At 33.4% G+C, this 72089-nt stretch overlaps 3 protein-coding genes across 3 annotated transcripts; 1 reads left to right on the forward strand and 2 right to left on the reverse strand.

The window, feature by feature from the left end:
• Positions 1-3800: 3800 nt before the first annotated feature.
• Positions 3801-7901, reverse strand: LOC128225218 (ras-related protein Rap-2b-like). Its single transcript, XM_052935308.1, has 2 exons — positions 7766-7901; positions 3801-5394 (listed from the first exon to the last, which is right to left on the reverse strand). Exon 2 carries the CDS (start codon positions 5390-5392, stop codon positions 4730-4732), a length of 663 nt encoding a protein of 220 aa, XP_052791268.1. The 5' UTR covers positions 5393-5394; positions 7766-7901; the 3' UTR covers positions 3801-4729.
• Positions 7902-23097: 15196 nt separating this feature from the next.
• LOC128214887 (uncharacterized) lies at positions 23098-37834 on the reverse strand. The gene is made up of 7 exons (XM_052921593.1): positions 37630-37834; positions 37316-37410; positions 36886-37002; positions 36569-36700; positions 35699-35985; positions 35627-35643; positions 23098-23435 (listed from the first exon to the last, which is right to left on the reverse strand). The coding sequence occupies exons 1-7, from the start codon at positions 37832-37834 to the stop codon at positions 23098-23100; spliced, it is 1191 nt and encodes a 396-aa protein (XP_052777553.1).
• Positions 37835-43599: 5765 nt separating this feature from the next.
• On the forward strand, positions 43600-49090 carry LOC128243116 (ras-related protein Rap-2b-like). Its single transcript, XM_052960661.1, has 2 exons — positions 43600-43732; positions 47963-49090. Exon 2 carries the CDS (start codon positions 47971-47973, stop codon positions 48622-48624), a length of 654 nt encoding a protein of 217 aa, XP_052816621.1. The 5' UTR covers positions 43600-43732; positions 47963-47970; the 3' UTR covers positions 48625-49090.
• The last annotated feature ends 22999 nt before the right edge of the window (positions 49091-72089 follow it).

Genomic DNA, 72089 nt, shown 5'->3' on the forward strand with positions numbered 1-72089 from the left:
ATATATTATTATAAACGGGCTTGTACAGAACACATTTCGTAATGTGAGGACGCAATCACATGTTTACATGACGTGTTAAGAAAATAACGATGCGACGAGGCTACACCATGTATGGTTAAACGCGGTTTAAATTAGTGTGAAGTAAAATACCACTTTATTTTTAAACGTTTATAAGATTTCAACGTTAATGTGAATTTGAAAGAAGCCGTTTAACCTTGAATTATTATTGGTGAGAATTCAATTTGGAATAGATGATTAAAGATAATTACGCCGAAATCGGATGTGACTACAAGACCCTGACTAATTTAACTTGCTAAAAATAGTTAAACCTTCCTCAGCCAATATCTTGTTCGTTTTATGAAGTTTACACTATAAATACACTTGTGAGATGAAAGCAATGTTCATATATCTTAGTACATATAGGTGTATCTGGTTCACTGGTATGAAACAAGCTTATTGTATTAACAATTCATCAATTTACATAACCTATTTTTTTGGTAATGACAGGCACTTAACGGTTACAATTTTTCGGGCCTCTCAAAATGATTTTGAATTCGATTGTTATTAATTGTGAACATAATTGTAAAACATAGCCTAGTCATCAACAGGCTGTGGTAGCATGTTAATTTAAAATATTTTCTTTCTCATACCCTTAATTGCAAAACAAATAGTTTAAGGTAAATATTGTATGTACGTACAATTATAGGAATTTTGTGTTGTCGGGGCTTTTCCCGATATTTGTGATAACAAATATAAGATGAGTCACATGATCAATACCTACATGGCAGAATCTGTCTTTCTTTTGAAATTCTTTGATATATTCTTAGACGATTGTTATAAATACATGCTTATTTAGAGGAACTGTAGAATAATCAGTGATCCAGAGGTTATGTTATTTAGAATTCTGCATCATAGTATCTAACCATGTTGTTTATGTTGTAATTTATGTAAGAAAACACAGTTCAATTCATGATATATAATTATAAATCAGCTAATGTATGTAAATATATGAGTATATCATTCCATGATTGCACATACCTCCCCCCCTCCCCCTAAAAACCACAAAACAACAAAAATCAAACAAACAAATAAAACCACAACAATAAAAAACACAATCAAACACATACACAGACAAAACCCCGGTATCTTACTTCCGTAAAATAGCAGTCACTCTCGCGTTCGCACCAAGATGTATAATCAATGTCCTTGGAATACCTTATATTGACCGTCTGAGATATTGTTGAAAATAATGATCATTGATGTTTGGGTCTGTTACCATACACTTAACCATATAACGCCAATTAACGCACATTCCGTTTTGGTATTGGTTCATCGCCTGAAAAGAAATGGAATTTCAGGTCAAACAGTTGACATACTGACTACCTTTGTGGAATTTCCTTGTTTTGTTTCAGATAGCACCTTCATGTTTTACCAATTAGCATTGTATAATCGCGTTTATAATGATGTCAATCGCTAACAATGCAAGCGATGTTCAATGTGCACACAGTTCCATAGTATGTTCAAGTTTATTATGAATATAATATTCTCGAACGTGTTTATTTTCTTGTGTATTCTGGGGTTAATGATGCCATTAATGATCACCTGGCATAGGTGTGGCCGACTGCCAATCAGTAGGAATTGACCCATTCACCGGAGCAGGCGGATCTATTCAATTACTGTCTCAACGATCCCAGCTAAACAACAAATAATACTAAATAGATTTAGTTTACGTCAATATAAGTTAACTCTTATCCTGTATATAGAGCTTTAATTTTATGTTTTATAACATTCCAGCAATAATAATAGTAGTAGCCATTTGTACCGTATAAGTCATGCGTTTGATGTTGTTTTTTAAGGTTATTAGTATTTTGCAAAAGCCTACATATAAACATCCAGATTTTTTCCATTATAATTCAATTTCTTATGTAAATAGCGTAAGGTTATTTTACTGATGAATGAGCTAACTGTGGGGTGAATTTAACGAATATGTCTGTGGACAAGAGAATGTATGTCAAGTCATGCTGCACGAAAGACAAGCATATCGGTGGATGCTATTCTCCTAGATATTTGACATTAAATTGATTCCAAAACCATATGTTATCGACAATTTATTTTGACCAATACCATTGAAGTTTCAAATAATATAACATTGAAAGAACATTCAGTGTTGAAAATATGTTACGCTGTGGCCCAATTGACCAACAGCCCTGAAAGACAGAGTTTGGTAAAATCTATGGTAGCATAGATGCATAGATGTGAGACTTGTGATATCAATTTCCAACGGCTTAAATATAGTGTGACCACAACTATGTCTTATATACCAAGTTTTACATTGTAGCGATTTCTAGACGTTTTTATCTTCTAAAAGGATATCTGGGCAGTTTTCACTCCTACACAATGCCAGACTTATTCATTGTGCCGTATTTGTTGTTGAATGAGTAAATAGAATGTTGAAAATTATTTTCAGATGAATAACCCTTATCTCGTTCAAATATATTTCCCTATGGATACTTTTGAGATAATTGCATGAATGTATGTATGAAACACATAACATGCTTAAAAAATATCTTATTGTAACTTGATATCGAATTGTGTTATAAGCTTGCAATTATATTTTAGAGAAAATAGGGCATATAAAATATTAAAATTTAATGGTGAAAAAAGCAATGTTTTCATTATGTCCGCTGATGACTAGTTGTGTGTAAAAGCTACGGTTAACTTACTAGTTCTGCTATTTTGAGAGAACCAGCCGAAATATGCCTATCGTCACAATTAAAAGACCCTTCCTACTTAAGATCAAAGCTATAAAACTCTGGTATAAGACAAGAAATAATACAGATATGTTCGGACCTCCTGATATTATAGTGATCTCCAAGTCAGCCCATCAACATTTAGTGACTTTTCGTGTGCCAACTGTGGTCAAACTTATGTCAGCATCGGCAGTTTTAGCATTTAACGAAGTAATGCGCGTATGGGAATCACAGACCTAGCACTGTTAGAACGACCCAATATTCATTTACATTTACATCTAAATGTTACCTAGTGACCAATCTGCTCTAAAAACTACGGAGCTGCGTTCTCTATATTAAGTTACTTGCTAAAAATAGCAATGTAATAAGTATTCGTAATGCGTAATGCGGTTAATATTAATCGAATAAGCTGCTTTCTGCGTAATAACGTAATTTACACTAATAGAAAACGCAAGTATTCAAATATCGACGAGTTACAAAACGCAACATAAAAGGTAGAATACGAAAATAGTTTCAAAATGAACACGTATTGAATCACAATTCAAACATGTATATATCTATGTCAACATTTTGGTGGCGGCTGAGGAAATTAATACTATCGGTTAAAGTATAAATCTGTGTCATCGATTTCGCACTGGTTTATTCCCCGGAAACTATCCCGGAAAACTCGTCAAAGTTCGGGAAAAAAAATGGATCGTATTGAAGATGCAATCGACCTAATACAGCCTGTCAACCATTCAATGTGAAAGTACGAAACCGTAGACGAAGTCGCCTTATTATTGAACGTAGAGTAGGGTATTCAAATGACAGGTTTATCCGTTATATGTGTCTATATCAATGCATGGTCTATAAACATTAAGACATAATGCATGGCACAGTCTCAATGTCTGCGACCTTTTCGAACTAATCTGCAAAAGGCACTTCGTGATAAGTAATTATATCTGACGTAACGATATTTGTACATTTAATACCACCTTAACTGACACTAGAGAAAATATGTCTGTATTGTAATCGAAAAAAATACAATTATGCCGTTTAACTAGTTGAACTTATCCCATACAAACAATAAAACTATTGAGCAAATTTCAATGTGAGTAAAAGTGAAGTGCTTTTGCTGTAAAAATTTAATCCAGCGGTTAGTTCTATTTTTATTGTACATGTGAAAATAATCGTTATTTTACAAAATGAAAAAAGGAAACAACTTTAAGCAGTACAATTTAAAATTGCTTTATAAAACTGACCTGATTAATATTAGTTTACATTGTTCATAGGATTGAAATCACTTGTTCAATAAGGCACCAGCAAAAACAATTAATATAGTTACAAAAATAGTAACACTTATATTATACCACTACGCCATTTAGTCCCATATAAGGTAATTAAGACATCAACTGGTAGACAAGTCCGGCAGATGCAAATGCACACTAGGTAACATTTTAGATTTTATCAATAATTGCAATTCTGTATGGTAAAAACTACTATACTTAGTATTCAAACAGGATATTTGACAAAAAGAACTGATGCCTTTCACAAAAAATGTGCAGTTACTTTGGTAAAATTAAACACATTGTATTCATTAGCCTTTAAAATCGAAACAAAAAAATATATAACTGATGGACAGTCAAAAAATATAAGCATAATTTTGGTGCATTTTAACAGGGGAATTCGGGGCCACGTAACTATGAAATATAAGAAAACAATTTATCTAATCTGTGCACAAATCTTCCGTTGTTGTTTTTCATTTGATCAATAAAGTGAAATCAGGTTAACATAATAAGGCATTATAGACCGCTAAGTTTACTATTCGATAACTGATGTATAAACAATAAAAATAGTTTTGAACAATGTGAGTATATATATATTAAATAAAGTTTAAAAACGAACTGTAGCACAGTGATTATACACAGAAGGTATATGTTTTCCAACCTTAAATTAATATATATTTGAAATTCAACTGTTGTGCAAAAAAGTATTTTGTTTTAATTTTTCATCGACTGTGGTCGAGGTTTGATCTCCACAAGTGCTGTCGTTGCAGTTTCCGATTTTGTCATTCTCATCACAGGCATTGAAATCCTCCTGAAAAAGGACAGGCGTTTCTTCTTCAAATTTACCATTCTCTCCCTAATTTTATCTTCAAGGGCTTGAAATACGCATTCAATATTGTCCCCTGTTTTGGCAGATGTAGTAATAAACTTTTCCTCCCAGTCCATACACACAACCGACTCTGTCACCGCGTGAGAGTGATTTTCCTCAATGTCTAAATCAGTTTTATTTGCGACAACAACGATCGAGTACTGTCCCTTTTGTTTTTGCTCTTTTATTTCATCTCGAAGGTGTTTAACAATTTCAAAGCTTTCCGGATTATTAGCAGAGAAAACAAGAAAGAATGCATCCCCTGTTGCTATTGCAAGTTTTCTCATCGCCGGGAACTGAAGAGATCCGGCCGTGTCTAGAATGTCTATTTCAACACTCCCACTGTCAAACCGCATCTGGTGTCTGTGCAGTTCTTCTATAGTTTCTTTATGAACTTCAGTGAATTTATCGTTCATGAATTTGCTTATAATAGAACTTTTCCCGACGCCACCGGTCCCCATGACTACGACCCGAAAGTTCTGCATTTTAGAGTCCCTTCCGATTGGCATAACTGAAAAATGAAGAAACGTAAAATAATTCAAAACAGTAGTTAGCATAATTATTCAGACACATCATCATACAAACCGATTTTATGGAGAAATTTAATTTCATAAGATTTAATGTAAGTTGTTTATTTTGAAAAAATGAAACCATCATCACTTTTATTTTTAACGGATTGATGCTATAACAAATTATATCAGTGGTTAATTTTGAAATATTACAACTATTATAATGTTATCATCCCTTTCTGTTACTGTTTTAATCGCAACATCCCTCTAACTGATTATCTGAAGGTGTTGTGTTGAATACTCGTTTTGCTGATATCCGGATATCAAACCTTGTTTAACCACGCCAGATAACAAGGCGCAAAGCCACACGGATAACATAGAAATGGATGGAACCCTGTACTAAACACAAGTAATTTATCAATCTGAGAACTAAGGAATTATGCAGCAGTGGATAAAAAGGCATTTCATTAAGTTAAAATAAGAAATGCATTAGGATAAGAACATATGTTGTACAATCGACTTTCATAATTTCAATCACTGAAATGTCAATTGTCACGAAAATCATGCTTTTGATAATACTAAAAATAATTATATATGTACTGATTAATTTCCACTAAAATCGATATCCCATGTTATAAGTTGCTTTCAACGAACACACCTGTAAGTATTTTTTAAATATATGCCATCTATAAAATATTTTTATCTAAATCATTGCAAGTTAATAATCAAAAAGTACAAGCTTACTTGCACGTACAGTGAAATTTGTCCTTAACGTCACCTTAATATAACGCCATTCATTCTAGACCGGGAATGTTATCTCGTCCACTAACTTTGTGAAAGAAAACCAACCTGCTTAAACTGACCGACGAAGAAAGTTCGAATCAATTTATGTGGTTTAAGAGAAGTTTCACGGTATAACAAGCGATGAAAAGCAAAGGCTTAAAATGCAAAATACAACAAAAGATAGGAAAAGAGTCCACAAAAAATAACTACCAATTTGTGAAGTTAGCATACACATTTTTGAAGTCTGTTCAACTTTACAGAAAAAATAAGGAATTAAATAGTTTGGAACGGGCAATGTGTTTGAGGGTTGGTCCGTCTCATGAAACCGGAAACAAAATATGCATATGTCAAATTAAGGCCTTTCCAAACCCCCAAAATACTGAGCTTTTGTTTTGCAATGTTTCATGTGTCTTCCTAAATGGCAACCTACATTTGTATCATAAATACTGAATTAAAGCTTCATTATCATTAAACAATGCAAAATAGTAATGGATATCACCGTTATGTCCCTGAATAAATCATGCCACATATGAAACATTAATTGTTATAGAGAACAGAATAAACATTATATTATTTTGTTGTTAGATATCTTTCCTTTAATTATGAAGCATATAAATGCATATATCTATATTGTTACCAATATTGTATAAACTATTATGGAATGATATTTTCTTTTAAATAATGTCTATGGCTCCTTTTTTGAATGCATATTAATATCATTTTAAAATAGTTGAACGAGAGACACAAAACGTAAAAACAACAAAGAGTGTCCACACGTGCATCAAAATAGCTGTATTTATAATTGTAAGGGTAACCGCCTTTGAACGGTCAGTGAAAAACGGGTAAACTAAAGACGCGCACACTTTTTTCAACATTTATAAATGCTTTCAATATTAAAATAAAACATTATCTTAAACCTTTTAGACAAAACAATAACTATAATATAGTCAAGAAATTCGATGCTTTTCGTGTTATTCATATGAAAAGAAACATACGCTACCTCAAAAGTACCACGGACCTTAAAGCATGCCACAAAATGGATGCCGCCATTCTATTTTCATACACAGAAAGACATGAAGTCATAAGTTTACGCTTGAGTTTATTACATAAAACAGTAGATAACAATAGTTTCCAAAATGATTTACGTTGTTATCCAGGTTATGTTGAGTATAATTTCATAGTGAAGTATTGTTTCTTTGACCGGTCTAAAGCAGTTACCCTAACATCTATTAATTGTATACGTAATATGCCTTTGCTATATTAAGATGTTTTTAGTCTAAATGTTAGGCCCCAAGAAGCACTGAAGGAGAGACACAGAGAGTACCAACTAGACAGGAAGACACCACTTGCATCAAAATAGCTTTATCAAACGATACTGGGGTTACCACCTTGGAACTGCCAGCCAAACATAAGTTCAATAGAGTTTTCAAAATATGTCTTAAATCCATCTACAAACTGTACGATTAAACAGATACAATTGATAATGAACAACCACGGCAGTCAAAGCAATATATTTGGATTTAAATATGACATTATATCCAATATATTCATGTTTGTAAATGAAATTTGAATACGACACAATAATCATACCTGTGTGGTTATAGAAATAAGGCCATATATCCGTTGCTTTAGATGTATGTCCATGTATCCGTTCATAAAACTACACATTAAATAGTTTGAGTTGATAAAAAAATATTTCATTTTACATACGACCTACACCGTCATGCGACGTTAAATGAGTTCATAGTTGTTATCATATCTAGACTTAACCCCCAAACTGTTTTAACGCCTTCTTTTTCTTTATTCAGTTAAAACCGTGTTTGCACTAAGCCCACGATATATTATCATTATTTGGATTTAGTCCACTGGGCTACAACGAAAACAATCATTTTAACACTGAACTATCTAAAAATAGGAACGTTATATAATTTAGAAACTGTATTGAAACGAACGCATAAATCATACAATAGGACATTTACACCATGTATGCAACCATTGCTCTGCGACGTATAAGGGCTTTTGTTTCGGTACGGTCAATGAAGTAACTCAAGGGGTAAAACCAGTTTTCGGCGGCTAAACCATGCATTACTAAACAATACTCATTCGAGTAGAACACCACAGTAATAAAAATATAGTGAAGTACAAATTACAAACCGTGTCGTCTATTCAATGTACGCCCTCAAATGCTTATTGCATTTGTACTTATTAAACAATTAGATTTTAAATCAGTGGCAGGTTGTCAAACTGTTCCATAGTTGTTATACTAGATGATATTGGAAATCTGACTGCGGTTGGTTGAAGTACAACGTCCTTATAATGACCGGAGAAATGTTAGTTGTTAATAGCAATAGTTTAAAACAAAAATATATAAAAAATAAGTATTTGTACCAAATCATTTAAAAAAAGGGTATTTGCAGTTATCAATACTTTAGCCTTTTAAGTGCTTGAGTCCATTTACCATTTAATACTTTCTTCCTATTGTTTGCATATCAAAATTTCTCGTACTTGCCTTAAACAATTAAAAGTATTGTTTAAGATGTTTAACAATCAGTTGAATTTATAAACGGAAAAAAAAACATTTACCCATTAGTATCAATATTTTATATCAATTAATTTTCCATTACATGGTGTTAACCTCTTAACACTACGTAAGGCATAAAAACTCCGACACAAACTCGATCTTCTGCACTCTAGTTCAGTTTTCTGATAATGCAAATACTCCCGTTCAAGATAAACTTGAAAAGTCCTATTGAAATGTTTCACAATACTGACAATTCTGTTTGTGGCTTAATGTGCCCTTTAAAAGCTATTCAACGAAACCTTAAGAAACTTATTGTACAAGAGTTCCAGTTCTGTAGACAATGAAAACATTTTAGCATTGATCTTTTTACAAATACTTGATGTTCGATCGTGATATTTTCTGATTCCATGAAAGTGACAAATTAACAAGGAACTGATTTTAATAAGTGCAGGCAAACGTGATAGTTATTTTTCAAGAATTGCACGAGTCTATATCTCATGATTTTTTTTTTAAATAATGAAACTGAAAAAGCTTCATTTTTTCACAGGTTTTAATTTGCAAGTGTTCAATGATTTATGTTCAAAAACAGAACATAACACAAAACCATTTCAACACATAACATTACACCTACATGATTGAATCATCTGAATTCAATTAAGAATCGTTGTAAATTATTTTGCTACCATGCTTGCCCCTTTAGTTTTTATTGTTCTGTATCAGATGCAGGTATCGGCGACAACCATGTTATTTTCTTCCAGTACACATTTTACATAGCGCAGTAGTGTCCCTGGGGTGTCCCACGATAATCTATAGGCAATATGTAATTTATTTCTCTCCAAAGATCCAAAAAGACATTAATAAGAATCAAATTCATGAAAAAAAGGGTTTTATTACCCGTATTTAATGACATCAAATATACAGACAAAAAATTGATAAATTGAATTTGACCATATTCTTTATTTTAATGCTAAAGATAACATATATATAGATTGTAGAAAAATTGTGTTTCTACAAAGCCTTTGAAATGTGTAAGATATGGGGTCAAGAACAGTTTTGTCTTGCCTTAACTAAGGTCCACGAGTTCAATTCAATAATCAACCAACATACAGGCAAAACAACACAACTTTGATATCATTATGAGGACATTCAAATGTACACTTTAAAGGGACTGTGTCACAGATTGGCTCCAAAAAAGTTTTTTTCTGTAACGAATCTCTGGACATGTAAAAAAAAATTGTGACGGAGACCGGGTTCGAACCCGCGTCGCCAAAATTGAAGTCCAGCGTCTTACTCACTGAGCTACAAAGGCTTATTCTATTCGGGTGACATAATTAAGCAATACACCTACCTCGGTAATATCACGCAATAACACCGACTAGCCAATCACGCATAAGGAATGAATTCTACATGGTAGACACTCAGAAATCGTTTTTAATAGAAAAGTACGAACTAACTGCTAAACTTAAATTAATTGTAAACTAGGTGGTACTTCAGTTAGTAAGTTCCAATGCATTGTACACATCGATGCCAAGTTTATGTCAGTTTTCGACAATTTTCTTTTTTTTTCGCTATTTTATCATACGTGAGACAGCCCCTTCAATGTACCATAGTTTGTTTACGTACGATAATTTCTTGTCAAGTCTTATCATCAATATAAACCCTTGTGGCGCTTATATATAATATCAACCCACTTATATTTGCAATGGTGTTCTATGGGCACATATATAACCAATCCACTGTAAGATCGTTCTTCTTAGGAGAGGCGGAGTCAAACGGTCATTAAACACGTCATTTGTACTACTGCGTCGTTCCTACAATCGAACCCTGCTTGATTAAGTTTAATGCTTGAAGAAATGGGACAGGCTGTTTGTATTTTCGAGAAAGTTACGAGAACGGAAGTTCAACGGAATTGACATGCAATATAAATTCAGGACAAAACGCCATTTTCAGACAACCATTTCCTTAAAATGCAAATTGGATTATAAGGAAGTCTGATACGAACGACTTTAGCAAGAGTACACAAAGTCGTCCTATTTACTGATTGTAGAAGCTGCGTTTCCTACAACTACCTGTGTAAGAAAATGGTGCAAACCTGTTGGTTATTATTTAGTGCAAGCGAACATTTGGTTAACGGGGGTGTTTTACCGATGTGTTTTGCTATTTTATACAGTTTAATGTTTTTTATGAATAAGACTACAGTCCTCTTATCAATCGTAATCAAGAGAGACAAAATGAAGGGTACCCGCAATCTCTATTCTCCAAAAGGGTTTTAAACGCAAAGCAACGTAGGGTACTATTCCAATCCCAGAAGAATACAAAGACCAGAAGCTCGCCCGATCGTTGGTTGACAGACAGACAGACAGACAGACAATTTATTTTGACTTGTACAATGTACATCGTCAACAACACATAATGATATAACATATAATGTCAACGTGTATGTAAAGTAACAGATAATGCAAACAAATGAGTATATATATACAAATATATATATGTACAAAAGTATTCAATACTTCTAAGTAATTAAATTAAATAAACTAATATATATATATATCAGAGGATGAACATTAAATAGAATTATGTTCTAACATTAATCAAAGTGGATCTTTCTTTGAGAGCATTTTTAACAAACAGACATAAGTTAATCAGTTCAGCTCTGTTGTTAGATTTCAACAGCTGCATATATTTAAATACAGAAGGTCTTATAAAGTAACAATTGTTGATATATTTATTCCTTAAATTGCTAAAGGATTTACAAACACACATAAAATGATATTCATCTTCGATGTCATTAGATTTACAACACAAACAACATCTTTGGTTGCGTACAACGTTATTTCTATTGTATCTACCAGTTTGAATATGGAGTGGGTGCACGGACAGCCGTAGTCTACAAAAGAAAAAAACGTAAGCTCTTTGGTAAAATATCTAAATAAGGTTCATATTCCAGACAGGTTTTAAAATGTCTATACACATCTAACACCGTGCTATTTTCTATAGTACTATACCAATCTTGTTTAAAAGTATCGATAATTCTACATTTGAATTTTTTTATGAATGATTTAACATCAATATTGTAAATATCACCAAACACATAACTAAAACCATAATCATTTAATATCTTTTAACATTATACACCCAATTACGGCAACCTTTATCACTATCCCTCTTAGCCTGTTTGTATACAGATTTTATGATAATATTATCACTGTTAGCAACCTTAAACCAATAAGACAATATACGCACATATCTATGAATATATAATGAATATCTACCCAACTCTCCGTAAACAGTGGCATTGCAAGTGTTTGTTTTAACGTTCAATAATCTTTTACAAAATTTCAAATAAATTCTTTCTAATTCCTTTGATTTAGTATACCCCCAAACCTCTGCCGAATAATTCAAAATAGAACCAACAAATGCGTCAAATAACTGACACATAATTTTGGGTTTTAAGTCATAATCTTGACATTTACAAAATAATACGTTCATTGCCTTAAGTGCTTTGCCATTTAAATGTTCTTGGTTCAGGTTAAAATTTCCAGTATAATTAAAAACAACACCCAAATAATTAAAATCATCAACAACTTGTATATCATGGCCATTGTAAGTCCATCTTTCATTGGGAAATAATCCGCCTCTTTTACGAAACACCATGATTTTCGTCTTATCAATATTCACCTTTAATCCCCAGGTATTACAGTAATTTGACAAATTGTCCAAATGGGTTTGAATTTCTTCAGGATATTTTCCTACAATGACCATATCATCAGCAAATAATAGCATAATTATGACAATATCATCTATTTGTAATCCTGAATTAATATCATTTTGTAAATACAATTCAATATCTTCCACAAATAAAGAAAATAACAAAGGGGACATAACTTCACCCTGACGCAATCCGACAGCATAGCTAAAGTATTCAGAATATGATGACAACGATTTTACACAAGATTTAACCTTCATATACATATCACGCACTATTCTAAGTATTTTTCCCTGTATTCCACATTTATACATTTTCAGCAATAGGGCATTTCTATAAACAGTATCAAAACATTTCATCATATCAACATATATAACATAAAGCCTTTTGTTTTCAAACAAATAATTTTGAATAAGAGATAACAATATAAATATAGCATCAGTGGTAGAGCGCCCTTTTTTGATTCCGAATTGGGCATCCGAAATAATATCATGTTGTTCACAAAACTTTTCAACACGCTTATTTATAACAGTGGTAAATAATTTCGATAAACAACTAACTAAAGTAATTCCCCTATAATTATTTACATCAGAATATGATCCTTTTTTATGTAAGGGGGTTATAATCCCTTCAGTCCATTGTTCGGGAAAATAACCCGAATTTAATATATTGTTAAACAAATCACATAGATGTGATGCTAAAATGTCTATAGTTTCAATAAAATATTCATTCAACATATTATCAGTACCATAGGCTTTACAACGTTTTAATGACTTAGTAGCATTTATTATTTCTTGTACAGATATTGCCTCGTCAAGTTCTGGAAAACTATTATTTGGTGCATTAAAATCATGATTAATATTAAAATCCTCTGCGTCATGATTAAGGCTGCCAAAGGCAGAGGTACTGAGATTTGCGAAATATTCTCGAAAATTATCGAGTGGAATTTTATTTGAATTGTTTGTAGTTTTAGACTTAAAATATTTTCAGAATTCTCTAGGCTTACTCTTTCTCAAATTTTCAATATCTTCCATTCTCTTTCTATAATCAATATTCTTTCTCTTGCGAACTATATTCTTGTACTGTTTTTTTCGCATTACATAATAACAATCTATTTGCATATGACCTATCAGTATTAAAAATTCTAAGAACATCTAAATACAAATCACGTGCTACAGTACAATCATGATCGATCAATTCTTATTGTTATGGGTATAATTCTCAAAATATACATGATCTGAATAAAAACGTTCTTTTGAAAACAATGGTTCGGCTACACTCTGAATAGTGTTTGTGAAGGAATGTAACATATTGTTAACTGCGTCTCTGTTTGAGCAATCAACATTATGAAAAATATTATTGAAAACAGGTAAATTAAAAATAATCCTGGAGCGAAATTGCTCCCGAAAAGAGACATCCAATTTAAATTTAAGCTCCGAGTACTTTGTAGTATTAGGTTCAATAGTATTGCATAGCAATGAAATATGTAACGGAGCGTGGTCACTCCATTCATTGAAAGATTTAATAGTAAATTCTTTAATCTGTGAGAAATTACGCTCGCTTGACAATAAATAATCAATCATAGAACAACCGTTATGTGACAAAAATGTATACTGATCAGTGTTACCAATATCAATACCAGTGTTGACTCAATCATATTTATCACTGTTTTAGTCCCATGCTTATCGATTAATTTGACCTATTAATACTGTCTAGACTAGAGCTTTAAAGTCAGTAAGAACTATACAATCCTCTGGTGAACAGTCAACAACAAAAATTGAAAGAGTTTGATTTTGATATACATGTATTCCCATTCAAGACAAACTTAATTAGCAATACAATATATATATATATATATATATATATATATATATATATTGTATTGCTATATATATATAGCACAAGAATTACATTTGTGTCTATATTTGCTTTAAGGACATTCGATTAAAGCTTTTACCGGAAAATACGATATATTTAAAGCAGAACTCGACCAGAATTCCTGATATATATGATTGTTAACGCGAAATTCAGTCGGGGCATTGACCACTTTACGAGCATTTGGTCCTCCATCTTGATTCTTTTCTCAGCGATAAGTGGAATCAATTAATCAGACAAGGTCGGTAGGACAACGAATTGACCCGAACCATCTTGGTAGTCATCAATAACGATGTAGGAGTCTTCTACGAAAATCTTGCAAATATAAACAAAATTGTCTGGCACATACGTTAACGGTTAAAAGTTTGAGTGACGTTTTATCAAATTACATGTTTTACATCACAGCTATAAAAAATATTTAATTCAACATAGTGGCATATGTGGATTTTTACATTTGCAAATAATTCATATTATGATTCTTTATCAATACATTACGTTTTTTTGCACGTCGTTGAGATCTCAGCCGCCTAAACTCGGAAAGTCGAGCAAAAACTTTCAATTAGTAGGATATCACGCGCTTGAACACGTATTGTTTCGCAACAGCATCAGTTTGTTTTTATCGACTACTTTAGAAGAAACATACACTAAAGTTTATTTGGTTTAATTGAAAGCAATCATATTTTGTTTAACGATGATTCGTTCAATCCCGGAAGTATTGAAATATTGAACAACAGGAGAAACCTTTATTTTGTTCTCAAGGGTTTTACTATTCTCGTTTTGATAGCTCAATGATAAAACGTAGTGTATAAACATGAGCGGATCTACAGGCGACTGTACGGTTTCTACAAGATCAAGATCCTTTCAAGCTGTTACGAGTTCACGAGACCTTTTAATGCCCTTTAAAATGAATCAAATGCTAAAAATAGTATCGTGCCGTAGGCAATAGATTGCAAACTTTATCAGCATCAATTTATTCAAGCCGATTGAGTACATCTCTCTTCTTTATTTTAAAAAATGTAAATTTATTTAGCTATAGATAACTCATTTAGCAAAATATGCCAAGGGAAACAAACGAACGACGGAAATAGTTAACATAACCTTGCCGTTGCTAACCCCTACCAAAAGGTAAATATTTTAAGAGATAAAAAACAACTATACATGTATGAATGAGATACATAATCAAGTTTTAAAACATCAGTTTGCAGACATATTAAATATAAATTTTACTTGAATCATAAATCAAGATTTTGAAAAAAACTGATTGTACAACAAACTGTCGTGTGACCTTATGAAGCTATGGTTCAGTAACTGCTTTATGTGATAGAAACAAAGAGTTTAATAATATGGTTGAATACAAACTATATTGTTTACTAAAGCGATTTAAACAGCACATGTATGTGAACAATATGTTAAAACATATTTTCTAAGGTCAATTTAGCATTCAATAAGGCATAAGAACCACTTAAAGACGACGACTGGTGAAATACTGACAGAAGGTTTTGGTCACACGAAGGTCAAACACATGTTTATATATATAAATACAAAGTTATATGTCGATAACAAATGCGTTCGTTATTCGTTAAGGTGGGATAAACATTCATCTTCAATAAAACGTGATGCATGCTTTAGCAAATATACCTGTGTTCATGGACATATTTGTCAAAGCCCCATGTTAATAAGTGCATTGAACGAAAACTATCTCATAGATAAATCCTTCGTTATTTACATACCAATCCAGAGGGCCAACACAAAGTCTGTGAACGAGTCCCTTCAAATTTCGAAATATGGTAAAAGAAATCATGACTTTTACAGCACTAGGGGGCCAATCGAGGATTCGGCATAAAAAGTGTTGGTAACATTTGTTGTTATTTTTAATATTTGTTCATATTGAGTTATTTAACTTACTTCAATGAACGAACACCTAAGAATAAATGTCATTTGGACAGACTTGGTTTTAAGTTCAAGCCTCAATCGTCATTATATTTACAAATTCGTTGCTAATACCTTTTCGCAAAAGAAAGTCAGTCTGTTGGTTTGATGAGATTTCATGACAAAACGGTTTGTTCACGTTTCACACAAAATTATGTTTTTGTACTGAACGCCTGACCCTATAAAATGTTGAAAGGGCAGAAGGCGCACTCTCCCTCCTAAAAGCTTTAACATATGCTCAGAACGTTGTATGGGTGATTGGGACTCTGCAAGAAGTGCTGGCTAATACTTTGTGTAATTAACTCTTATCTTGTCAATCATATTGACGTGACAAGCTATCTTGGTAATTAATATGGGTACGCAGGATGCCATCTCATAACCCACTCTCTTGATCCACTAGTGAGTACAACATATACACTGTCACCATTGGTTTGTTGACGTAAATTATCATGACATACTTATTTGAGAAGAACATTTAGTTGAAAATAAATAACGACACAAGATTAATACATATTACCCTCAAATCTAAAATAGCAGGAACGAGCAAAGTTGTAAATTATTTAACAGATCATTTTGGTCTAATCTTTCACTGCTATATTGAAGTACAATGTCCTTAAAACAGGAGCAGACGAACAAGTTTGTAAATGGCTTTGCGTAATTTCGGATAATTTACTAGACAGAATTGGCTTGCAGCCAGGAATTAAGGTCAATATGTCCTGTTAAGGCTTCAATCATTTCCTTTACATGCATATTAAACGAAATAATACACAAATTACCTCAGACAACACGAACTTGCTGACTTTCCTTTATATGGAATCTTGAGTACCATAACTGTTATGAGTCAGCCTTATGCACAAACAGTACAGTCTGTTTTGGCCATAATTTCGGAACAATGAGTATAATGGTGATGTTCTTTTATAATAGTTAATGCTGTTGAACTTTAATACAAAAGTAAGATTCAGTCTAACAGAAATCATATTCAAGGGCAACAATTACGGAACATACGAAATGAATGACCCACCAAATTGTTCATCAGCCGTTACCTATCATTTTTCAACTAATCAATCCTTGGAATCATTTTAATGCAGGATATTTAAAGGGAAATATTAACTCATGAAGGTGGATTTTTCTTAAGCGCGAAAGACAGTCATTACTACAGTGGCAATTACGAGGGCAAGGTCAGTAGCTAAACATGTAAACAGAACTGAACAGAACAAAACATATAAAGCATAATGTTATCAACACAAATACAAATATTTCATGCCGGAATTTGCAGTAACTGCATATTATTAACATGTTATACAATATCGTGTTTACCAAAGATATTGTTGTGTTTCTACAAGTAAACCAATGTCAATACCTAATACATTAAACGAAAACGACTACAATAAAGGCAGATAGAATATGCATTAAAAATCTGTAATTATACTGCTGGGCTTACGGACTTAGAATGGTCATCGGGGATTTAAGTAAAATTATTTTGATACAGTGGTCATAACACTGAAGGCGACATGATATTCAAACGTAAATAGATGGTGTGAAACCCCAAATACCAAAATAATTATGATACTTTGTATTATGTCAAAAGCTAGCTGGAGTTGGTGTCGCAGCCTGCTATTACACTTATGTGAAATCATTTGCTGGTAGTAACCACAACAAATATTTATTATTTATCAAACGATTAAGCTTCTAGTGTCGAATATATATTATCACTTAATAAGTGCATTAGATATATTAATCTTTGGAACATTATCGGTTCGTTCGTTTTTTCCATGTACTTGCACGGTGATTGGTAATCAATACATAAGTCAACTAGCAGGTCGGTGTCGAACAGTCCTGCATAGCTCAGTGGTTTAATACATTACTTACAACCTTAAATATGCAAGTAAGGTTCCGGTCATAGTCAGTATCTTGGAAAACTATTTTTAATCAACATCACATCACCTTGTATAATAATCCTAATGATTACAATTGAAACTGACAAAAAGAAACAGGCCATTTCAGCCATCATATACCTTGTATCGAATTCAGATATCGTATAACAACTCATCATAGAAACATTAGTGTGTATTTTCCGTCATGCCCACTGTGTGGTTTGATTAACTCGAAATACGGTCTATTCTGACCAGACTCATGGTCCGTTATGTCTGGCCTGTTTCGTTGACTTGGACATCTTGATTTTCTAAAGACATAAAGCCGCCATTAAGGGACTGTGTAAGCACATGTTAACATAATTGAATATCACATCTTAGCAATAGGTATAAGTTTAAACATAGCGCATACATACTATTTTTACAACTTCCAACCATTACGTATCTATGTCTGAAACGTTGTGTTCCGTGTGGTTAATTCACCCACTTGATACATATTCAACGTTTCACACTGCCTTTTTCTATTTATGTTTCAAAACCTTATAAGCAACATCAAACTTTGACGAGTCTGTCCATTTTCTTAATTTGATGAATTTAGTTTACCGGAAAAGCTGAAGACAACATGCAACTAAATCATCTTAATGCCTCCTAAGAGGAATTTATGGGAATCAAATTCATGGAGAAATTGTTTGTTCTGCATTTTGTTTTGTTACCCTTATCGGTTGTTGTCAAAATACCGACGGCACTATTCAAGGATGTTAAATAGAAGTTAGTGGTCTGAATTAATATTTATTGCATTGCACAAAAATATAACACGATCTTTAACATGAGTTCAATATTGGCAACATGTTTCTCTGTAAAACAGAATTTTCTTTAGCTACAATGATATTTGCAAGTCACATTGTAAAAAGGAACGAATGTGTAAAATGTTTGCTTGATTTCAGTTGCAATTATTAGTAATAAAGCTAAAGATTTTCAAGTCTAAAAATGTTGTTCTCCTTTTGTCGGTGGTAATCAATGTAAGGAAGTTAAATGTATTACTGCATGTGTGTAAAGATGTGTCGTTGTCACTAATGGTATTGTCGAAATGAAAACATTGTTCTATTGAACATAAAACTAATGATTCAGTTGGTTACAAATATAAACTACTCAACATTTATGATGGTAATATATTGAGTTGCTTAAATGTTTAAAAGAATAATAACATAAATACAATTTACCATTACTCAAGTTTATATGAATAAACGTTTACGTAAATTACATGGAGGGAACATGTTCGTCAAATAATATGCATCCTAAAACACCTTTGTGAAAACATAAATAAAACAACATTTACGACGAAATTCATTTACCGACCTGCCGACAGTAAACTTAAATGCTCATTTTTTTTCAAAGTGTGGCATGCAAATAAAACGTACATCGTCGTGCAATAATAAACCCTTAATATGAATATATAGTAGGATTAGCCCAACTTTAAGTAGAGAATGTTAAGTTACTTCAGAAGAACATAAATGTATATGCTGTTGAGTATTAATTCTCGACCCAAAAAACATTAAAGATATGGGGATTAAGTTTATTTTTAAGCTGCTTTGACAAACATTTAAAATCACAGATCTTTCATACGCTAGACAACTCTTTTTAATTCTATATAACATAGACCAACTTAACATCATATAGCGGCTATGAATAAATACACCAGCTTCTACACACAAGTCCGGATCAAATTATGCATATATAGTAACATAAGACCGTGCACTTTGAGTGGTTTTATCTGTTTGTAACCACGGAATGACAACGATATTACTCTTATACAGACGTTTCATATAGGCATCATTGTCAATATAACAAACAACATAGCTGTAATTTGTCAGCAAAACTCCAAATTGGTCTAAAGGTTCCAAGATCTAAGGCAACAGCATCTATTCAACGATATTTACAAGCTTGTCAAACAAATGACATTGGTGTATCTTTTACAGAAATCTCATAGTCTAGCATAAAATACTTCGCCATTCGTACGTTATGGAATAGATTTGTACAAGGATGGAGGAGGCAGTGAAACAAGAAACAAGCTCAGTACGTAGCAAAAAGTTTTATCATAAACCAGGTTAAATGGCACAGGGTAAACGCCATAGACATAGAATACAAAATCAAAAATCACAAAGTTTTAACAAGAATCATGGAACAACAGCACAAAACAACGAAAACAACAGAGTGCATACATACTATATAAACTAAAGACTATCGTTCTCAGTCTCTGTAAAACTGGAAATTATGACAACATTAAAGAAATGAGTCTAAAGAAGGCCACTACGCAAGACCATTAACTACAACAGGAAATGGCATGCATTGCTTTGTATTAAAACACTGTTTTTGTTCAATATGTATCGGGTAGTTTCGATATCACAATATTTGATTTATTTGTACATTGCTCAAATCTAACACAGACACATTATATTGATTCAAAGAGCTATTTTATGATTGTGTGTGCTGTTTTAATATAATTTGCCTTCCGCTGTCAATGATAGCATATTATAATTACTTTTTTCGAATTAATAAAATTATAGCAATGTGCACCCTGATACAAAGTAATGATACCCTGTGGCATTCATATCCATATGTTTAAAGAGATCAGGTTTAAGAATGTCCGGTTAGCACAGTGGTTAGCGCACTCATCAGTGCGACCCGGGTTCGCTTCCCGGCCTGGGCGTATACGAGTTGGTTAATGGTCACCAAGCCGGACAAGTGGGTTTTCTCTGGGCACTCCGGTTCCCCCACAACACAAGACCACATTGTTGCGCAACATCGAGCCAACGAGAGAGTGTTTGTAGAAGTTAACATGTCTTTCTTGACATTCGTTGAAATGTATTATGTTTAAACTAAAGAGACTAGCTATAAGGAGAAAATATACAAAGAGTTTTCACCTGAACGTTTGACAGCTCATTCTCTTAAATTCATGGTTACGTTCATCATTTTGTGTCTGTGTCTGTTGAATCTGCGAGACCTTTCGATTCTAGCGTCAGATATCAGGATAAGGTCAGCGTGTCAACTATGTTACTAAAGAGCTTATTGTGTGGGCTTTAACAAACATGTCTAGACACATTAATAATCGGATATCACTTCCGAAACAGCGTATTGTCTTACAATTGAAGAATATGCACATCACTGGCGGATAAAATTACACTGTGACATAACATGATAAAGTTAATTTGCTATAAGGCCACCGGCCCATTACAATAAACAATTATACAGTATCAATTTAAATATTGTGCAACAGTACAATGAAACACAATAAAACAACTATACAGTAATATGTTTCTTTTATATGGATAGTGATTTTTAGAATCTTTTTCTACAAGTCAAACTGTTCTTTTATTAAATGCATGGTACAATTACGTAGAGACACCTTTACCTATAGCACAGTTAATGTGATACTTATATAATCTGTGAGACATGTTCGTGCCAAACCTCGCATTAAATACAATTAAAGGACAATATCCATATTGTTACAAGGACTTAAGACAGTCCCATGAATTTAAGCCTCAATGTATTTGCCTGATAACCTATGAGCCACTTAAATTTGTGTTTATTAATCAAAGGTCACATCTGATTCCCAGCACATATATGTTGAAACTTTTTTGAATGTTTATGCCAGTTTATTTTTACTCAAGGTGATCTTTATTGTCAATCTGAAAACATGGATCTAGTTATGTTTGAAATTTCTGTAGTTGACTCCTCTTCTGGTGAAAACATCTGTTCAGCAAAACATTTCACATTTCCTTATCAAATTACAATGCAACATCCATACACTTACAACTCTAGTAATAACAGACCTGTCATATAACAACACCATATTGACAACCAAGAGAGTCCATAAAACATTATTATCTGACTGGCAGTGTTTTTATTTTATGGTAATTCAATGCCTGTCCTGAACGTAAAACTCGGGTACCTGAAACTTCATTGAAACTGCATATATTTATTTCCATATCAGGATCGTATCATATTTAAGTTATCTTTGAAGCCCAGTTGATGGCAAGGAAAAATTGTTATAGTTTCCATTCATGTCGTAACTATAATTTTTCAGACTATAGAAGGTTTTGCTTGCTGTAAAACATATATGATAGTTACTTTGACAATTGTGTGAGATGAAACAGACGTATTTTAAGAGGGAAATTGTTCTTGCACACGTAAGTTAAATATTAGTTTTAACATATTTTATTCAGTTCGTATATACAAAAATAACAGTACAGCAATAGTATGATGAAATGGATCTGAAAACAAGCAATGTAATTGCTTATATTAAATCCTTTCCATGTAGCAGTGTACAGTTACGAATTGCATAGAAAAGTCAGTGTATGATGTGAAGTGAACAGTTTGACGAAATTTATTAGTTTAATAACTGTTCAAACTATTATTTACATTTAATTTAAATGTTTTGGAAAAATAAGATAACTATTAAAAAGACAAACAAACAAAAAGAAAAAAAAACGCAAAAATATTCTGTCACACACACTGTCCCGATGAAAAGCGTTCGATACACCAATGGGGTCGACTGTTAGGCATCAAAACGCTTTGATGCTGTAATGAATCTCTGGACTTTTAAAAACAAGCTTGAATTGGCATCAAGGGTAGGGCGATCATTACCGAAAAGAAGATTTTCTACAGTAGCAGCACAAGGTAAATCATGGATAAAACGGTTACGCATTAATTGATATCTAGGACACTGAGTGAGATAATGTGACACAGTTTCAACGGCACCACAAGCACAAAGGGGAGAAGGAATAATATTTCTTCTGTGAAGGTCATAATTTAATGAGCTACATCCTAATCGCAGACGAGCATGATTAACTTGATGTTGTCTGTTTCCTACATTATACAGGAGCTGTGATTTCTTTGGTTTCGTGTTAAGTTGTGATTTAAACTCGCTGAGAGTAGGTGCATGTCTGATATCTTCAGGAAGTGAGTTCCACTGGCGAATAGTCAGGGGTAGAAATGAAGTAGCATAGGCTTGAGTTTTTCAAGGGATGACTGGAACTTCTGAGCGATTTCGTAGGGCATATGGCTGAGCTCTCGGCTGAGGAATTAGATTTGTAAGATACTCTGGAGAAAGACCATTTTTCATTTTAAAGAACAGAATGAGGCGATGTTTGCGTCTCCTTTCCGCAAGTGTATCCCAGTTAACGTCAGCTATAAGCCGCTCAATACTACACAGTTTGGTAGCACCGGTTACAATTCTAGCCGCCTCGTGTTGGACAGCTTCGATATCATTTTTTAATTCATTACTACAATTGTCCCAGACAACATCGGCATACTCGAGTAAAGGTCTAATAAAAGTGACATACATTTTGTCCAAGGCTGCACGGAAAATTACAAACTTTAACTTCCTAAGAATACTAATTCTCTGCCATGCCTTGTTGACGTTTGAAGATATGTGGGATTGCAATTTGCCATCTGAAGAGAAGGTTACCCCAATATGTTTATGAGTGCTGATTTGAGATATGGGTACATTGTCGAGATAAAGTGGGGGTTGATTTTGTTGTTGACGTTTACGAGAAAAGAGAACAGATTCTGTCTTGGATGGATTAAAAGTTACTAGCCATTTCTTCGACCAAGATGATATTTGAGATAGATCATGGTTAAGGTCGGCTGCAGAAGATACGGGATCTTCGACAATAATGTAAAGACTGGTGTCATCTGCGAATAAGCGTATGTTTGCCTTAATGTCATTGACAATGTCATTAATGAAAATAAGGAAGAGCAATGGTCCAAGGATAGATCCTTGAGGAACACCAGCGTTGATAGTGAGGATTCCTGAAGCAGAGTTGGATAGGACTACCCGTTGTTTGCGGTCAGAAAGATAAGAGGAAAACCAATGAAGAAGTGAACCACTTATACCGATCGATGACAGCTTATGAATAAGGCCATGATGCCAGACTCGGTCGAACGCCTTTCACGTCATCTAAGGCTTTGCTGACGTCGTTGTAAAAGAAAGCTAACTGGTTGACGCTAGAATCGCCTTTGATGAAACCAGATTGGAAGGATGTAAGTATTTTATTCGAGATGACGTAGTTGTAGAGGTATTTGTGGATACAGCGCTCCATGAGTTTGCCAATACAACTTAGAAGTGATATTGGTCTATAATTGCAGGGACTAGATGGATCAGATTTTTTGAAAATGGGGCTGACGTTCGCCAACTTCCATGTAGAAGGGAAGGTAGAGTTTGCCAACAATCTGTTAAAATATTTCGAGAGAGGCACAGCAAGTTCGTCTTTACCCTCTTTAATAAGTTTAGGACTAATCGAGTCAGGACCACTGGCTTTACTAGGATCAATACAGGAAATTGCATCCCAAATGTCCTGGCTTGTCAACAATATTTGTGAGAGGAAAGTGGATGGAACGTTCTCAACTGTAAAAGGGCGATGTTGCTGGGGTTCTATGGTTGATTGTTTGCTAAAGTATGAGTTTAGAAGGTCTGCCTTTTCTTCATCGGACTCTGCCTTAATTGTTCCATCAATAAGTGTTGGAATTGGTGAAGATGTTTGTTTTTGAGTTAGTTGTTTAGCTAGTTTGACCCATACTTTAGTTATTATGTTATCAGAGTTAATTTTGTTTATTATTTTATGTTCGTATTTCTTTTTAATTTTTCGAATTATATTTGTTGTTTCGTTGCGATAGTTTCTGAATTGTTCCCAAGCCAGTGCGTTATTTGAAAGTTTAGCTTTTCGGTGTAATTTGTTACGTTTTCTGATTCATTGTTTTACCTCTTTGTTTATCCAAGGAACGTCGCCTGGACGAATAGTTACGTTTTTATTTGGAATACTCTCAGAGGCTGATTTTAAGATTGAGCTAGCGATTGTGTCTGCCGTAGCATCTAGATTTTGATTGTTTTCGATGAACGACCAGTCGGTGGATCTGAGTTTATCGTTATATTTTACATAATCGCCTTTGTCATATAACCATATTTGGCGCTGAAAGTAAGTCTGCTTAGGTTTTGTGAATTTTAAGACAGCAACAGTCGGACAGTGAAACCGGACAAGATTTGGAACAAAAGGATCTGCGATGAAACTTGAAATAACTTGATTAGTGTGTTTAATGAACATGAGGTCAATAAGTAAACTAGAGTGCTCGGTGAAGTGAGTTGGTGAGTTAATGAGCTGTTCAGAATTTAGGGAGTCTATCAATCTACATATTTTATTTGACGAATTCAAGCTGATGTTGATGTTAAAATCACCTGCTACAAGTATGTTGTCAACATGCTGGTTGAATGCTTGGTCGAGTGAATGTTCCATGTTAAGCCACTGTGTGTTGTTTGAGTTAGGCGGTCGATAGATTCCGCCCACAAGTAATTTGCGCTGGCATACATGTATTTCAACCCAAACCGCTTCGACACCATTAACATCAAGATCATTTCGTTGAATTGCATGCAGAGTATCTCGGACATATATTGCGACACCCCCACCAAGACGATCGTTTCTGTCATAACGAAATGTTTTTTTAAAGTTTGGGAGTTCGACATCTTCGTCTGAGATTTTATTTGACAGCCATGTTTCAGTAAGGACAAGAATATCGTACGGTTGTGCTTCTACTGTTAGAATGTCAAGTTTTGGTTTCAGACTTTGTATGTTCAGATTCATGATGCTCAGACCACTATTGGTTAGTGCTGCATATGAATTTAATGAGGAGTTCAAGCTATCAGAGTTTGTCGAAGGGCCAGGATTAAGCTCAATATCGCCCGATCTGCTGATGAGCAGTGTGGCGATGTACAAGAAAACAAGAACAAAGTACATCAATGAAGCCAGGGATGCTACAAGTTGGCGAGTTAAATAAGAAAAACTATTTGAGATTAGCATCTAGAAAGTTGGTCGTTAAATCATAATCTGTCGCCAGCTGAAATTGAAGGGGCGTCCGATTACCCAACAATATCGCACCAACAGTGAATCGATGATCGATGACAGTGTGTGTGTGTGTGTGACAAAACAAAAAATATGAAGAAAAGGAAGATAATTGAAAAAAGACATTGCCATAGCAAAACTGTTGATATATGTGGAGGGGACATTTATAAATACATAATACATTTTAAGTTGCCAGTATGTTAAAGATGGTAAACTCCATGGAGTTGAAAAGTATAAGTTAAGATTGAAATATGTGATATAGTAAGTATACGAGAAATACGAGAGGTGCATTGTTGTCATTATCTGTTGAGTAAACACTAAAAAATCCAGTCTGGTTTTTTAAAAGTATCAATAAAATTTAAACAACAACGAAAAAATAAGAAAACAAAAACAAAAAACAAATACAGATTTTGAGCAATGTGTATGAACGCGTACCTTTACAACGGTTTTATTATTATATATTAAAACACAAACAAACAAAAAACAAAAAAACCTTTGTCTAGAAAGAAAACAAGTATCAAAATGCTTACAAATCGACGTACAAGAGAAATAAAAAGTAATGAACATCATAAGTGTACCTTTAGCTAAATAAACAAACAAACAAACAAATAATCAATAAAGTAGAAATAATAATAATAATAATTAAGGCTATTAAGGAGATTATCTGTTTACAAAGTCATGTGCATTAGATTACTTCTTAAATAATGTTGCAAAGTAATATTTCATTTATTGTAGTAATTTTTAAGGATCGTTTGTTTGTTTTAAGTCGCTGTATAATGTTCGATTATACAATAAAGACACATTGTCGGTATTGCTTACATCCTTATAAATGTTCAATAATGCTTATATCGCTATAAACAAACATGACAGCATCAAACTAGTAATATGTTAATTGTTCGATTAGAGTATTTCAACTTTATTTAATACAACGTTGCTTATATCGTTAAACAGTGGGTAAATTATTTAGTCAATATAAACACAAGTATGCTATCGAAGCTTGTGTGAATAGTCTATCCGTGTAAACACTTGGGAATCGAAACGTTACAATTTTATGTAAACTGCGGAGCAGAAAGTCTACTAATTAAATTTGGCTAATTCGCCCATCGACTCGCATCTATGCACTTTGTCGGAGTTGTCCTTAATCAGAATAACGCCATTGGATGTCCAGGCAGACTGGACCCGTTTGTTCTTCACAAGACGTCTTGCATGGTAATATACTTCACCACGTGTTTTGGTATATTAGTAATAACATGAATATTACATGAACATGAACAGGATATTGGAGTCTTTTAGACCAATTCGGAGTTTTGCTGACAAATTACAGCTATGTTGTTTGTCATACTCACGCTGTTCCCTATATGAGCCTTCTGCATATTATATAAAGAGTAATATTGCTGTCATTCCGTGGTAACAAACAGATGAGACCACTCAAGTGCACGGTCCTAAGTGTCTACATATGCATAATTTTAACCGGACTTGTATGTAGAAAACGTTGTATATGTTAATCTTAGCATATATTCATATGTTTTATTAATGGGAATAACAGCAAAAGATCAGCTGTAAGTGAAAATATTCACATCCATGGACCTTTGAATGGAATAATTATTTGCATCTTAGATTTCTTATGCCCGACCATATGATTTATTTGTATACCACAATTTGAGAAAAGGAGCATTTAAGTTTAGAAAATGTCGGTAGGTCGGTCAATGAATTTCGTCTTAAAATGATTGTATGTTTTAACGAAGCTGTTTTTAGGTTGCATACTGTATGACGAACCTCTCTTGTTCCGTTCATGTATTGTACGTAAACGTTCATTAATATTAACTTGAGTAATGATAAAACATTAATATGTTATTATTCTTTTTAACTTGCTATCTACTTATTATTCTACCACCGTAAACGATGAGCAGTTTATTTTTGTAACCAACTGAATAATTACTTTTATGTTCCATTGAACAATGCTTTTTTTTTTCATTTTGACAATATCATTGGTGACAACGACACATCTGTACACACATGCAGTAATACATTTAGCTTCCATACATTGGTTATAACTGACAAAAGGAGAACAACATTTTTAGACTTGCAAACCATCATTAAAAATAATTGAATAATAATTGAAATTGAAATCAAACCAGCAATTTACACATTAGTTCTTTTTTTTAACAATGTGAATTTTAATCACTGTTACTGAAGCAACTTCTTTTCTTCAGAGAAACTGGCAGCCCATCTTGAGCTCATGTAAAAGATCGTATTTTATTTTTGCGAAATACAATTACTATTAAATCTGATCACGAACTTCTGTTTAAATTTATAAAATAGTGTCGTCAGTCTATTGGACATTGACCAGAACACATAAGGGTAACAAAACAATATGCAAAACAGTTAATTTCTCTGTGAATTTGATTGCAATGAGTTCCTCTTTGGAGGCTTTAATATAATTTAGCTATATGTTGCCTTCAGCTTCTCGGTTAATTAAACTTATCAAATTTAGGAAATTGACGGAATCGTCAAAGATTAATGTTGCTACTAAAGCACTGAATCAACGGCAAAGGGAAACGTTGAATTGTTATAAATTAAATGAATTAACAACTAGGAACACAACAGTTACTTGATCCTTTGTTTTAAACAGTTAACACGCTTACAAATAGTTTTGCAAATCGTATATTGGATGATCCATAACTGTTATTCCGGCTTAATCTTTTTCAGGTGTCTGCACCTGGTAATTGTGTATTGAAGTGAATTAACAAATGTTATAACTTTGTTAATTTTATATGATATTGTGTTCATAAAGTTTTATGAGCTAGTTAAAGTTTACAATGTCATTATTGAATTCAATACCAGAATTAATTTGTCTTTCAGCTTACCTTTAGCAATAATAAAAACTCAGAAACTCACTTTTACTATGGAGATGAAAGCAAATTGACTGTATTTCGTGCATGGCCGCGGCGGTAGACATATTAACTAACAATTTGTCAATAGCCCAAATTACCAATGTAGAGTAGGATACCTACCATTTCCTCTTCCCCTGCTCTTATACAACACCTTTTTAAATTTATTATATGCTGTTTGGCCTTTGTCGCGTCAACTTCAGAACTGTTTGAATCAGAAGAAGCTTAGTACTATACCAGAATAACGATATTTAACCACATTGAGCACTACATTCTTTAATCTAAATGCTTTCGATATCCTTTATGTGAGAAAATTGCGTATTACCACTAAACTGACATGTACACGTCATTTTCCCTTTTTCTTTTCGTTCTTTTTTGTCTACTCAAAAACTTTGTCAATGTATATAACCACTCTTTACTACCTACAATTGTTATAGACCTTCTAACCATTTTTATAAGAAAAACAATCTACAAATCATAACAGCCTTTCCATCAGTATGAGCTGCTTGAAAGTGTGATATAACCGAGACATAGTATCAGTTTAAAAGATGTGTATACCATTGGTCTGTAGATCAGTTGAATATGCTCAAAGTCTGTTTATCTGGAAGCTGAAAACATTTTAGTAAAATAAATATTGTCTTTTATCCTGTCACTTGCATACAAATCGTCCAATAACAAGGTGCCTTGAAAATTTAGTTTAATATGATAGTAGACCACGTGATGTTTATCTACAGTCAGTTAGTTATGTGACCGGGAAAACGGACTTTTATCTAATCTGAAATGTCAGAAGACGGGCACAAATAATGTTTCAATATCTTATCAATAGTCCGCAAACAACCGACCTCAACAATCACTCGCTCATCAAGTCCCATCACTCTGCATAATAATGACACTGGCAAACAAATCGGCCAATAAATCAACATGTTTACTTTCCCCACCTGCAAATGCTGAAATCCGTGCAGCATTCAACGATATTTTATTCCATTTCTGTGGTGAATGACATAATAACACTTACAGCAGAAATTAAAAATCTTTTTGCCGGTGCAGTCATTCAACATGTGGCGGTTGTTTGAAGACACTCGTGATATTGAACCATGACCTATGTACTGTAGTCTGTGATTTGTGGAATAACTGTTACATCACCAGATAATGTTTGGTGACTGATCCATTATAATGCACTTTTATAAGTTTTTTTTTTTTAAATTGATATTGTCGAACTAAAATGCAATTACCTTGACTTTAAGCGTATTGAAAAATGTTTAACAGTTTTGAGAACTACCTTTGGGGGCGATTTAAACATGGATACCGAGTGTGCCGACATCAACAAGGAAAACAGCTGTCCCCCTTATTTTTAAAGATACTAAATAATTTAAAGGTTATTTATAGTGTTTAAATAAGCAAAGTAACAGGATAAATATAATACTAGGTCAGTGCCGTAGATGGAGTTTACCACGCTTGGCTCACCCGATAAATTCCCCAGATAACTTTCCTCTAACCACGGCACTAACCTAGTATTCTCTATAGCCTACAAGGCTTATATGTTTAGGTGTGCAGGTTTAATTGGTGTGGGGTTTCATGCTCGAAATGCAATGGCTTTTGTAGCAAATTTTCAAGACTGAACGTGATGAGAAATCCTTGTAGAGCATGTTGCGCACTTCCTTCCAAAAAAATTTTCCTACACAAAAGCAGCTCTATAAAGTTGTATAAACTTCGTAAATGTATACACAATTCATAAGACAGCAGGATATATTTCTCATAATCCGACTTTTGATTAAATAATAGTAATTTAGCCATGGATAGGTAATGGATGACGTTACAATAATGTTAATATTAATAACATATATGCTTTAGGGCCTATTGCTAAAATGTGATATTCAAAAATGTTATCATGTGCTTACACTCTCCCTGTATGGCGGCGTTATGTCTTGAAAAAAATAATAAACATACCAGTCAGACGGGTAAGAATAGACCGTATATCGAGCTAAAGAAACCACATATTGGGAATGACGGATAATACACACGTATGTTGCAACGATGCATTTTTATACAACATCTGCCTTTGATAACCTTGTCAGTTGTATTAAACTACCAATTCAGCATAATTTAACGGTATATGGCAACTTGATCTGGGGTTATTCTCGGTTCCTATACGATACGTTTGACCAGCATTAATCATCGGGCTTAAATCAATATCATAAATGTGGTTTCATTGCAATATTTTTTTTATATTTATTTAAAGGACTTTGATAACTGAAATTGCCGGTTTCTTCTTGTCATAATTTTTTGTAATCGTTGTGAAAAATACACAAACTGATGTTTAATATAGTAAGTAATGTATAAAAACAACGACTTATACAGGACCGTACGACATTAGCCGGATAACTGTCTTGCATAAATTTCCAATCACCGTGCATATCCATGGAACATTACAAACGTTATCGATAATTTACCAATGACTAAAATATCTAGTGAACTGTCACCTGTGAATGTAGAACTTGGTAGAAATAACAGTTGCCCTTGTCGTGATCGGCAGATAAAGAACACTTCCTTTTTATATTGTGTAAATTAAACGATATTGAGTATAAATTTCAATTTGTTTTAGTATGTTCAATGTGTAACGCGACATAGTAAACTATATGTTTTGTATTGTTTAAATGTTTGACTACTGATATTGCCTCCGTACTTGCCATTGTATTAATGACTTTTGTGCGTCATACGAACCGACTTCCATTAGTTAATATTGCCCTTTAAATATTGCAATTAAATGATTCAAAGGGTTGATTAGTTGGAAACTGATAGATAAAGGCTCATGAACAATTTGGTAAGTCACTTTAATTTGTATGTTCCCCCTGAATATGATTTAAAGTACATTTCTGTTAGACTGAATCATGATATTGTATTAAATTTAAACAGCCTTACTTATAATAAAAACACTAAAAACAACATTATGCTCATTGTACCAAAATGTTCTCCTTTTAAATTATGGCCCAAACAGATTGTACTGTTTGTGCATAAGACTGACTCATAACAGTTATGTACTCAAACTTCTACGAAAAGCAAATAAAATAAGTTTGTGTTGTCTGAAGATATTTGTATAATTATTCGTTAAAACCAATCTGCATGTTAAGGAAATGATTTAAGCCTGCAAATGGCACATTGACCTGAATTTCTGGCTGGAAGCCAATTCTGTCTCGTAAATTGCCTGAAATTACGCAAAGCCATTTACAAACGTGTCCGTATGCTTCGGTTATTTGAAGGACGTCGTACTTGTATTAACAGTGATAGTTTACCAAAAGAATTTTATGATTATGCAAAATGACTCACAACATTGCTCGTTCCTGTTATTTTAGATTTTAAGGAATAATATTTTAACCTGGTGTTATTATTTATATTCAACTAAATGTTTTTTGAATGAGTATTTAAGGATAGCTTACGTCAACAAACCAATGGTGACCATGTATATGTTGTACTCACTTTCGGATAAAGAGGATGGGCGATTGGGATGACAACCGGCGTCCCCCAATACATTTTCAAGATAAATATTCACGTCAAGTTGATGGAAATGATTAGCGTTTATTAAACACAAATGTTCTATTTCAGACAAAGTATCACCCAACATATTCTGCAGAATCTCCCAAAACCCCATACCATTCTGAGCACATGTTATAGTGTTCAGGAGGGAGGGTACGCCTTGTGCCCCGCGTCCAACATATGTCCTTCAGACATAAAGTGCAAAATAAACATTATTTCTTGCAACAAACCGCTTGTAACAATGATACAATCTCATCAAAACAACAAATTTACTTTTTTTGCCGAAATGCCTTAGTAACGCGTTTGAAAATTAAATGACGTAGGGGGCTTGAACTTACAACTCTTTCTGTTCATATGAGTATCTGACAGTTGTTGTTTGTTGTTCGTTTATAAAAGAACCAAACTAACTCAATAACGGGATATGAACAAATATAAAACACAAAACAAATGCTACTCACACCTTCTTACACCGAATCTCAGTGGATCAAGACCCTTTATTGTATTGGAAAATTATAGGGTACACTTTTTCAGCAACATAATCCCTAGGCAACTGTCGAAATAGGTTATTATGATAACTTATTTTATTTGATAATCTTCATCAACACAAACGTGAGTTGGGAAGGCTTTCTAATTTAAATTTGCGGTTTATTCGGAGCAGTACGCGTACGTGTTTTTGGCAAAATATTCAGAACTATTGAATCAACATTAATATATGAACTTTTGAAAACTGCTTTTCAAATGAGAAACCTGGAAGTAGTATCTTATATTCACTTACTTGTTAAACAAATGCAGTGAACTCTATCAAACTAGAAGCAATTATCACAATACCAGGATACTTTTTTGTTTCCGGTGTTGTAGAGTATTTTGTTCTTGAAACTTTTCCTATCATTGTAGCACTTTGGCGTTTAATTTAAACATATTTATTTTACAACGATTGTGAAACAAGTTATTACAACATTATATTAATCACTCTCGTTGGCACGATTTTTACGCGAGAGTGTGGTCTTGTGTTGTGGGGGAAACCGGAGAACCCGGAGAAAACCCACTTGTCCGGCTTGGTGACCACAAACCAAACTCACATGCGCCCAAGCCGGGAATCGAACCCGGGTCGCCTAGGTGAGAAGCGAGTGCGCTTACCACTGCGCTAACCGGACAACCTAACATTTTTACCGGCGTTTGATTGTATAATTCTGTGGAAATACTTTGCTTAGATCTCATAATTACCACGAGATGAAACGTTTATCATGCTTGGTAAAGAAGACACATCCTGACTTTTATGAATATGTCAGTACAATGTTCTTAAGGTTTGAAATCGATTTATTCATCTGTTTATTGCCGTCTTCTGATTTTTAATGGAATTTCATTGTGTTGCAAAATCGACGTACGCGAGTCTGTCAACCTTTCTTTGGGAAAGTGAAAGATGGTATTATACGAAGTCGCTAACATATAGTAGGTGTAACTAAGAAGCTTGTAGTAAACGTCTTGAACATTGCATTATTTTGAAATTTAGAATGAGTAATGACAAAGTCTCTTTTGTGTCTGCGACCTTTTGCAAACAACTTTATCTAGTAGAAATATTCCCAAATCGAACTATGAGACCTGGTCCCTATATCACGAAAATACGTATTAATTTGTCATTTTTAAACCTCAATTTCAACTCTTTGTTTTTCAAATGACGTAATTACACAATTAAAATGAATTATGTTCATTCTCTTTTTAAAGGGACTGTACACCATATGGCACCAAAAAAGATTTTTTTCTGTAACGAATCTCAGGACAATTATTTAATAAAATGTTTTACTCTTTGATATTATAATTGTAAAACAATACCAAAATGTAAAAACAAATCGAGTCGGAGACCGGGTCCGAACCGGTGTCGCCAAAATTGCAGTCCAGTGTTGTATCCACTGTGCTACGGAGGCTTACCGTAAACGGTTGTAATATTTAAGGTACATACCTAACTTGGTAATATCACGTGATAACATCGACAAGCCAATCACGCATAAGGAATGAATTCTACTAGGTAGACATACCTTTAATCTTCTTTTATGGAAAAATACGAAAAAACTGCGGAAAAAATAAATCAATTGTAAATTATTTTGTATTTCAGTTAATAAGTTTCAATGCATTGTAAACATCGATACCAAGTTTAAGTCAGTTTTCGACAATGTTCTTTCGCTATTTCATCATACGGAGTACAGCCCCTTTAAACGCGCATTCTCCTTAGAAGTAGGTTAAATATTCCTGAGAACATTTTCCCTGATTAAAAAGTCTACTTGAGTCATCCCTCAACGTAATAAGTTGAAATCGATTGATTTGTGCATTTAACTGCTTTATTAATTCATCGTAAAATCATTTTAGCTTTTTAGAACTGATAAATGCAAATCAAAATAAGGATTTGAAGCAGCCATATCTATTTTACCATCCTTTAACATTATATACAAGAATAATATCATGTTCTTAATTAAGGCATTATGACCGGCGATAACATTTAATTCATTCAAAAGAGTGGATGTTCTGTGTGCTTCCGAGCTTCAAGCAGCTCTTTGCACATGTGCCGTTTATGAATAGCAATATCCATTGCTCTGGTTTACCTTTCCAGTGATTACATATAATACCTGTAGTATCTGAACAAGCCAAACCTTCATCTTTTCAGGACACTGTTCTAAATAATTTTAAAACCAACGACTTCTTTTTGTAAATACAGAATCAAATAATGTGTTCATTTTATGTTTTATAAGATATGGCTACAAACAATGTTGTACTAAAATAGCAACACTTGCGGAAAGTTTTACAGTGAATAATAATAATAATAATAATAATAATAATAATAATAATAATAATAATAACAATAATAATACAAATAATAATAATAATAATAATTATAATAATAATGATAATTATAGTAATAATAATAATGATAATAATAATAATAATAATAATAATGATAATAATAATAATAATAATGATAATAATAATAATAATAATAATAATAATAATAATAATAATAATAATAATAATAATAATAAAAATAATAATAATAATAATAATAATAATAATAATAATAATAATAATTATAATAATGTGCCTAATGCGACCAATAAGGTATAGTTTGTGAATATGCCTAGTAGCTAACCTACATACCAGTAAGAACCACAAAGACTCTTGCAATTACATGATAAATAGTAGATTTCGCGACAATTCTTGTTCACACCACCAGTTAAACATTTACAATTGACCAATAAGTTACTTTTGAGAAGGCGTTTCTGTGACTTCTTGATAAAGTTTGTCCAATAGACCGAGCTCTTTGATTTGTCGGTACTGATCAGGAATTTCCATAAGTGCTGCAAGCGCTAATGCGACATCCGGAATTTTGGATTCGCTTGTGACCTTTTGAAAATTTACAAACTGAAGGTTGTCGAACTTCCGGCCCCGGATAACGTCGTCCCAGCTTTCCATTAAGCCCCAAGGTCCGTCCCCGACCCCGATGACCACTATAGACAGTGGGTAATTAGAGGCATCGATAATGGCTTCGTGGGTCAGCTTCTCTTCGACGACCTGGCCGTCTGCCACAATGATTAAGATGTGGTACTGTAACGTAATAATTTGAAGATTATTTAAATATAAAATATGATAAAAACAAACCAGAGCCACACGAACACTTATCAAGATATGGAAAAACTGCCAAAGTGACGAGCGTAAGGTAGATTTTTGAATGCTAATCTCTTCATTGTTCGTTATCTACAAGTCTTTGATTACAGATAAACCAGGGTTCGTACTTCTTAACATTTTGGACAAGAAATAATTGAATACTATTTCTTCAAAGATGCACTCATTCTCCCAAATTTGATGTACCACAATTATAACAATTGTTTTTATTTACTGAAAAAGGTTAAGGATATAGTGTTTAATTTGAAAGAAAGGTGCAGAAAACACGTTATTTCTACTTTATGAGTTGATAGTTGATCACTTTAAATCTTTGAACACTCGCCAGTTATTCAATATATGTGTGGTTTAAGCTAATACACGATTAAAATCTTTTTATCAGTAATTAATATTTTCAGTAAATGCTTTATTTAGTAAGTAGTTGAAGGTTTATCACTCAAACCATATGCGTGTTTAACATGTGTATGTATTGATTTTAAATAAGAGTGTCACTTTAAATAATCTATACCTTCAACGTTCTTTTGACGATGTTTATCGCTTCGTAGATAACAGGGGCGAAGTTGGTTGGCCCTGCCAGTTGTATTTGTTTTGTCACTTTATTATAAGCCTCATACACCTCGTAAAATGTTTCACAACGTTCCTGAGATAAGCTAAATAGATAAGCTATGCATTCAATATACTAGTTGTTTTATGCTACATCATGACAAATAAATAACGAAGACTTGAAGCAAATTTTTAATACAGATATGCTTATGTGTACGTAAAGTGATCGATAATAGTTTGTTCATTCAATCATCCATGAATCCAAGTACTAAAACCAAATACCTGCGAAAGCCGGAATGTGCCTTTGTCTTTAACCTTCTTGTCACCAAAACCCACTATCAGTATTTCATCAGCGTCTTCTTTAAATGGTTCTAATGTCTCACCAAGTGCTAAAATGACCTTGGAAAAAGGGGTAACATTTTTTGTATATTGTTCATATACAAAATGTGCTGTTTAAACTATTAGATAATCTATATCGTTTAAAATATATAAACACAGCAATATGTTCGAACTCATTGTTTTTATCACCTTTCAGCAGTTTCAGAACTCATATTTTCATACGGTCATACGACAGTTTGTTATACAATTAGTTATTTAAAAATGCTCTTATGAATTATTTTAAAAGTGAAATTGATAATTATAACGTACGCAAACTGATGTCTCATTATGGTTTGTAATATACATAAATATTTCTTATCTAAAGTATATTTACCCTCTGGTAGGGATTGACACCGGTGAGGTCATGTAAACTCTTTCCGTCGTTCGTATGCTGTCCCTGGGAAATGTTGCTCAATGTGTAATCTATGGCTAGATCAATTCGAATTTCAGAAAAAAGTAAAATGTTAACGACGCTTATAAATGAAAACTGAAAAGAAAAGTCAAGCAGTATTTAGATTAGATGATTTCGCCATCAGTTAAATCATAACCATTTGTTGTCAATGTACAACGGATTTCACATGTAATTTAAACGGTTGTATTCTCTAAATTAACTTATGGTTAAGCTTTATTCTTATCAAGGGTTCTTACCTATCATATAATTACATGTCTTTATGTCTTTAAGAATTTCTTGTCGAACCTCATCATAGCTTTGAAATCGATCCTCTATGGCGACGACACTATTCTCATCATCTGTTTTATTTCCAAGGACATTAGAATGGTATCTTGCACCTGTAACAACTAGAAAAGATTTTGATCTGGTAGAAGCCGTAAAGTCGTCCGTAAATTCGCTCATTTTTATCACACATTTATATTTCTGTGTGTTTGAAAATATGGTCCAATTCTCAATATGTTGTTCAATTTGATTTTTTCTCTCCTTTAAACACTGTATGCTTTATCATCGCGCTTTAAAACGAGAATAGTAAAAAGCTTTGTATAAAAAATTAATCATTCTCCTGTTGTTCAATATAACAATACATCCGGGTTTGAACGAATCTAAGTAAAACGATATGATTGATTTAAAATAACCCAAACAAAGTTTAGTGTATGTTTTCTTCTTAAGTAGACGATTAACAAAGTTGATGTTCATGCAAATATCATACAAATTAATAAAGTATTTTGCTCGACTGTTCAAGTGTCGGTGGCTGAGCTGTCAATGACGTGTAAAAACCTTAATGCATTTATTACGAATCATACTATGAATCAAATACACATGTAAAAAGCCACATAAGTCCCTATGTTATGATACATATGACTGAAATATAATTACATGTAATTTGATAAAACGTCTCTCAAACGTTTAACCCGATTTATCTACATTTCTTTAATGGCACTCACATAATGTACCTTCATTGGTGACGTATGTGACTTTGTGACAACAGTATAGGAGTAAGGATATGTGCCATACAATTTTGTAATAATTTGCACGATTAACGTGACAGACTCCAAAATTGCTACTTTCAATATTGTCCGGGTCAATATGTTGGCCTATTTACCATGTCTGATTAATTGATTCCTCTTGTCGCTGACAAAGTACTAACGATGGGAGACCAAATTTGCGTACAATGGTCAATGGTCCGAATAAATTACACGTTGATTTCAATCTAGCGTATCTGCAAATCGGTTCAAGTTCTTCTTTGAATATCTCGTATTTTCCTGTAAAAGCTTTAGACGTTCAGGTTGTCTTTTAAGCAAATGAAAACAAAAATGTCAGCTCTGGAAAAACTCAATAAAACAGCAAAGGGGTAGGACTAGCCTAGTTGCCAAACAATTTACAGCGAGTCTTAATTCAATTTAGAAGATTAAAACTTGTAGTTGTAATTTTATGTTTTGAAATATTTTTGTTGTATGTTCGTAATCATTGAGAACTGGCAAATTAAATTGTGAATATAAATAAATCAATCATTTTCTTTTCAAAATATGAAATATGGACTCGTGTAATTCTTGAAAAAAAACCTACCACGTTTGGCCTAAATTTTATGGAATCAGTTTTCTTGCTTATTTATCACTTTCATTGCATCAAGAAATATCACGATCGAACATCAAATGTTTGTAAAAAGGTTAATGCAAGAATATATGTATTGTCTACAGAATAGAGACACTTGTACAATACGTTCCTGAACATTTCGTTGAAAGGCTTTTAAAAGACACACTTAGGCACAAACATGAATGTTATTATTATGTAACATTTCAAGAGGACCTTTCAAATTTATCTTGAACAAGAGCATTTGTATTTTTAGAAAAGGCAACTTGAATGTAGTTGACTCTGCTCCGGACTTTTGAGTATGTGTAGGAGTTTCCATGCCCTACGTAGTGTTAAGAGGTAAATACCATGTAATGGAAAATTAATTGGTATAAAATATTGATACTAATGGCTGAATTTTTTTTTCGTTTATAATTTCAACAGCTTGTACAAATCTTAAACAGTACTTTTTATTGTTAAAGGCACTTAGGGGAATGTTGATATGCCAACAAGAGGAATAAATGAATTAATAAAATGGCATTTCTTTCACGGCAAATGGACACTAGCACTTAAGAAGCTTTTGTTTTAAACTTCAACTATTGCCGACTAACATTTCTCCGGTCATTTCAAGGACGCTGTACTTCAAAAACCCACTGTCAGATTTCCAAAATAATCTGGTATAATACAATGACTGCCTGTCACTGTTTAAAATTATTTTACAAGAGCAAGTGCAAAAAGCTAAACATTTGAGGGCGTACATTGAATGCACGTCTCGGTTTGTAATTTGTAAACCATTTTATTACTGTGGTTACCAACTAGAATAAACATTGTTTTGTAATGTATGGTTTAGCCGCCGTTAACTGGATTAACTCCTTGAGTTCTTTCATTGACCGTACCGAAACAAAAGCCCTTATATATCGCAGAGCAATGGTTGCATAAATGGTATAAATGCCCTATTGTATGAGTTATGATTTAAAACGATTTACAAATGACAACTTTGTTCGTTTTAATACAATTTTTAAATGATATAACGTTCATATTTTAAGATAGTTCAGTGTTAAAATGATTGATCGTTGTAGCCCAATGGACTAAAACCACTAAATGAACAATATAATGTGGCTTAGTGCAAATACGGTTTTAACTGAACATAGCAATACAAGGCGTTAAAACAGTCTTGTGCTGAAGATCTGATATGATAACAACTATAAACTCATTTAATTTCGCATGACGGGGTAGGTCATTTGTAAAATTAAATGTTTTTATCACCTCAAACAGTTTAATGTGTAGTAATATGAAGGGATACATGGACATACATATAAAAGAACGGATTTACGGGCATATCTGTTCAGCCACACAGGTTTGTGTCGTATTCAAATATCTTTTACAAACATGAATATGTTAGATATGATGTCATATTTAAGTCTCAATATGTATCAAATGTATCAATATACTACTTTGACTGCCGTGGTTGTTCATGATGTCTTCGCTAGTGGCTGTTTGATCGTACAGTTTGTTGTTGGATTTTGAAGGATTTAGAAAACTCCAATGGATCGGGTTTAACTGACTGTTCCATGGCGGTAACTACACTCATTATTGATAAAGCTATTTTGATGTACGTGGTGTCTTCCTGTGTAGTTTGTACGTTATTTGTCTGTCCGTCAGTGCATCTCGAGCCCTAGCATTGAGCCTCTAAAAAAACACAATATAACGAAAACTTACGCATGCAATAAAAAGATGTAAGTATTAACGCCTTACACCTAACTTATTAACGAATACTCAACCTTACCTAGTTTACGAAGTAAAATAAATGGCCATGCGTGCGGAAATCATATTGGAAACTATTATGTTCTATAGTATGAAATGAACCCAAGCCGGAAATGATGACTTAATATTTTCCTGTGTGAAAATAGAATGGCGGCACCCATTTTGTCGCATGCTTAAAAGTCCATGGAACGTTGTAGGTAGTATATGTTTTTTTCCTATGAAGTACACAAAACAATCATCGATTTTTTTCATGGCAGTATAATAACTATTCTTTGTCTAAAAGGTCTTGTCATATGAGGAATTTTCCATTATCGGAAAGTCAAGCGCAGAACGTTCTTATTAGGTATTGGCAAATCATGTTAAAATCAAATAATTTCTGTCTTGAAGAAAGGAAACGATCATTTCAGTAAATTATATAAATATAATCAGGGAAATGTCGATATGTAGAGCGTCTGACCGGATGACCCTATAATCGCTCAAAGTGCCAGCGGACATCTCAACTAGGATCAATAGCACCGACTACGTTAAATTCTTAAAAGAGTAAAACACAGTAAATAAAAAAAGAAAAACTATTTTCAATTTCGAATATTTATGTTCTTTATATAGTAGTTAATATTATACTCGGCTTGTTCATGTAGTTTCAAATGTGTTAATGGGAGACACACACGCGCACAAACACTTACACCGCAAACACGCACACACGCACGCGCGCACGCACGCATGCACGCACACGAACACAAACACTTTTTAATGTTGAAAGTATTGATAAATGTTGGGAAAAGAGTGTGCGCACATCGTCTATTTTAAACCCCAAGTTACCGCGTCTTTCACCGACCGTTCAAAGACGGTAACTCTTACATTTATCAACTCGGATGATGATTGTGTATGTATGTTTGGACACTCTGTGTTATTTGCACGTTTTGTGTCTTTTATTAAGTATGTTTTAGGCCCTAATGTCATGAACTATTCGAACTGTACAGTCTAAATTAGGGTTTCTGAGTGAATTCATACACACACTGTGTACGAAAAGTATATATAATTATGGATTTATCTTCGTTATGTGCATTGATATGCACTTTTGTCTTCAACACATGGCACAATTAAGTTTTAAAGATTGTTTTGTAAGAGCTACCGTGACATAACGATTGCTGTTGAAAATGAAGACGCGGTGGTCAGTTAGTGAAACATCGATGCTTCCAAGAAAATGGACTTTGATGGTCAGTGTATTAAGATGGAACTTCAAATGTTTGGAAAGTCACCACAATGGCCTATATAATGTCTCAGTATTACGTTGTTTACAACATGCAGAAAAACAGTTACTTGTTTCTTATATTCTTATTTGGCCATCTCATATTTTCCTAAAATCATAATCAAACGAAATGCAATGAAATGTTTTGAATGCATATTTATTGCTTATATTTATATATAAATACCAGTGCAATGTAGACACAAGACAATAAATATGCATTCAAAAATGGAGCATTAAGCATTAACATAAATATTTATAAATAACATTCAAAATAGTCTATATGATATTAGTACTAATATAGATATATACATTATTTATGCATTATGATTAAAGAACATACATTTGGGTTAATTGTTGAGACATAATTAACTGTCCTTTCTGTTCAGTATAACAATTAATGTTTAATATGTGGTATGATTTTTTCAGGCATATAATGCTGATGTCCATTACTTATTTGCATTGTTTAGTTATAACGGAGCTTTGATACCAATGTAGGTTGTCTGGATAAAGAAAAATGAAACATTGTAAAACAAACGCTCAATATTTTAGGTTTTTGGAAATGCCTTAATTTTACATACAAAACATGTACATATTTAATTACCGGTTTCATGTGACGGACCATCCCTTAAACTAACTACCCGTTCCAAACGATTAATATCTTTAACTTTTTTCCTTCTGCCTGTTTTAACAGACTCCATATATGTGTATGCTTACTTTACACATTTGTAGCTTTTTTCATTTTTATCTGCAACTTAAGCCCTCGCTTTTCATCGCTTGCAGATGTATATACTATATAACTTGTGTTTAATTCATAGTTATATATATTGAATGCTGACAGGTTTGGTACTTCTCGCATATAATTATATACATCTGGAAACAACACAAGAATGTTTTCAATATAACATGTTTGTTTAGTTGTGTTTTTTTGTATATTTTGATATACTGTGAAACGTATCTTAAACAACATCAACTGATTCTAACTTTCCTCGTTGGTCGATTAAGCAGGTTGGGTTACTTTACAAAATAAAGTGGGTGGACGAGATAACGAGAATGTCGTTCATTCAGATGTCATTACGGACAAAATTCACTGTACGTGCAAGCAAGCTTGTACTTTTAGATATTTCACTTGCCTTGATTTAGATATAATTATCCGTTATTGTTGGAATATTTTTAAAATACTCACAGGTGTGTTTGTTGAAGCAATAATGATACGGGGAGATTGATTTACGTGGAAATGAATCAATCAATAAATAATTAAATAGATATGTTTAGGACTATCCCTTACATGACTTTCTTGACAATCGACTTGTGAAAGTCAAATGTTCGTATCTCAATACATTTCTTGTTTCAACTCATTTGTAATGCCTTTGTGGCCAGTGCTACGATATTTTTTTAGGTCCCAGAGCGATAAAATACCGGTGATTTGTACATGGTTCTATCCACTTCTGTTATCAGTGTGGCTTTGCGGCTAATATCACTTCAATTTATGCCCCTATTGCACTATTTTCGGATGCATTAACTTGTTATCTGGTGATCTTGAGCGACTTCCCGCATTGCTAGACGCCGCCGTCTTGCATTAGATACTCAAGTATTGATATCGGAGACTATGTTTAATAGGAGCAACCTTTTGTTAAATTATGTTACGTTTGCTAGTGCTAGAAGGTTGTATGTAAGTGCTGGGACGGATAATAACAATGAAACTGTTAATTGATAAACAGGTAAATATTATTATAATTTAAGTTTCCAACAACTACGCAGAATACATTTATTCTTAGTATTTGAATATTGTGTTTTGTTTTGTTATGTTTTCTTTTATTCTGTAACATGTTTTATCTATTAACAAAACGTTTGGTGCGAAAGAAGCTCTGCATCAAAAAAGTCTTAGTATGCGATATATAAATTAAATTAACCTCATCCATTTGTAATATTGTTCTGATCATTTTAAACTGATTAACGTTTGGAAAATACAGGTCTGCTTTATTTTTTTTAAATCTAGCCCTTGTTTACGTTTTATACAAATAGTTGTACCGTATGTGCGCTTCTTGATAAGACGAGGCTGGTTTCATTGCTATGAAGTATACGGGTGACAATTACATGTGGGAGTTACTTTAAAGCTTCTGGCCCTAGTTACAAATGGCAATTACACTTGTCAGAAAATAGCTAATTGAGCTAATGTTTCTTGTTAGCATATACCCAACTTTAAATAAAGATTCTTGTGGCTTGTATCTTGAATCTTGGACATATAGTATCCTTTGATATCATGCAGCATTCAAGCTATGGAGAATATATATAGCTTCATTAGAACAAAACGTAATACCCTGAGGTACAATAAATGCAATGTATCAAACTACTGCAGTTAAAGCTGCATTAAGAGTAGAAAAACAAAATAAAACATAAAAAAATAAATATTTGCCATTCTCTCCCAATTCTATAAATGAAGAAAATATAAGTTTATGATTTAGATAATAAAATAAATTATAAAAGTTATATCACTAGTTCACATTTTTCACAAAATAAGCTTTATTTTTTTAATTAAGTTAATACGGTCAATTGAAAAAGTGTGACATCTGTATTCCATTCTTATCTATCCGATTAATGTATAAGCACAAAAATATCCATATAATTGCACGTAACTATAATGTAAACCTTCTGAAAGGCAGGGTTTTATTGCGCTTTCGCATAATCTATACGGTACAACTAGCTTTGTGGGTTACAATATACATTAGCTTTCACCATTATATGCAAATCATGCACGAACGGTTCTTGGTCCGTCTATGTAATGGTAGGAAGTCTGAACATGTCTTTATCTCTTTGCCATAGGCATGACCAACTGGCAAATATGTTTTATTATAAATAAATAAAGGTTTATGACGTCTGTGTCAGCTGTCACTTCTTACAAACGTCTTTTTCAATTAATCTATTCAATGTAATGCGCATTGCTGAAACAATATACACGCGATAAATAACCTGCCAATAACAAATCATGCCAGGTGAAATGCTGTATGTTGATGTACATTTTTGATAAAGTATTTATTGGAAAGAATGTGTCAAACTAAAAGAATTTTGTGATATTCTTTTCTTTGTAGTATTCTTATATTACAGAATAAAATGTGCAGTATGGTATGAACAGTTGACTGGATAGATACCACTTAATTGTAGGATGTGCACGATGAAAAGCTCCTCCCGAGATGAAATCAATTGCCCTTTTAAATGTCCATAAAGTTGATGCAGAGAAAACCGCACACGACACTATGCACTTTATGCTTTATTTAGAGGATTCTTGGACATACGGCCCTCAAACCACAGGCATCTGAATCATTGTTTGTCACTAAAATGTTGTTTAAAACCATTTTGGGTACATACAATGAGATAAACAACACATCTGAAGATATTTAGTGTCTTTCATATACAAAAAAGAAACAAGGTATGTAACTCAAACTTACCCGATTTCACGGTAGAGTCCAGTTTTATGCAAATTTCTCAACCAACATATAAACAATCCATTTTTAAATAAGTGACATGGAAAGAAGAGTCAATTACCTTTAAAATGGTGTGCGATATGTTGGTATAACTATATTGTCTTTAGACAAACAAGCATAATTCAATGTCCAATTCTCGTGTTTATCTTTAGTCGGAAAGAGTACAGCAAATTCAGATCGTCAATTTTCCCCGTGTAAACAGTGCTAAAAACAGACCTATTGAAGTTATTTTATGCTTCAGTGTACAGATAAATTAATTCCATTCCTTTATATCACAATAAGACTAACACCACAGTTTAAGAAACAACCGTATCAGTCTTCAAATTAAATCCACTTTAAAATTTTGTTTGAGGCGGACATTTTCCTGACAGCGCTCAGATGTTTCTGATCAACCTCCAAAGAAGAGTATTTGACCCAGCCAAGCTTGTGTGGCTCACATTCAAGCCGGTACAAAGATGTTAAATGTACATGTCAATGACATCATCTGGGCGCTTGTGGGTAAAATGGCCAGCTGCCTACGAAATTTAAAGAGGATTTAGTTTAAAGACTGATACGGTTGTTTCTTAAACTGTGGTGTTAGGGTTTTCGTGATATAAAGGAATGGAATTAATTTATCTTTACACTGAAGCATAAAATAACTTCAATAGGTCTGTTTTAGCACTGTTTACACGGGGAAAATTGACGATCTGAATTTGCTGTACTCTTTCCGACTAAAGAAAAACACGAGAATTGGACATTGAATTATGCTTGTTTGTCTAAAGACAATATAGTTATACCAACATATCGCACACCATTTTAAAGGTAATTGACTCTTCTTTCCATGTCACTTATTTAAAAATGGATTGTTTATATGTTGGTTGAGAAATTTGCATAAAACTGGACTCTACCGTGAAATCGGGTAAGTTTGAGTTACATACCTTGTTTCTTTTTTGTATATGAAAGACACTAAATATCTTCAGATGTGTTGTTTATCTCATTGTATGTACCCAAAATGGTTTTAAACAACATTTTAGTGACAAACAATGATTCAGATGCCTGTGCCTCAAACATGGTGGTGAGGTCGGTCATGACCTGTACTGCAGATCCCAATTGTAATTTCAAGATCACCAAAATGACAACAATCATCATTATCTTTCAAAAGATATATTTAGTTTGTTACTTGTTTAATAGCCAAAATGCGTTATTTGATTGTTGCAATAAATTGACCATTGTCGTGTTTTATCAACAATTTAGCTACCAATTCAATTCACCTTTAAGCAGGTATCCGTTAATATGTTTACCTGGCATTACTCATATTTTAATCTCTATCTAATCGATTTTCCCTTTATCACCGCTGCCAAATGGTTTACTGGAAACTCATGAATCAATATTTAGAACTTGTAAAAAAACTATACATATTGTCATAAACAGTGGATGGGCTGTTGGTCATAACCTTAAACTACACACAGTCATCTAATGCAGAATGAATTGGCTGCAAACATCTCTTCTTCCCCTTTTTAAATTATTGAAATATTCTTCTTGGTTTAATGAAATGCTGTTGTGCTTCACAATCTTTCACGACCCTAATGCTACATTCTGGCTCCTTGTATTTCCGTATCTAATTATACCCTCTTGTCCTTGTCAAGAAACGTATATTTTCCTATCACATTTGTTTAAGAAACTCACTCAGTTCAGCCCTCCGTTAATCACCACACTGTCCATTTAAGAATGTCAGTGATTGACAGTAAATCGGTCCCAATAAAATGCAAGAAGGGCAGTACATATTTTTATCATTTTTAAAAGAAGTAGTTGTTACTTCAGTTTTATTTTATGCTGAGTAAGTGAGATTCCAGAGGAATTACGAACTACAAAAATAATAATTAAACCGATTTGTTTATGTCAGAATTGTCGCATTATTTTCTAATATGTACGAGATACTCGCAATCCCAACGTTTTCTCAAATTATGATAGTCTTGTTTTTACCAATATTCGGGTAACAAGGTGGTTGTATATTATAATGAAGAAAGGCGTTTATTTAGTCAGAATGCAACTATGACAATATTAACTTCCCTGCTCTTAAAAGACCGACCTTTATTGAGTTACAAAGCTTTTAATTCAAAACAAGATATCTATGTTTAAAATAATCTTTCAAAACGCAGTAATTACTAATATGGGGAATTATCCGTATATCAGAAAATACTACTCAAAACAACACATTCGGACTATCAATAAGAGTAATGTTGTGTTTAAATCAGTAACAGAACCAGAATGAAAACATGTTAATATTTGCAATCTTTCAAAACTAACCACTGACATTTGACATGAAAACCGTTTATGACAAACGTTATTATAGTTGCAATCCTTCAAAATTAATCACTGACGTTATATTTTCTGAAATCAAATCCGTTTAAGATGTGGATTGTATTTTGAAGTGTCTGGAAAATTAAGTTAACGAAACTTTGCGTATATTTTATTTTTCTTCATTTTCAGCAAATGCAATGGAAAGGGACTCTAAAATGCAGAACTTTCGGGTCGTAGTCATGGGGACCGGTGGCGTCGGGAAAAGTTCTATTATAAGCAAATTCATGAACGACAAATTCACTGAAATTCATAAAGAAACTATAGAAGAACTGCACAGACACCGGATGCGGTTTGACAGTGTGAGTGTTGAAATAGACATTCTAGACACGGCCGGATCTCTTCAGTTCCCGGCGATGAGAAAACTTGCAATAGCAACAGGGGATGCATTCCTTCTTGTTTTCTCTGCTAATAACCCGGAAAGCTTTGAAACTGTTAAACACCTTCGAGATGAAATTAGAGAGCAGAAACAAAAGGGACAGTACTCAATCGTTGTTATTGCAAATAAAACTGATTTAGACACCGAAGATAGTCACTCACACGCGGTGACCGAGTCGGTTGTGTGTATGGACTGGGAGGAAAAGTTTATAACTACATCTGCCAAAACAGGTGACAATATTGACATTGTCTTTCAAACTCTTGAAAATAAAATTAGGGAAAGAATAACGCTTGAAAAGAAACGTCTGTCATTTTTCAGAAGGATTTCAATGCCAGTGATGAGACTAACCAACTCGGAAACGGCAGCTACAGGATTTATGGAGATCAAATCTCGAACACGTTCGATGAAAAAATAAAAAAAAATGATATTTTTTTATCTGTTCATAAATGAAATATTTTGTTTGTTTGTTTTTAAAGTCAAATAAATACTATGTGTTCAATTTTACCAAACTAGATGCACGTTCCATGTGAACGGCATCAGTTAGTCAAATATCCTGTATGTTATTTTAGTATACTAAGTATGATATTTTTTACCATTCTGTCTTAATACTACTATCAGGTCAGTTATAAAAAATGCAATCTTATATTGTACTGCTAGGAGTTAATTTGCTTTATTCTTTATGTAAATTAACGATTAGTTTCGCAGAGCGTTTTGTACGATTTATATTAAAGAGAGAGCTAGCAACTGGATTTTATCTTAACAGCAAAGGTACTTCACTCCTACTCACATTGACATTTGCTTATTCGTTCTGTTGTTGGCGTTGGATACGTTCAACCTGTGAAACCATTTAATTGAATGTACTCGATGTCAATACAGGCTTAAACCCCATAGCAACAATTTATGTTTATATTCACAAATTTTGCTACGTCAGATATATTTACTATCACACAGTAACTTTTTTGCATGAAGTATTTTCCTGATGAAGGACAATTACGTAGTTCAAAAAGGTTGCATACCTATTTGAGACTGAGTAACTCTACCATATTTTTTTCATATATCTATAGACCATGCAGTATTTAGATTTTAATATCCTACTCAACGTTCAATAATAAGGCGACTTCTTTCACTGATTAGTTGACAGACTCGATTTAGTCAACTTTACAACCTAATGAAACACGAGGAAAAGCGGGAAACGGCCATATACCGACCAGGTAGCAAAGTTGGTTTAGTAATTACTTATATTTTACTCGCAGAACTTATTGTAGCGGAAGAGCGCAAAATTGGTCCTTTTGTATTTATCTGCTACTTTTTTCTTATATAGTTATCTTGGTGGCTTACGTTATACAGTAAGTAAGTAAAGAAAAACAAAATATTATACCTTACATTATTATGTTCCTTCTTTACTGATATGACCGCAGTTGGCCCACGAATATTGAACGGACCGAAGCCGAAGTCTGAGGTCCATTCACTGTTGTTTGGCTGACTTGGAGGTATCTTTAATGTAAGAAGGTCTGAACAGGTATTTTTTATTTCTTATATTATTCCATTGTTTATAGCTTTAAGCTAAAATGGGGCATTGTTATTTCTGTCAAATAAACAAACTTTAAGTTTGACTACAGTCTTGTTGCGACTGGTTCCCTTAAATTGCCTGCTTTGTTAAGTTTACCTCAGCGGTCACACACAACTGGCCCCGATTTCTCGAAACTTCTTAAGCTTAACAGGCTTAAGTAGCTTAGTTCAAATAGTCAAAACACATACTAAAATGTGATTTTGGTAAATGAAATATGGTTATTTGTGATATCCATAAAATAAATTCCTATTTAAGGTTGAATAACTCTAAATGATGTTTATATTACGCGAATTATAGACAAAGAAAAATAGTGTGATTAGCTTAATCCTGTTATAAGGGACTTAAGAAGTTTCGAGAAATTGGGGCCTGGTGTTCAGCGGGCATTATGTAAAAATGCCCTTTTTACCTTTAAATGTTTAAATATATTTTATCGGCCTTGCTTTTGAAAAATGTATATTTTATTGCAATATTATTAACACTGCGGTAAGGTCACTATAAGATTATTATTAAAACCTGTTACTTGTTTCATACAAACATTCAAGAAAATATCCTAAATGATGAGGTATCCGTTGTTTTAGGTATTTTTACTGAACGAAAAAGGCGTTATTCATCTGAAAATAATTTTAAACATTTTCTTGATTGTAAATAATCCGCAACAAATCAGCATAATGAATAAACCTGACACTGTAGTTTTGGAAAAACTGCCCAGACATTCTTTAAGAAGACAAAAAACATTCGGAATTCGCTACAATGTAAAACGGGATTTTTAGACATCGTTGTGGTCACGATTTAATTAAAACGTGGGAACAACGTCGTGGCCACATTGAGATAAACCGAAACACACGTGTCACATCTATGCCATTGCAGGTTTTACCCAATCCCGTACATCAAAGGGCTTTTGGTCCACTGGGCTACAGCGAAAGATTTTAACACTAAATGATCTTTGAATGTTATATTATTTGAAACTGTACTGACATTGGTCAAATTGTCAATGACAAATGGTTTTGGAATCAATTAATGTACTAAATATCTAGGAGAATAGCATCCACCGAAATACTTGTCTTTCGAGAAGCGTGAATTGACAAACATACTGTTTTTCACAGACATATTTATTAAATTCCCTTATCAGTTGAGCAGTTAGATAACCTTACATTATTTACATTACAAATGACATTATCATAAAAATATCGATGTAAATATGTAGGATTTTGCATGCTATCTGAAACCTTTAAACAACAACAACAAATGCTTGAATTATACGTTAGACGTGGCAGATCCAGGATTTGAAATTAAAAGAGGCGCGCTTGGGATGCGCACCTAGGACGTGCTCTCCGTCCCCAGAAAAAAAATCTGCTTTAAAAGAGGTATGCTTTGTTTTGGCTAGTGTTTGCTTATTAAAGTATGGAAAGTGATATTACTCGTGGGTTACTGGTTTAAGGACGATAAAACCATTACTGAGATGCAATACTCTTTCGATAAAAACAAACACAGCAATTCGAACCACAGCGGTGTTTTAATCAATCTTACTCCTGTCATTATCATTAATTAGTTGCCTAACATGGCTCCAATAATTAAGGTATGCAGTAGAACAAGAATTTGCTTAACAGCACAGAAAACAAATGGTTATTTGATTAACGTTTATATACATGTATAAATGCTAGTGTCAAATGCGGTAAACAACACGCATTTAAAGGGTATTAGAATGGTATTAAACATAAAGTTTAAAGCTCTATAGACCAGATAAAGGGTACATGTGAACTTGTATGGATGGAAACAACATCAATGGTATTATTTCTTGAAGTGGGGCTGAGGTTTTTTTCTTTGCCCGTGGGCAGGATAAGAATTTCCAGAATGGCCAAATGTTTGAATCTACTTTAGTAGAGAACTAATTCATATCCAGCAATAGCGGACGTGAGATTATTGTGACACTAAAAGCGAAAAAGGTTGAAAGGTTGTAGGCGCGACAAGCGTATTTTTCACTTTTATACAATTCTGTTCACAGGCAAAAACAATCGAATAAAAAAATATTTTGAGTTGGCCGAAACTGTAACTGATAAAAGCCTGTCATTACCAAAGAATAGCTAGTGTAAGTTGATGAATTTTTAATACAATTCGCTATAGTTTCATAACAGAACTGTTTTCGCCCACCCAGTTTAAACCAGTCAAAACGAAATATTTTACACAAATCAGTCTGGCGTTTCATTGCGGCATCATTTTTGACAGATATCAGCTGTTTTTTGCGTTCAAATGTAAGAAGTATGTGGAATTCGACACAAATAAACATTGTTTACACTTCTGACCTTGTAAGTTGCACGCGGGGATGACGTCATCACGCGCGCGCTCATTTGCATGAGGCCCTGTAAGGATTTTTTTAATTTTCATTATACCTTGCACTATCAGACGACATTATTGATTTATCATTATGCAGTATAAAACCGGTATTACGTAAATTATACAAATACCATAAATAGCTGTATTTTAAGTTCAATTTTCGAAAAAGCAAATGGTAAAACCTGAAAACGGTGAAGTAATCGCCAAATGTTTCGTGCAACTCAAATTTGAATTAATCATTACATTCTTGTAACGGACATGCGTTGTCCCACTTCGGAAGTCTATAAATATGCATACATTGTAGGTCATGTTGCAAGACGGAATCCCAGGTGCTTTTTACGCTTACTCGGCAAAGAGGAGGCTTACTGAGTAATTGTTGTATCATTTTAATCAAACATAAACAGTATGTAATAGTTAACATAATATATTTATTGATCAATTGTTGTTTTAAGCGGTCGCTAGACTGGTCAAATAAAATAGAAATGTTTGAATATATAGTTTAGAGAGAAAGATATAAAAAACATCGTAAGAACAGCGAATTTATGGGGTGGGCGAATAATTGGTTCAGTAGGGTGCTTATTTTAGCGAAATTATAGGGGTACTTTGCACGTGGGAATATTCGGAATCCCTAGCTATTTTTAAAAACAAATAACACAGTTTTTGTCGGAAGAGCCAACCTGTCTGAGTGTAAAGTTTTATCGTAATAGCTATCTTGTGTCAAAAGTAACATAGGAAAAACCTCCATTTCCGGCCGAAAAGGGGTCGCTAACCAGTATACGATAAACCTATATGTACTAGGATATTTGAACCTCGCTTTCATCAAGCAAGTCTATTGCTAGTCTTTTGCTAGTGTACAGTTAAATAAATGAAACCCGATAATAGCTCAGGACGTTTTACTATTTGTAGTTAGTAAAGGGAGGCAGGGTCTTGTAGTCAACACATCCATTTTTTTGCGAAATGATCTATAATTATCTATTCCCCTTGAATCCTCACCCTTTTTTTATTTAAAGTTCTTCCGCTTTCTTTTAAATTCACACTAGTGTTGCAATGAACGTATTAAAGTAGAGTCTTCTTTTTATTCTCACTATGTTAAACCGCAAACACCCTACGTCCCATTTTGTAACCCCAGCGCATCATTAATTATTTTAACACGTCATGTATCATAGTGATTGCGTCACCTCATTATGAAATATGTTTTGGACAACATCTCTGCAAGTACTACATATGTGACGTCATTTCATGACTAAGAAAAAAAGGCGGGTGCAATGACGATTCAATGCATTATTTCAGGCAGATAAGTGTAAAAGTTTATATGATCTTTCTGTTGAAGTTACTATTTATTATGCAATATGAGATTCAAAAAAAATAAATGGATATATGGTGTTGCGTTGGAAGGAACCCCTTGCTGAATGCTTGGAGGAGAAAAATGCTCGTTTGAAGATAAATGTCTGGGAGCGGTTGAGGTGTTCTTGAGGAATATTTTTGAATAAAGAAAATGGAATAATGACGTGGATAATAGATATTTGGCTTAACTGCTTTCGTTTCATTCTCTAAATAAAGCTTTTCAACACACTTAATAACAGCCGCTGTAGTCGGCCAATGCGCTTTAATCATATATATATATATATATATATATATATATATATATATATAGGCATATCGATAAACAACAAATCTTAAAAGCACGGTTTGCCAGTTATTAATCATCTCAGTTCATCACGAGACTTTAAGCAGATGTTCAATTTTTGCTAATAGTTATTGAGGGGGAAAATCTCAACACAAAACGTGCATTCTCTTGTTTTGTTCCTGAATACATTTGTCAGCAGTGGGAAAACGTAGACCTTTCCGCAGGACAGAGGACACTTAACGATAAGATGTGTATCCTGGTCACATCGATAATCCTGCAAGATGAGAGGACTGTAATCCATTAAGGAGTCAATACATTTGATGCGGTGAAGACCACACACGACGACACCTACGACGCACTTATCTTACTTCTAATTTTACAGATACTGTAGGTCAGAGACCACTAGTTAATTTATTAGATATCAAAATTCAATTAATCTGATCAATGTGCACGCGATTTCTATTGCTTCACGACCCCCAACATCAAATATTGGGAGAAAGTTCCACTTTTATTCTTAACATTAAACAACGATAGAAAAAATGGTTGAACGTAACCACTGTGTATTCAATTAGGTGACCACATCAAGTAGAAATGCAAAAACAGTAGACCAAGTAATTCCAGAATGTTCTGCCTGCTTTTGAAATCACAACCAAATCAGCTTCAAAACCAATACAGATGAACCATGCTTTGATTCACAGTCAGGTGTTAATTAAAGGATAACAGACATGTAACACTGAGTAATCACTTCCTAATTGGTGTTATTTTCCATATTATGTCATAAGAGAAATAACAGATTATATGAGAATGTAGTGCATCCTTGTCGTCATAGGAACGTATTAACAGGTATCTGATGTCGTCTGTGATTACCAATATATCAAATTGCATTATTATAAAGATATTTGCACGAATGCTCACTTCAATCTCACAAAAATGCAGTTATGTTTCATTACGTTATAGCATTTGAAAACAAGTATAAATTCATTTTATAGTGAAAGTTTAAATATAAGGTTTTGGCGACACATTAAATATGTTTTGTAGCTTGAAGTTAGAAATATTTGAAACTTAATGTAATATTTGCGATGGCGCTCAATTTTTGTTACTGTCATGTTTTATTTGTATTATTTCGTGTTAGTCTTTCTGTTCTATGTCCATGTTCAAATGACATGGGACATGCAATTCAATCTGATCGGGTCCCGATGTCAAAAGAATTGGCCCGTTTTAAGATATTAAGTATTATATGAAATAATAAAAAATGTTTTCACGTAAGTGTTTGCATCGAAAAGTTTGCAGAAATTCCAATTTCGTTCGTAGTCACTTGTGCAACGCGTCATACCATTAGGTATATTTTTATTATTACTGATATTCTTATTTCATTCAAAAGCTAACCAGTTGGAGCGAGATTTATTCAGTTGAGGAAGCGAAATTTATTCAGTTTGAGAAGCGAGACATATTCAAAGTGGTGACAAATACTTAAACAGGTATAAACACCTCATTTTTTTTTGTTAATGCAGAATATGACTTTTTATTTACTTTTATTTAAATATTATATAGGTATATTTGAAGTCATTAGGTAGCGTTCAGTTAAAACCTCTCAACAAATCCTTATTCGTCCGTACATAAACAATGTTGTCGAGATAGCTCCTATTTGTGGATGTGATAAATGCAAATGTGATTGATCCATGTATTCAGATTGAAATAAAAGATCACCTTGAGTAGGAACTAACTTGCATTTACATTCAAATACAATTTAACATATATGGACTGGCAATACGATGTGATCTTTGTTTAATAAACACAAACATAAGTGACTGAAATGGCCGTATTAGTATATCACTATTACACGGTAGTGACTGTAATTTATCAAAGATTATATAAGATACACAGTGTAATGTCGTCACCAGTGATGTGACGAATTCTTGAATTGTAAGACAATACGCTTTCTCAGGGATATTCGATAATTGATGTGTCTAGACATTGTTTTTTAAAGCCCAAGCAATTAGCTCTGTATTAACATAGGTGACTCGCTGGCTGTTTCCTGATATCGGATGCTGAAATGAAAAGCTATGCGCAGATTCAACAGACACAAGTTGATAAACGTAAACATGTGAATATCATGCACCAGTTAATTCGTAATCACGCTCCCAGGTCCGGGGAATAGCGGGGCCTTCGACTTCCGGTACAGTCCAACCCGAGTAAAATCCCCGCCCTGCGGGGTGGACCTGCTGGTAAACGCCCCGAGAAATGCCCCCGCATCCCAGGGAACATATGAAAGGCCCATTCCCCGCTATAATTGGCGCGAAGACAAAACCACCGCATTCACCCGATGCTGCGGGGCTACCTGAAAGGTAAAGACACGGTCCATTTACCCTGTTATCCCCGGTATACCTCCGTACCTGGGGGGCCTTGATTACAATTGACTGGCCCCAATTTCTCGAAACTTCTGAAGCTTAACAGGCTTAATTAGCTTATTTCAATAAGCCAAAATACATACTTAAATTTAATTTTGATAAATGAAAAATGGTTTTCGAGAAATCGGGGCCTGGTGCTTTAGCAGCTGTCAGACTTTCAGGTGAAAACCGTCATTTATTTTCTCGATATAGCTAATCTCCTTTAATTTATATAGGAATACCATAGAGTATTATAAGTTCGTATCCGAGCACACATTGCAATAATTGTATTTAGTAGAAAAGGTTATTATAATATGTATTTCACGGACAACGGAAGGCAAATGGTATTAAAACAGCAATTAAATCATAAAATATCCTTCCATATCAACATACTATGACGGTTTCTGATTTTGGCAATGTAAAATCAATTCAATGTTGTGATATCGAAACTACCAGATACTTCTTGAACAAAACAGTGTTATAATACGAAGCAACACGTGCCATTTCCTTCTGCAGTAACTTGCCTAAGGTTCCTTCTTTAGACTTAATAAATAAGTTGACATAACAACATCGATACATTCCGACGGAAAGCCCATGTTATTCCGGAAAATGTGTCATTTTTTTTCCAGCAACCCAATTAAGATGATAACCATTCGGCATATAGGAATAAACTTGGTCATTTCCTTCATTATGACCAATTATGTTATAAATAAAGGATATGTAATGAGTCGTCGATTAATACAACGATTGTATGCAAAGAATCATAAGCTTTTGGAAGCTAATTTGTTATACTATGCTTTTTCTGGTTAAAAATGACGAAAACGACCTACGTGAACTACCTGCGTTGCTGATTGGCCAAACACCACCAAACAATGCCATCTTCTGCTAAACTATAGTAACCGAAAGGTTTTAAAACATGATATATCCGAATATTTAATTTTGGACGAGTTGTATACTCTAATAGATATGTTGTACAGACTATTGCAATTTTGGACGAGTTGTATACTCTTTTTGATATGTTGTACAGACTATTGCAATTTTGGACGATTTGTATACTCTGATTGATATGTTGTACAGACTATTGCAATTTTGGATGAGCTGTATACTCTTTTTGATATGTTGTACAGACTATTGCAATTTTGGACGAGTTGTATACTCTGATTGATATGTTGTACAGACTATTGCAATTTTGGACGAGTTGTATACTCTAATTGATATGCTGTACAGACTATTGCAATTTTGGATGAGTTGTATACTCTTTTTGATATGTTGTACAGACTATTGCAATTTTGGACGAGTTGTATACTCTAATTGATATGTTGTACATACTATTGCAATTTTGGACGAGTTGTATACTCTAATTGGTATGTTGTACAGACTATTGCAATTTTGGACGAGTTGTATACTCTAATTGATATGTTGTACATTTGTACATACTATTGCAATTTTGGACGAGTTGTATACTCTGATTGATATCTTGTGCAGACTATTGCATTTTGGACGAGTTGTATACTCTGATTAATATGTTGTACAGACTATTGCAATTTTGGACGAGTTGTATGCTGTGATTGATATGTTGTAGAGAATACTGCAATTTTGGACGAGTTGTATACTCTGATTAATATTTTGAACAGACTATTGTTATTATGGACGAGTTGTATACTCCTTTTGATATGTTGTACAGAATATTGCAATTTTGGACGAGTTGTATACTCTAATAGATATGTTGTACAGACTATTGCAATTTGGACGAGTTGTATACTCTAATTGGTATGTTGTACAGACAATTGCAATTTTGGACGAGTTGTATACTCTTATTAATATGTTGTACAGAATATAGCAATCAGCAAGTTCCGAGAAAATATATTTAAGTTGTTACTTGTTAACAAAAAAACATATATACAGAAATAAATTCAAAGAAGTACATTATATAGATTGAAAGTTCTGAAGTTAACTGCTCTCCTAGTCACAACATCTGTTAAACTAAACACTTAAAATTTGCTTTTGAAATTACACGGCAAAAGTCATTCCCTTCCCGCCGAAGAAATCACATACCCGCCATTCAATTACACTTTACGACAACAAGAATAGTCCATAAAACATTATAATCTGTCTGGCAGTGTGTGTATTTCCTGGTACTTAAGGTTTTGTCTTCAACATAAAACTCGGGCACCGGAAACTGGGCAATTACCTTTATAAGATTTCATAGATTTAATGGAAACTGAACATAATTGTTTCCATTGCAGGGTCGTATTATATTACAGTTATCCTTGAAGCGCAGTCGTTGTTAAGGATTTTTTATGGTTTCTATTCATGCCGTTATTATAATATTTCAGACTGAAGAAGGCTGTGTATGCCGTAAAACATATACAAATTAAACCTCTACAATTATGTGTTATGAAACAGACGCTTTTAAAGAGAAATTGTGCTTGCTTAAGACACACGTAAGTAAGATGCTAGTAATACAGAAAACTAGTTCATAAATCAAATATATACATCAACGACCACTTGTAGTTGCTTTAAATGGCACACCTGCGTGACTGTTTTCAATGTTTATTTAAATAAGTTAACCGTGTATATCTTCATCAAAACAACGGCCAAAAGTAAAAACATAACAAACAAGCACCATAAGCATTTTTTACAGTTCGGATGAATCATTTTCTCAGACATCATGTATACAGATATTCCATAACGTACGAAATAACAACATTGCGGTGTATTTTATCCTAGATAATGAGATTTCTGTAAAAGATTCATCAATGCCATTTGTTTGACAAACTTGTAGATACCGTTTAATAATGTCGGTGCTCTCGATTTGTGTCCTTTAGACCAATTCGGAGTTTTACTGACAAATTACAGCTACGTTGTATGGCATACTGACAATGATGGCTATATGAAACTTTTGTATAATATATTAAGAGTAATTTCGTTGTCATTCCGTGGTTACAAACAGATGAGACCACTCAAAGTGCAATACCCTATGTAACTACATATGCATCAGTTGAACCGGACTCGTTTGTGAAAGCCAGAGTAACTGTTTCTAGAAGCGGCTATATGCTGTTCAGTTCGTCAATGTGATGTAGGATTAAAAAAGCAGTAAAGATTTGCCAAACCAGCTTACAAAAAAAAACTGAATCCCCATTTCATCAATGCATTTTTGGTCGAGAATTGCTACTCCACAGAGAATAAATTATGTTTTTCGTAAGTAACCTAAACATATTCTATTAAAAGTTGGTCTAATATTCGTATATATTCATATTAAGTGTTATTTTTTATTCATGAAAATAACAACATAAGCAGTATTTGCATGCAAGATTAGGTATAAGTGGACATGTTCACATAAATGGATCTTCGAATGAAATAATTATTTGCATCTAAGATTTCTTAGGCAGGACGAGATATGATATATTTGTATGCGACATTTTGAAAAAAGTGCACTTATGTCTTCTAAGTGTATGTAGTTGGTAATTTTATCTTAAACACTTTAATGTTTTAACAAAGAAGTGATTAGGGTGCATCCTGTTTGTTCCATTCACGTTATGTACGTAAACGTTAATTCATATCAACCTGAGTTCTTGAAATTTATATTAGTATATTTTAAAGGGACTGTACACCAGATTGGCACCCAAAACGTTTTTTTCTGTAACGAATCTCAGGACAATTATTTAATAAAATGTTTTTCTTTTTGATATAATAATTGTAAAAATAATACCAAAATGCAAAAAAAAAGTGAGTCGGAGACCGGGTTCGAACCGGTGTCGCCAAAATTGCAGTTCAGTGTTGTATCCACTGTGCACCAAGGCTAACCCATAACGGTTGGAATATTTTAGCTATATACTCAAAGATATCTTATATTAATATATTAGATACTTTTTCTGATTAAGCATCTTTGTCGTGTTAACTACACGAATGTTGATCGAAAGAAGAATCGTACTTAACCAGACTAGACAAGTGTTATTAGTGTTGGGTTTAGTGTGCACAATACAATTGCTATTTTAACGAAAAGACAGTATATTTCCATACATAGCATTTAACAGATATACACCAATGACTATGATAGTCCATGATTATTGTTTATTATTCAACATTCGCTTCTGAAATCAATATCATAGAATGGCATATTTTATTACCTTTATTCAAACGGCTGGTATTTTGCAAATCAATTAAAACCATGGAAGTAATAAAATCACTGATGCAGTATCGCTAAGAAAACAGTATTTGAAAAAAAAAAAATGTACCAAAGATAAATATATGTAGTGCACTGATCATGTCTTAATGTATCTGTGATAATTCAAATTCACTGGACAAAATATTAATATTCAACACGTGGAGCTAAATCGTTTAATTAATAATAAATAAATGTTCATGCTCCTTCCAGTGAATAATTTTGCACCAGTAGAATAGCAGGCTGCGAAGTTCAAGCTTCAATGTGTTTGTATGCTGTCTGAAGAATTGGTGTCATATTAAAGTTTGAAAGCAAAGCCGCCTTCAGTGCTTTCAGTGCATTGATTGGAGTATGATGAGACGAATATGAGGTAAAGTAGTAATAAACTAGTAAACTAGTTATCACCAGTGAGCTCTCTGTTTCATTGACCCTTCAATAGTTCTCTTCTTTTCTGCTATATGTTGTCTCCGTAGTTGCCATTGTATGTATGTACTATGTGCTTTACAAGAATCAACCTTCATGAGTTAATATTGCCCTTTCATTCCTGCGGTAAAAAGGATTAAGTAAGTTAAAAACTTAATAGCCAAGGCTCATGAACAATTTGGCGAGTCACTTATGTTGTATGCTTCCGTAATTGCTGCCCGTGATTTTGATTGACAAGTGCAATTCTGTTACTCTGAATCATGATACTTTATTATATTTAAAACAATATTAACTAAAATTACCATTGTACTCATTGTTTCGAAATGTTCTCCTTTTACAGTTGGCCAGAACTGTGTGTTCCTAAGGCTTAATTATAACAGCTGTGGTACTCAAGCTTCCATTCAAAGCAAATAAAAGTTTGTGTTGTCTGAAGATATTTGGATAAGATTTAGTTATACTGAATGTGCATGTTAAGGAAATGATAGAATCCTGTAAATGGCACATTGACTTTAATTTCTGGCTGACGGCCAATTCTTTCTCGTAAATTTCCCAAGATTACTCAACGCCATTTACAAACGTCATCTGCTTGAGTTATTTCAAGGACGTCGTACTTCAACCAAGCAGTGATAGATTATCAAAAGAATCTAGTATAATAATAATATTATGGAGAATGTCTGACTGCTTAGCTCTTAGCTCGTCAATTTTTTTTTTAAAAAATTGTGTATTAATCTGATGCAATTTATTAAGTTTAAGTTAAGCCATCCATCATTAGGATGCAATGATGTGTAAGTGCATTTTAGATAATACCATCGGGATTGTTATGTGCTATGAAATATATAGGGAGGTTATCAAACAAAATATGCTATGATCAAAGTGCAAATTTTAATAATTTGTTCTTTAGTAACACGAGACTAATTTTGATGCAAAGCATCAAAGACTTCGCGAATGTTGTTGAAACATGACTTAAAGGAAGCAAATGCAATTAGCATACTATCACTTTCCAGTGATACCGGAATATCATCAGATCAAATCTCGGTATGAAATGATCCGCTATTTATTGTCTATTGAAGGTATGATTATCGGATAAAGATCTCCATTTGCAGTTTTGTATTACAATAAGATTATCTAAGTGTCACCTCTTAATAGACATATTAATAGGCCATAATCACAATTTCAAAAATTGGAGGGTACGTAGTGGCTAGGGTACGGAATGACTTAGTTTCCATTGAATTCATAAGAAAAATATATAAAAAACCCTACATTTACCTATTTGTTTCCCTCTTTTGCCTTTTAAGACTTCATAATCACCACAAAAGAATTGAAAAAATATGTGAATGTTTCTGACATTGTTTCTGACATTAATTTTTCGGATTGTTAATTATCAAAATACATTTTAATTGTATTAATTAAAACATTATGTGTTTTATAACTTTTTTTCAAATCTATTCCCCCCCCCCCAAAAAAAAAAAAAAAAAAAAAAAAAATAAAATAAATATATATAAACAACAATAATTATTAAATTAAAAGCTTCTTTATCAATATTTACAGTATGTAAAATAGTTTTATTTTACAAAAATAATGTGGCTGGTCCATTTTGATCACGTGATCCTCCATTGTACGACATTGCGACCTATCCCAAACTGGCGTCAATAATGTTTTATAAATAGGCTCTCGGAGAAAATTGTTGTTCAATAACACATTTCGAGTTTATTTTTAAGTTCCTTGCGGAAGGTGTGTTCCTCCAATGTTGCCTACAAATAAATGAAATGTAAAATCACAGCTTGCTACAATGATGAAATATCTTTGATAGTTTAATTTAGAGCTCTGTTATTCACAATTATCAAAACTGATGCAGAACTTACTTAGTAAAGCTACTGCAAATTCAATTAAAAAATATTGTTTGATGTTTGTTTATAAGAGTGGGTAAAATAATGCCATATGAACAAAAAAACACGTCAGGTATTTTCCTCGGTCCGCGCCTGGTGCTGAAGAAAAAAGGTTTTTTGGTCTCTTTTATTTATTTTAATGCGACTCGTTAACAAATTGTGTATGGAGTCTCTGGTTTGGTATGTAAATAATAAAGGATTTTGCTCTGATGCATTTATCGATCAATAGTGGAATAATCAAGAGAATTTGACAAATTATTTATGTGATTCATCTTTGTTATAGCATGAATCATGAAAGTGAATATAGGGTGTGAATTCTATTTTCCTGTTAACATACAGGAAAAATATTTGTCTACAAAATGTTACTTTGATCCGCGTCAAGTCCATTACGAATTATCTGACATTGAACTCGTAAGATCACTGTGTGTTGAAAGTCTGTTGTGTTGTGTCCCGTTGGAACAAGGCCTTTTATTGAATATAGTAGGGAGCGCTTTTATACTTTACAGCAGCATACACGCACATTTTAAACTAAAATAGTACGTAAATTAAAAGGCGGCCATTCGATGATAATAACGTGACAGTACGATAATGATAGCGCGACACTACGATGATGATAACGGACAGAACGGTAACAATAGCGTGACAGTACGATTATGAAAGCACGACAGCACGATAATAATATCGTGACAGTACGATAATGATATCGCGACAGTCCGATGATTATAACGCGACAGTACGATAATAATAGCGCGACAGTACGATAATGAAAACGCGACAGTACGATAATAATAGCGCGACAGTACGATAATGATATCGCGACAGTCCGATAATAATAGCGCGACAGTATGATAATATTACAGCGACAGTACGATAATGATAGCGCGACAGTACGATAATAATAAAACTTATAATAACATGACAGTAATACATTGATAGCGCGACAGTGCGATGATGATAACGCGACAGTAGGTACTATCTCGAAAACTCGATAGTATATCTCATCATCGAACTGTCGTATTGTCGAGTTTTTCTTAGTTTCGTGATTTTATGCTTTCATAATCATACTATTGAGTATCGCATTTCAAATCAACACATTCACAGGCGATGCCCTAACGGAATTCGGTATTAACAGGCACTGAACGAAACACACGCAAGGTACAAACAATACAGACTACCATACAATATCGATATCTTAATGCAAGGAGTCAATAATCTTCCCGACATCTGAACAAAAGTATTGAGTTCTTGCACTAAGGTGACGAAATGTGTGGGTCACCGCCATGGAACGGTCAGAGAAACAGGAGTTCACTGAGGTCTAATTAGTTAAACTTATCCAATGTCAACACAAATCGAATGAAAACGTCAATGTTAGTAAAAAAATAAGTTAAGCGTTTAAAAGGAATTCAATTACTAGTTCTCTATTTATTGTATAAAATAATAATTCTTTTACAACAAATAAAGGAAACAACTTCAAGCAAAACAATTTAAAGTTACATTATATATAACAGATATTATTTGTATTAATCTACTTATGTCAGAGTTTTTGAAAGTACCATTCCATAAGGCTGAAACCAAAAACATTTGAAATACAAATATTACTACTTACACTTTATCACAAGGATATACACCCATCAAATGATTTGTTAATTTTATGTAAATGGATGAGCTTAGTATGTGTCAGAATAGTAACACTTTGCATCTTACTATAATAACAAATTAATCTAGAAAACATCTGGCATTATACTGACAATTGTATTAATAGAACACCAGGACTTTGACAAAAAAAACGAGCTGAGGTAGTCCACATACAACTTTTACTTGAGTTTGAAAATTTGAACATTCAGCATTATTTAATAAAAACTGTTTTTCTATATACATGATTTAAGCACACACTATTTTATCCGCTGATCAAGAACTGTATAATTATCAATTCTTCTTATCACTTTTGAAGATACAATTATAATATTATAAGGCATTAACGAACATAAAGATATAAAAGACACTATTTGCAATAATACCTTTAATAATATGTCAAATTTTAAAATAAAGCATAAAACATACACAGCTTTGGACAATTAGTTTATACCTTCGACGATCGTCCCAAAACCCCTTGACAAGATAAGTATATGATTAAGGCAAGTATATAATGTACATTGTCAGAACGGTATTCCCAGAGGTACCACGCACATGTGAAGGCGTTTCATCCGTTCATAAACTACATTCACAAACCAGTTAGTAGACAAATCCCTTAAATGCTAATGTTGCAGACATCAGTTCCTCAATGGATTCGAACTTCCGACCTCTGTTCTTTGAGCTGTTGGAAGTAAGCAAAGTCCTGTGGGGCGAGGATGGGCGAATACGGGATATGTTGGCATTGCTTCAAACCCCGAATATCGATCCTCAGCTGTGTACACCGTGTATTTATTACATCGTGGCGAATGACCTAAAACGCTTATGAAAAGTTTATCATGTTAATATGACATTTCAATATTATAACAAGCTATCAATCGGTAATATTATCAAGAAAAAGGAAATAGTACTTATTGTCTTTACATTTGTTATATACTATATATCAATCCACAACAAAAGTATCGATACATAATAATTGATAATACCGTTGGATATTGTGCGGCGTTCTCTGTCGGCGTGCATTTGAGATCCTCTATATGTAGTGTGCATTTAAATGTTATTAGATTAAATTAAACTTAATAACACTATTTGTCCTGGACAACTGAGACAACCCCTGTATAGAACTAAAATCAGTTTTAACGCATTGAACATAATAAAAGGTTTGGAATACAACTGTCGTGTAATTCGCGTCTTCTGCAGTTTTCCATCGAATGTGTTCGCGACTTGTCCTTTAAAATAAATGACGTTTTCATTTCGATTTTGCTATTAATATTACTTGCATTTAAATCCTTCTGATAAATGTCAGTCTTTTTTCTTCGAGTGTACTTTTTTTCTTGAAATACAAACTTTTCCTCACAGTTCATACGAACAACCGATTCGGTCACCTGTCACCGCAAATGAGTGATATTCATATGCGCCTTTATCAGTTTAATTTGCGACAAAACAAACTGCGTACTTCCCGTTTTGATTCTGTTCCATTTTATCATCCCGAAGAAGTTAAACAGTTTCAAAGCTTGCTGTAATATATAAGATATGACGAGTTGAATTACATCCGATGCTGATAAAGCAAGCTTTTTCATCGCAGGAAACTGATGAAATCCTGACTAGATCAATGTCGATTTCTTTTTGACTTTCAGTGAAAAGTCGTGCATAAATTTGCTTTTAACTTGACGCGACACCAGCGGTTTCCATTAATCACTACCCGAGAGTGGTGTTTTATAGAAACCCTTCCCATCGGCACACAAGTAACATGAAGTATTAATGCATATGCATAATAATACGTTTAAATTTACATATCATTATCTGTAAACGAGTTTTATGGCATAACATTTGAATAAACTGTTATTGCGCAAATTTTCAAAAAAATAATTGTTTTATTCCGCTCTCAGGCATTTTGTTATTATTTAAATGCATTTAGAAACATTATTATAATAATAGCAGATTCAACTCTACTCCCATTTTATAAACTAATCAAATCCCGTATCAACATTTATCTAATTAAAAGTTGATGTGTTTTGAAACGACTTTAATACTTGTGTGTTTACGTGACATTCAAATGTTTACAAACACTCCATTCGGATATTTAATTTAAAACAAAAATATGTTTTATTGGTTTAAAAGCTTTGCAATACCAATATGGTTTCGTGCTTTTAGTGCAATTATGTTATTGAAAACATGGTTAATACCGCCGCCATGTTCCCTCAATATGTCCGTAATGCTCAATATATACTTGTTTGTTTTCTCTTGGGCCCGTTTCAGTAATGGATCTAAGTCGTAACTTCAAAATGTGAAATCTGTAGACACGTCATAAATGTCAACAAGTTGATTTGGCTTTATATAAATAACTTTGTGTTCATTTTAATACTGGCTAGAGTCAAATTCACACAAATATGTAGCAAATTAACACAATTATGACACTATGACAATTTCAGTTTACGACTACAATCGACTAAGATCGTTATAGAAACGGGCCCCATACTATCTACATACTAATAAACGAACACGTTCGGGGGAAAACATGTCCGAACGGCAGCAACGCATTTAGGATAGGATATAATTAGATACGAGGATTAAAAGACAAAGTCTTGAATGTTAAACTTTGGTAAACAAATTTCATGATTACAGTTTAGACACCATTAACATATTAACAGACAACAGGCGTGTCATCTCGTGAAAGAGCTCATTAGCGGCAAATCCGCTCATAAATATTAAGTGTTCTTTTTATTTGTGAATATAACAAAAAAAAACACGAAACTTAGAAACAAAAGAAGTGAATGAGTTTTACGTTTGACATAATATTTTCCAAAAAGCATTACAAGATGATTAACATCTGTATTTGATTACGGTTTTTTTCTAGCAGTATTTATTTTTGAAACACTGACCAATATAATGTCTTTAAATGTTGGTTCTTCTCAATATCAATTGCTTTTAATATTCGAGTCCGAACGATATTTTCAATTGACATCCCTTATAGAGTTCACATAGGTCGTATCGTTATCACAATAAAGTTTATTGACCAAGCTGACACAGCGGTTGTTATTAGATTATGTTCAAGTGTTGTTATTCCAGAGCAAAGAAAACATATTTATAACCTGAAAAGAAATTGTTGTTTTGAATAAATATATTCATGCAGCTGCTTAATTGTCATCTTGTTTAAGTGTAGTTGTTTCCTATATCGGAACATGATATTATGCTTATACAATTCTATTGTATCAAATTTAAAGGAATGTAATTCGTGCTGTTGTTTTACACGATTACTATGTGTACAAACATTTGTATGCGCGGTGTAGGAATTGCTCACTTTAGCAAAAAAACGGCATGTACTATTATTCTACACTTACATTTATATGACCCATGTACCTGCTTGAAGCAAGATTTTTTTCAAATCCACGCATTTTTCTCGGAAACATCTGCCGTGGTGGTATATTGGTAGATAACAACTGTCTTTATTTACAAAAATATGACCACTGGGCCTACTATTTCAGCAGTAAAGGCTTTGTCAACAGACAGTTTTCTTTCTATGCATGAAGTTTATGTTTTCAAATAACTACGATTGAAGTATTGAAGAAATGCAGAATGATTTAATCCTGAGGCTCGGACCACTAGGTGCAATCGGTCCAATCGACATCCAGCGCTACGTTTGGCGAGCACAGGGTCAACCTGAAGTCAGACCCCATACATATCGAAATTCCTTTAATTAGGTTTCTGCTCTCGTTTGATATGAGCATCGCTATTTCTTCAAAGCATCATATAAATGATAAGCAAACCTCTGCGCTCGAATTTTCTATAATAAGAGGTTTTTTCATTGAAAGACGTTTGAGGCAAAACAATAATCAGAATACAGCCCTGAAAAGAACCTAGATGGTTGGTTTTGTAGATTTAAAAGAAAACGGGAATTTGTGATCACGTGTTCCGTAAAGAGTTTTGTTAATATAAAAAAGAAAATATTAAGCATTTTTTTAAGCGGGACATTTAATGCAGGTTGTGTTAACACTGGTGTGCGATAGCTCAAAATATGATGCCGCTTTCGACGACAGCACGAAGTACAGTCTCAACGAAATATGAAAACGTATCTCATAAGTTAAGAGGGTGCATTCAGTTTTTAGATAGATGCTTTGCTCAAGGTAGAGATAAAATGGCCTTTGATATTAAAATTGCGGGGAGCTTTTTGAGTATATATATATATATATATATATATATATATATATATATATATTTGCAATAATTGACAGGACCAGCTCATTTCCATGAACCCAAAGGGTATTGCACATATTAATTGCTAGAGCCACTGATGGAATATCACTTTGTTTATTTAAGGGGCTGCTGATCTTTTGGTTAATCGTCATCTTGGAGGACTCCTTTGAGAGCTTGTGGATGCAGTTATCTGCACAGCCGAGTTATCTCTTTAGGAGCCTTCCTCTGATGTTTGAAACATAATTATCTTTCTATAGATAACGTTTTTTGTGGGGGGTTTTCGGGAATGTAACGTATACCAGTGATATTTGGATTTTGGAATTATACAGCTATCTGGTTGAAATTTGGCCAGTTGACAGTGCTTAACCGAAGAATATTGATGTTTGAGTATGTTATGGTAAATCTAATAATACATAATATAAATTAATAATACATTATTTTCTGATATAGTTTTGACATTTTAACATTTACACTCAAGGCAAAAGAAATAAAAAGTGAGTCGATTTCATAAAAGGGACTGTACACCAGATTGGCACTAAAGAAGTTTTCTTCTGCAACGTATCTCAGGGCAATTATTTTCTTTGCTATAATTGACAGGACCAGCTCGTTTCCATGAACCCAAAGGGTATTGCACATATTAATTGCTAGAGCCACTGATGGAATATCACTTTGTTTATTTAAGGGCTGCTGATCTTTTGGTTAATCGTCATCTTGGAGGACTCCTTTGAGAGCTTGTGGATGCAGTTATCTGCACAGCCGAGTTATCTCTTTAGGAGCCTTCCTCTGATGTTTGAAACATAATTATCTTTCTATAGATGGCGTTTTTTTTCTTATTTCGGGAATGTAACGTATACCAGTGACATTTGGATTTTGGAATTATACAGCTATCTGGTTGAAATTTGGCCAGTTGACCGTGCTTAACCGAAGAATATTGATGTTTGAGTATGAAATTGTAAATCTAATAATACATAATATAAATTAATAATACATTATTTTCTTATATAGTTTTGACATTTTAACATTTACACTCGAAGCAAAAGAAATAAAAAGTGAGTCGGTTTCATTAAAGGGACTGTACACCAGATTGGCACTAAAGAAGTTTTCTTCTGCAACGAATCTCAGGGCAATTATTTTGTTTGCAATAATTGACAGGACCAGCTCATTTCCATGAACCCAAAGGGTATTGCACATATTAATTGCTAGAGCCACTGATGGAATATCACTTTGTTTATTTAAGGGGCTGCTGATCTTTTGGTTAATCCTCATCTTGGAGGACTCCTTTGAGAGCTTGTGGATGCAGTTATCTGCACAGCCGAGTTATCTCTTTAGGAGCCTTCCTCTGATGTTTGAAACATAATTATCTTTCTATAGATAGCGTTTTTTTTCTTATTTCGGGAATGTAACGTATACCAGTGACATTTGGATTTTGGAATTATACAGCTATCTGGTTGAAATTTGGCCAGTTGACGGTGCTTAACCGAAGAATATTGATGTTTGAGTATGAAATTGTCAATCTAATAATACATAATATAATTTAATTATACATTATTTTCTTATATAGTTTTGACATTTTAACATTTACACTCAAGGCAAAAGAAATAAAAAGTGAGTCGGTTTCAATAAAGGGACTGTACACCAGATTGGCACTAAAGAAGTTTTCTTCTGCAACGAATCTGAGGGCAATTATTTTGTTTGCAATAATTGACAGGACCAGCTCGTTTCCATGAACCCAAAGGGTATTGCACATATTAATTGCTAGAGCCACTGATGGAATATCACTTTGTTTATGTATGGGGCTGCTGATCTTTTGGTTAATCCTCATCTTGGAGGACTCCTTTGAGAGCTTGTGGATGCAGTTATCTGCAAAGCTGAGTTATCTCTTTAGGAGCCTTCCTCTGATGTTTGAAACATAATTATCTTTCTATAGATGGCGTTTTTTTTCTTATTTCGGGAATGTAACGTATACCAGTGACATTTGGATTTTGGAATTATACAGCTATCTGGTTGAAATTTGGCCAGTTGACAGTGCTTAACCGAAGAATATTGATGTTTGAGTATGAAATTGTAAATCTAATAATACATAATATAAATTAATAATACATTATTTTCTTATATAGTTTGACATTTTAACATTTACACTCAAGGCAAAAGAAATAAAAAGTGAGTCGGTTTCATTAAAGGGAATGTACACCAGATTGGCACTAAAGAAGTTTTCTTCTGCAACGAATCTAAGGGCAATTATTTTGTTTGCAATAATTGACAGGACCAGCTCATTTCCATGAACCCAAAGGGTATTGCACATATTAATTGCTAGAGCCACTGATGGAAAATCACTTTGTTTATTTAAGGGGCTGCTAATCTTTTGGTTAATCCTCATCTTGGAGGACTCCTTTGAGAGCTTGTGGATGCAGTTATCTGCACAGCTGAGTTATCTCTTTAGGAGCCTTCCTCTGATGTTTGAAACATAATTATCTTTCTATAGATAGCGTTTTTTTTTCTTATTTCGGGAATGTAACGTATACCAGTGACATTTGGATTTTGGAATTATACAGCTATCTGGTTGAAATTTGGCCAGTTGACGGTGCTTAACCGAAGAATATTGATGTTTGAGTATGAAATTGTCAATCTAATAATACATAATATAATTTAATTATACATTATTTTCTTATATAGTTTTGACATTTTAACATTTACACTCTAGGCAAAAGAAATAAAAAGTGAGTCGGTTTCATTAAAGGGACTGTACACAAGATTGGCACTAAAGAAGTTTTCTTCTGCAACGAATCTCAGGGCAATTATTTTGTTTGCAATAATTGACAGGACCAGCTCGTTTCCATGAACCCAAAGGGTATTGCACATATTAATTGCTAGAGCCACTGATGGAATATCACTTTGTTTATTTAAGGGGCTGCTGATCTTTTGGTTAATCCTCATCTTGGAGGACTCCTTTGAGAGCTTGTGGATGCAGTTATCTGCACAGCCGAGTTATCTCTTTAGGAGCCTTCCTCTGATGTTTGAAACATAATTATCTTTCTATAGATAGCGTTTTTTTTTCTTATTTCGGGAATGTTACGTATACCAGTGACATTTGGATTTTGGAATTATACAGCTATCTGGTTGAAATTTGGCCAGTTGACCATGCTTAACCGAAGAATATTGATGTTTGAGTATGAAATTGTAAATCTAATGATACATAATATAAATAAATAATACATTATTTTCTTATATAGTTTTGACATTTTAACATTAACGCCCGAAAAATGTACACCAGATTGGCAAAAAACATTTTTTAACGCCATTTTTTCTTATTTCGGGAATGTAACGTATACCAGTGACATTTGGATTTTGGAATTATACAGCTATCTGGTTGAAATTTGGCCAGTTGACGGTGCTTAACCGAAGAATATTGATGTTTGAGTATGAAATTGTAAATCTAATAATACATAATATAATTTAATTATACATTATTTTCTTATATAGTTTTGACATTTTAACATTTACACTCTAGGCAAAAGAAATAAAAAGTGAGTTGATTTCATTAAAGGGACTGTACACAAGATTGGCACTAAAGAAGTTTTCTTCTGCAACGAATCTGAGGGCAATTATTTTGTTTGCAATAATTGACAGGACCAGCTCGTTTCCATGAACCCAAAGGGTATTGCACATAT

The sequence above is a fragment of the Mya arenaria genome, chromosome 2, assembly GCF_026914265.1.
Source record: "Mya arenaria isolate MELC-2E11 chromosome 2, ASM2691426v1".
Classification (NCBI taxonomy): Eukaryota; Metazoa; Mollusca; class Bivalvia; order Myida; family Myidae; genus Mya; species Mya arenaria.

Coding starts and splice junctions, on each gene's coding strand:
- LOC128225218 (XM_052935308.1), bottom strand. CDS start 5,392: ATGCCAATCGGAAGGGACTCTAAAATGCAGAACTTTCGGGTCGTAGTC.
- LOC128214887 (XM_052921593.1), bottom strand. CDS start 37,834: ATGAGCGAATTTACGGACGACTTTACGGCTTCTACCAGATCAAAATCT. Junction 37,411..37,629: donor GACATGTAATTATATGATAG/GTAAGAACCCTT, acceptor GAATTGATCTAG/CCATAGATTACACATTGAGC. Junction 37,003..37,315: donor GTGTCAATCCCTACCAGAGG/GTAAATATACTT, acceptor CCTTTTTCCAAG/GTCATTTTAGCACTTGGTGA.
- LOC128243116 (XM_052960661.1), top strand. CDS start 47,971: ATGGAAAGGGACTCTAAAATGCAGAACTTTCGGGTCGTAGTCATGGGG.